This window comes from Erigeron canadensis, chromosome 1, assembly GCF_010389155.1.
Source record: "Erigeron canadensis isolate Cc75 chromosome 1, C_canadensis_v1, whole genome shotgun sequence".
Classification (NCBI taxonomy): Eukaryota; Viridiplantae; Streptophyta; class Magnoliopsida; order Asterales; family Asteraceae; genus Erigeron; species Erigeron canadensis.
In genome coordinates this window covers 1,126,769-1,198,857 of record NC_057761.1, presented here as the reverse complement: position 1 = coordinate 1,198,857, position 72,089 = coordinate 1,126,769, and the positions used below count along the sequence as shown (strand labels likewise).

The 72,089-nt window shown below is 34.2% G+C and overlaps 1 protein-coding gene across 1 annotated transcript; it reads right to left on the bottom strand.

Moving 5' to 3' along the window:
* Positions 1–41,893: 41,893 nt before the first annotated feature.
* LOC122611323 (polygalacturonase 1 beta-like protein 3) lies at positions 41,894–44,176 on the bottom strand. The gene is made up of 2 exons (XM_043784339.1): positions 44,077–44,176; positions 41,894–43,970 (listed from the first exon to the last, which is right to left on the bottom strand). Exons 1-2 carry the CDS (start codon positions 44,149–44,151, stop codon positions 42,141–42,143), a joined length of 1,905 nt encoding a protein of 634 aa, XP_043640274.1. The 5' UTR covers positions 44,152–44,176; the 3' UTR covers positions 41,894–42,140.
* Between the last annotated feature and the right edge of the window lie 27,913 nt (positions 44,177–72,089).

Below are 72,089 nucleotides of genomic sequence, written 5' to 3'. Positions count from 1 at the left end.
TGGAGGCTACTAGGCTTCAGCCCAGATGTAGCCTCCGGACTTGAGCATGGTTGCTTTTGAGAGGCTCCAGATATAGGCTCCGAACCCTCCTCCTTTGAGGCTCCTGATATAACCTCCGGACCCTCCTCCATTGAGGCTCTTACAACCTCCATACTTGAGCATGGTTGCTCCTTAGAGGCTCTAAAGTAGCCTCCAGATTGATCCATGGAGGCTCCCAACAAAGCCTCAAGATTTGAACTCTAGCCTAACGCTCCATTACTTGCGATGCAACGCTAGGCTGGGAGGCTTGATGATGTACCATCTCCCTAATAGCTTAGGAATGATAATATCTCTTTAAACCTATGGAGGCTAATAGGCTTCAACCCTGATGTAGCCTCTGGACATGAGCATATAGAGGCTCCTGATGTAGCCTTCGGACCTTGCTCCATGGAGGCTCCGCAACCTCCAGACCTTGCTCCAAAGAGGCTCCTGATGTAGCCTCCGGACCTTGCTCCATGGAGGCTCTGCAGCCTCCAAACCTTGCTCCAAAGAGGCTCCTGATGTAGCCTCCGGACCTTGTTCCATGGAGGCTCCGCAGCCTCCGGACCTTGCTCCATGGAGGCTCCGCAGCCTTCGGACCTAAGCCAGGGAGGCTCCTGAAACCTTCAGACCTGAACATGACCTCATCTATGTTAAGTCATGGGCTTGATTTAGGCCCAAACATGTAAAGCCCATGACCCAAATCTAAACCCTAGCAGCATCTCTATAAATAGAGGTCCAAGGCACCAACCAAGGGGGCGGTTCCTCTGACTCTCCCTCTTCCTCTCTCTTCTTCTCATTCTCTTACACACACTCCTTAGCCTACTTTGGCTTGTGGCATCACATCTTGTGGTCACCAATTGGGAACCGCCACCCGAAGTAGCAACAATCTAATATCCCTCATTACACCTTATAGATCAAGGATTAACCCCTTAGTACTTAAGGATAAATGCTATACTTAAATGGGTGTAGACTTATGCTTAAACAAGTGGCGCCATCCGTTATCTACTATCCGATTCTAATCTATATCAGTTGTGTCCCTTTTACCAGGTTCTAAATATGGTACCTTTTATTTTCACTTTAAATAACTTTTAATCCCTTTCTTATTATCCAAACGCAAACACTAGTTTGTGTAGATCTGGATCCGTATTTATTAAATGTATACAGTCGGTATACTTTTGTGTTGGTTTTGATAAACCAATAATAACCAAAAATAGCATATGTTCATAGATAATTTCTTATGCATATATATATTATTAATAGATATGTCCCGTACTTGTCACTTCCCTTTGCTTTTCAACATTCTTGAAAACTGGGTATCATGGCTTTATCAACTCCTTATAGCATATTTGTTCTAGCTGGTAGCTGCTCGTATTACATCTGTATATTTTTGGTGACATGTCTTGCTGTTTTAGTGCACCAGTATACATTGTTCTTAATTTATGGAGTAATATAAAAGAAAATAATAATGATAATAATAATAGTGATGGATGAGTACGGATAGCAATATTAGCTGTAAAACACTTTCATATAATACAAATTTAGAGAAGGACAACATGTCCACATCCTTAGCTATAAAGCTTATCTTCTTCCTAAATAAAACAAAAATATATAAGAATACACAAATATATATACCTTTCGCCCAAAAAGATACACTAGAATGTACACGCCCTCCATCAATGCTACTACTGGTCCTTTGACTATTTCTTTGAAGAAGTTGGCAATCTGTTTCAAGTTTCAACTCGTCAGGTGAGACTAACTTGTGTTCTTCCTGCCACCTTGTGGTGATGCCGTCATGCCCCCACGTAACCTTCGGGTAATGCTTCCGGATTAGCGCCATCCGGATCAATACATGTATTCAACTGGAGAAATAAAACATCTAAATAGGCAACAATAGGACCCTTACAGAAAGTAGCATTCACGCGTACGTCCACTAGCCACATAGTGATCGCCAAAACCCGTCAATGCATCACTGACGATGGTCTAGACCGGAGCATCTTGCGTCTGTACCCCTGACGGTGTTCTGCGAATAGCCAGCCTTCTAAAACGACTAAATGAAAGCCCTCTCGACCCATTCATCCTTTCCAGTTACCACGTTGATTACCTCGTTTATACGAGTTATGTATCACTCTTAATATATATATACTCTCCGGCTTCTCCGACTTACGTACCATTACTTGTACATATATAAATATCGTATAAATTAAGCACGCGAGTTTGAGTTTCACTGAATTGAAGTCGTGAACATTTCTTAGCGGGGGGGAGGAATGCAACATCTACGGAATCCCCTTTGTCACATACCACAAAACTCTTGTAGCTTCCGGCCATACTTTCTGTCTACGTCTTTTAGGTACCAGCCACTCAGCCCGTATTATATCTTCTAGTCATTCCTTTTAACGACGCCAAAGCTACATATCATTTTTACAAGCTACACCCTCCGGCTTATATCCATCCAATTACTACCTTCCGAGATGAATCATCATTCCAGGTTTCTTGATTCCAGAGCTTTATCAAAGTTTACCTTCCATTAGTGCTCTCATATGTACACAAAGCTTTTAAAGCGTGTGGACTTCCTGTCTTGACCCTCCGAATTGTATCAATGACGGGTTTACTATGTTTTCAGCCTGTTCCGTTATCAATTTCCGGCGAACAACCTCCCTGCGGTTACCTCTCCAAGCATGTCCACTTCCGGACGGTCATTCCTAAAAATGTCTCCACCCACTCCCAAAGTACGGTAACACCCCGGACTAACACCCTTCGGTTTACTATCATTCAATCATTATCTTCCGAGATGATCGAGCCAACCAATTGAGTTTTATGATTTGAAAATTCAGCGTATCTTTTACCATCGATTCCAGTGTCTTGGATAACAAAAACTCTTAAATCGAGTTGACCTCCCATTATTGTGACCCTCCCTGTACAGGATACTATTTTGAAATTAATTTCCATATCATGCCCTACGGCAATACCTTCTACCTGCGGACTGTCATCCCAATAATAAGTATATGCAACATCTTTCTATATGAAAACTAAATAGCTACACAAACAAACCTACCATGGCAATTGACAAGAAAGATACAACATTTAATTGTGCTTGTATTTATTATTCTCAGATAATACATAGTCATTCTTAGCCATCTATTACTTGTCCTTATTGCTCTCACGGTTGGGATAGCGTAACCAACGGCTTCGTAGCCCTCAGGAGGGAATGACAACCAAATGTATTCGTGTCCTGTTTTAGCTTTCTCGTGAGACTCGCATGCTACACCATATAAGAGAGTAATCAATCGACATAGCTAGGAAACTTTGAGAGAATAACGACCCATTATGATCAATACTTCTTCCTGCAAGAATCCAATCCACATGAAAGAATGTTGGATTTGTTGTAACACCCAACCACCATCCCACCTGGTTTAGCCTGGCAGCACCCCTACCATGGCGGTGTAGTGGGTTATGTGTTTTGTGTTGAAATAAAGCAAATCTCTCGCAACTTCCGACAATACCTTGCTACGTACCCTCCGGGTTTCGAACTCGTTCAATTTTACCTTCCGGGTTGATTAAGAGTTTCATGTTAAAAATATAGGATAACTAATACAAGTAATTAATTAGATAAAACAAAAATTCCTCAATTTTTCACCTTGTATAGTAAAAACTTTTACATAGTGATGACTTTCTATGGACCACACTACCTATGTGGTAGGAGTATTATTTTTGATAACTATTCCCGACCATATATAACCTCCAACCACGACTGCCTCGTAAGTAGAAATGCTCTTGTGGCTTGATGATCAGGCTTCCATTTTAACTCCCTCCCAAGTCCACACTCTCCATGTTAATGCTTCCGGGTCAACACCCTTGGGTTTGCATTCAGGTAATGTTTCCGTTAATGCTTCCATGTGAACACTCTCCGAGTTAGCTTTCTGTTAGCCACCCCTGGGAATACCATTTCATGTTTCACAGCCTCCGGGTTGTATCGCTTTCACCACCTTCACACACCAACGAAAACCTGAGAACACTTACCGTTTCTCCTTTCACCTCCCCTACTTTCAAGCTGCCAAGAAAAAAAATAAAAATAAGAATCTATATTTTGTTGCTCAGTGGCTGCACATTCGCGTAGGGGAAGGAAGAAAACATTTTTTGTGATAAAAAAGTTGCTAAAAGAGCACATTTAATATATTTCGTTAGTTACCGATAAGATGCCGCGTTTTGGATATGATCAGGATGACTTATTTGATTATTCTCATGCATCATCGCTTTATTAGTCAAGAATTACTTCTAAATAACGTAAATGAAAAGTATCCAAACTATTAAGATTATTAGTGTACAACTAAGAGAGTAACGTTAAAATCTTGGGTTTAGCACCCTCCGGATGTCACCTCCATCAGCTACCTTCCAAAAATAATCTTTTACAATAATTTTTTAAATCTCATTTATATATTTAGCTGCTTATGCAAAAACAAACACAAGTCCATATTGTTTAGCTCATGCTTGTTTAGCTCATGCTGAAGCATTACATTCATATCTTATTACCATATATATTTGCTAACATCATTGCAGGTTTCAATTGAATCATTGGTTCTCATATGGAACAATAACACAAAAAGTTTCGGCTAGGGAGTTGATGATGCCATAAACTCAAGGAGACCTTGGGAAAAATACAAATCCAAGTCCAAAATATGGTAAACTGTCTTTAGACATCCAATAGTAAGTAGTCCTTAGTGCTAAGCTGACGTCTCCACATGCTCCGGCTAAGGGACTAAAAGCTAAAATTTATAAAAGTATGCACGTTAGTGCTAATTAAGCTAACGTCTCCACACGCTCCGGCTAAGAGACTAAAGCTAACATTTCAAAAAACTGCACATTGGTGCTAACCTAACGTCTCCACACGCTCCGGCTAAGAGACTAAAAGCTGAAATTTAAATAACTATGCACATTGGTGTTAAGGTAACGTCTCCACACGCTTCGGTTAAGAGACTAAAAGCTGAAATTTAAATAACTATGCACATTGGTGTTAAGCTAACGTCTCCACATGCTCCGGCTAAGGGACTAAAAGCTAAAACTTAGAAAGTATGCACATTGGTGCCAAGCACGGACGTGTAGGCTTGTAACCTTGCGTCGCAGGGTTCTAATGACCTTGCATGAACGGGAACACGCTTCTTAGACATCTAACGGCAACCCTCCATAACGCTCCGGCTAGAGAGGTGATAATGCCGTAAGCCCAAGAAACTTGGCAACCACGCGGTAAGCCCAATAAAACTTGGCCTCCATGCAAAAGCCCAAAACAACTTGGCAATCTCTATATATAATGTATTTAGCATGGATTTAGACTCGCAACCTTGCGTCGCAGGATGGTAAGTTCCCTGCATATGTGAACGGAGTTTAGTTCTTTAGACATCTAATAATAACACTTGTCTAGCTCAGGCTACCGAGTAGACTTCGGAAACGGGAAGCTTTGGGGAATTTCACCCCTAAAAAGACGTAGCTTTTGGTGCTAAGTTAACGTCCTGGTACGCTCCTTCAAGGGACAAAAAACTAACATTTAAAAAGGATTCACATTTTAACTAAGCTCAAGTCCCCACACGTTCCGGCTAAGGGACTAAAAGCTAATCTTTAAAAAACTACGTATATTGGTGTTAAACAAAAGTACCCAAGCCTTACGGTTAACAAATTAAAACCTAGCGAATAAATAAATAAATAAATAAAATAAAAAATAACAAAGAGAGAGACCACCATAATAGTGATAACACCCGCCTAGCTCAGAATACAAGCCAAACGGTTCCGACAATATGATATACTTGGTCTCCTACCACATCATATTGCGGATTGGTATAATGTATAACCTAACGCTCCATTGCTCACAATGCAGCACTAGGCTGGGAGGCTTGATAGTGTACCACTTCCATAAAGCTTGCGGTAAAAACAAATCCTTCGTTAGGCTCCTTTTTAGAGCCTTTGGGTAAGCAAGTATGTTGCTCCTTTAGTAATCTTTAGAATAAAAAAGTGCTCCAAAGCCTAACACTCCATTACTTGCGATGCAGCACTAGGCTGGAAGGCTTGATGATGTACCATCTCCCTAATAGCTTTGGGATAATAATCTCTCTTCTACCCTATGGAGGCTACTAGGCTCTAGCCCAGATGTAGCCTCCGGACTTGAGCATGGTTGCTCTTGAGAGGCTCTACATATAGGCTCCGGACCCTCCTCCTTTGAGGCTCCTGACATAACCTCCGGACCCTCCTCCATTTAGGCTCTTACCACCTCCATACTTGAGCATGGTTGATCCTTAGAGGCTCCGAAGTAGCCTCCAGATTGATCCATGGAGGCTCCCAACAAAGCCTCCAGATTTGAACTCTAGCCTAACGCTCCATTACTTGCGATGCAACGCTAGGCTGGGAGGCTTGATGATGTACCATCTTCCTAATAGCTTAGGAATGATAATATCTCTTTAAACCTATGTAGGCTAATAGCCTTCAACCCTGATGTAGCCTCCGGACATGAGCATATAGAGGCTCCTGATGTAGCCTCCGGACCTTGCTCCATGGAGGCTCCGCAGCCTCCAGACCTTGCTCCAAAGAGGCTCCTGATGTAGCCTCCGGACCTTGCTCCATGGAGGCTCTGCAGCCTCCAGACCTTGCTCCAAAGAGGCTCCTGATGTAGCCTCCGGACCTTGTTCCATGGAGGCTCCGCAGCCTTCGGACCTTGCTCCATGGAGGCTCCGCAGCCTCCGGACCTAAGCCAGGGAGGCTCCGTAGCCTCCGGAGCTGAACATGACCTCATCTATGTTAAGTCATGGGCTTGATTTAGGCCCAAACATGTAAAGCCCATGACCCAAATCTAAACCCTAGAAGCATCTCTATAAATAGAGGTCCAAGGCACCAACCAAGGGGGCGGTTCCTCTGACTCTCCCTCTTCCTCTCTCTTCCTCTCATTCTCTTACACACACTCCTTAGCCTACTTCGGCTTGTGGCGTCACATCTTGTGGTCACCAATTGGGAACCGCCACCCGAAGTAGCAACAATCTAATATCACTCATTACACCTTATAGATCAAGGATTAACCCCTTAGTACTTAAGGATAAATGCTATACCTAAATAGGTGTAGACTTATGCTTAAACAAGTGTCGAGGGGACAAATTCAACAGAGTCAAATAAAAGCAGGTCAATATGGACGATGGATCAAAAGCAAAATTTAGAATTTTTAGCTAATAATGGGTCAAACAGTTTACAACTAGCTAAAAGTGTATTGGAGTATTTACAGCTTTATAATCCTATAATTTAAAAAAGTCAGATTAGACTACTTTATATGAACCATAGTAACACAATTTGGCATATTCATAATCTCAACCAAAATAATCAAGGAGTTGGCAAAGAGGATCGGCAGGTTAACTAGACAAGAGTACTAGATCATTTTTGACCCATATGAAACTTCACCACTTTATCCAAACCGCTAACCAGACCTGCCCATTCTCCACCAAGAGTTATATGAATTTTGTCAAAAGATTTTATGTGAAACTCTCTTTCTATTACATGAATGTGTGTATGCTATTCTGTGTACATTAAGATTCATACCTACAAAATACTTCAATTAATGTATCCTATTAACATCTGTAATTTCATTTAACTTAATGTATTCATTAATTCAACAAAAATAAATTTAAAATTTAGACCAAAAAAAAAAAGAAGCAGGCTAGACCCCTTTAGATCAATCTCAATGTTTTATCATTTGTATCCAAACCCGTTACCCAACCTGCCTGACCTGCCCACTTTACCACCTATGTTCAAAGGGATTTTGACATAAGCTTTTACTAATGATGATATATGTACAAGTCTCATTATTTTACACATATGTGTGTATCCTACTATATGTACATTAAGAATCTGATCGAAATACAAAATACGCCAAGCAATGTATGAAATTGAGACATTAAGTTGTCAAATTATGATACGATATAATATATGAGGAAGACTACCTTTCTGAATTATCAAATGCAGAGACTCCATAATAGGAGAACATCAGAGTGTCTAGACAAGTACTTTTTTTGGTGAAGGCATCAATGGTTGTGGACTTGTGGTTAGCTCCAATGTCATGAGATTCGGAAGAGGTATAGGCAAATACTTGTTTGGACCAAGTGAGGCAGCAGCACCACACTAAAATTATGACAACAATAAAAGTTTTTTTAATATTTACTCGTTGAGAAAAATCATCCATCAAGATGCAAGAAAATTGCATCTGTAGGCATTCATATAAGATAGATATAATGAGGAAAATGTGTTACAAGACGAAGCATAACATAAACCAAAACAAAACCCAACGACAAAAAGACATAATTGTGCATAAAGAGAATATATGAGTATCAATCTACCTGAATGAAAGGGAAGTTGAGAGACAAAGATTCAGCATCAGCAAAAAAGCGTGCATATCATGTTTGCTGGATCAGATGATATATCTTGTAGCGGAAAGACTTGAAAGAAAATCACAGCTTTCTTCAAAGAAACTAGAATTCCATCAACGGACAAATGACCACAAGGACCTGCATACTCCAACAACTCGAGCTCTGGGCAAGTTATCAACTGTCAGTTTCTTTAGCTTCTGATGGTGAACCAAAAGTGTATCATCCTCTCCGTAGGTAGCAATCTTGCAAACTCAAATGCTCAAGTAACGGACACTTTATTTTAAAAAAACTGCTTTACTAAAGCATACTTGTAACAATAAACATTTTTCAGATGAAGTACCTTAAGGGATGGAAACTTAATATTATCAAGCCAAAGTACAAAACTAATGGACTAGGAAACAAACACAACCTTAATGTCTCTGACGAATCAAAATTTAGCAACTCGAAAGCATCATTCGGATTCCAAGGACTAAACATCAAGTCAAGTGACTTGATGTTACATTTTACAGTGGTGTGAATCCACTGCATTACAGTCTGCAAAGTGTAGTAATGTGAAAATGTAAGTAAAAAGTATCTAAGTCACAATGGGTATTATTGTTTTCCTATAAAGCCCAACTCAAAAACTTATCGAAATTGATGTGATAGCTCGACTAGACTTGATGTCTAGACAAGATGCTGTTTCCGGTTATTTAGTACGTGGTTGAGAGAATTCTAAAGGATTAACTGAAGAATATCATTAGGCATGCTACTGATCCTATCTATCCGATTCGTTGTTTCTATTTATGATGACGAGCATGATACCCGCGCAATGCGGTGACGATGACATTAGTTGTGATGTGGTGGCATCGATGGATGGTGATGGCGTCGGCGTCAAAAGATTAAAGAGATGGCAAGGACAGTGAATATTAAAGATTATAGAATGATTGTGTAAGTTAATTAATTAAGGGTAAAATGGTAATTTCACATGTCCCAAAATTGTAAATTTTTCAACATAGGGGTATAACTTTTATATAGAAGTATAGAAGTATAGATGGTATTATCGGCAGGATTGACTATTTTTGTTCACTTTGTTAACATTTTTTTGGAGAAGTAAACACTTTGTTGGGTTTTATGGCTTTGGAGTAGAGAAGACAGCTGAAGAACTTGTATCAGAAATAGAAACAGCTGATAAGAATAAAAACTAAATAAACAATAGTATGGATAGTTTATAAGAGATGGCTAAACGATGAAATTGCATTAACAGAGATATGAGATACAAATTCAGAAGAAGACCCCAATCATATGGGAAACTTCTCTGCCCAAGCTAGCTGCCAAAAATACAAACTATTTTCTGCCTAAAAACCTCCACTACTACCATCCAGATATTATATATTTGGGTAATGATCAATCCTCCTAAATTATTAGCCTAAAAATCTTCCTATGACATGTGAAAAATCAGGGGGTGAGATTAGGAAAGAGAATTAGTAGATTCCATGTGTTAACAAATAGATATATTAGGAGGATTTAGCATTTTTAGGAGGATTGGCTAAGAGAATTAGCATTTTTCTCCATACAATGTTGGTCTCCTAATTCACATGCACATGTGTTTACCATAAAATCCTTCCCTGCTGTACACTTTCCAGCCCCCAGACCCACTGGGCTTCTCATTCAACAATTGGCCCGTAGTGTCTTCTCTATCATGCCAATTGAATAAAGAACAGGCTTGATCTCAGGCCTGAAGTCAGGAAATTGATTTTGGATAGCATATGCGTCCTCCCAAGTGGCATCGTCAATAGTTTTGTGTTTCTATTGGATCAACCATTGTTGCACCTGTTTTCCCTTCTTAGCTCGTATGGCTAGCACTTTTCCGGAATAGGAGAAGTAGCAGTATCTGTTTCCAGGCCAGGAGGAAGGGAGGCTTCAATTGAATGATCTCCTACCGCCCTTTTAAGGAGAGAAACATGAAAAACGGGGTGAATTTTGGAATATTCAGGTAACTGGAGCTTAAAAAGCAGCCGCCCAACTATAGCAATAATCTTGCACAAGAGTCACATGGTTTCCAAGGAAAAAGGAGGAGAAGAAGAAGAAGATGGTAGATGAAGGTATATCACTGATGAAGAAAATAGAGAATAGAGAGAATGTGGCGAATATGAAAAACATAGAAGTTATGTGGCAACCAAAAAAATCAAAAAATTAATGTAGCTAAGGCTACTTAAATTGTCATATATATAATATTATATATAATGAGGAATGGACCATAGAACTGTGTGGAGAGCTTTTGATTGATCCTGTGTACAACAGTTTGTTGACCATGGGGACGAAGTTTAAGGAACACCCATTCACTTACATAAAACTTCACATCACGAAAATGTTTATTGGCACCTGTCTCTAAGCTTCGGTTAACTACTTCTGTTGCCACCTGTCTCAGGATGATATGCAGAGCTGAATTTAAGTTTGCTGCCTTGTAAAGAAAAAGCTCAGCAAAAGTCCAAGCAGTAATTGGGTGCTTTAAGGGAATAGATGACAGTACTTTGAAAGTCGATCAACCACAACCAGAACCGCTTCATAACCCTTGGATGCCGGTGATGAAATCAAGTGATATAGCTTCCCAAAAAGAGATAGGTATAGGGAGGGGTTGAATGAGAACCCCAGGGGCCAGAGTAGAGGATTTGTACCTCTCACAAGTGTCGCATGCTTGCACGTATTGCTTGATTGTCTGAGTCATGCCTAACCAATAACTTATAGATGCTAGACGACGATGACTCGAAAAGTTCTATAAAACCCCGAATGACCACCAATTGGGCCATCATGGAATTCAGCTAAAAGCTTTGAAATTTGCTGAGATAACCAGCCGACCTTTATATACAATTAACCTTGAACAAGAGAAAAAGTTGGGTCATGAATTTGGGTCCTTAGTTAATGCCAGAACAATTTTCTGAAGTTGTGGGTGAGCATAAAAAACTTCTGATAACTTAGTATCATCTAACCATTGAGGGTATGAAACCATGGCACATAGTTCTGTCCCATCAGAGATATGAGACAGGGCATCTGCAGCTCTGTTTTCTTTCCTGGGCTTATAACAAATCGAGAATTGGTAAACCCTAAGGGCGCGTTTAGTTCGAGAAAATGTTTTCAAATTTTCCATTTCTGGTTTTCTTGAAAATGAAAAGGTTTTTTATTTATAGAAAACTCTTAGAAAATTTTAAGGCGTTCAAAATAAAAGATGGAGTTTTCATTTTTCCATTTTAGAAAACTAGAAAACATGTTCAAATTCACTTGTTTTCTAATTTTAGTTTTATAAAAGGTTTGGAAAATAGAAAAGTGAAAACAAAAACTGAATAAAACAGTTTTCCAATTTTAGTGCAAAAGTTGGAAAAAGAATTTTCATTTTCTAGGAAACCTTTTCTAGAAAACACAATTTGAACGCGTTTCTTGTTTTCCATGTTTTCTTGGAAAATGAAAATAGAAAACAGGGGAGTTTTCTTGAACTAAATGCACCCTAAGTTGCCTATCCAGTTTTGTTGGTCGATCATGGTAGTTTGTTGCTCCAATAGGTGTTTTAGCCTTTTAGGCTTCTTTGATTTGTGTAGAAAGTGAAATTACGACCAGTAGATATGGTCGCCAGTGTTGAATGGCAAGAACAAGAGCCATTACTTACTTCTCATATGCCAACTTATTGAGGTTTTGGTCAGAAAGAGCCTTGCTAAAATGGGCAATTGACATGTGTGATTGCATGAGAACAACCCCAACCCCACGAACGAAAGCATCACACTCGATTTCAAATGGCTGATGAAAGAACAGGGCGACGATCATTTTCTGTTTCAATTCATCAAAAGAGATTGGGCCTCACGCCCCCAGTGAAATCCTTCTTGCTTAGTCAAGTCTGTCAAGGGCCGATCAATTTTCCCATAGCCTTCTATGAACTTCTGAATAACCAATAAAACCTAGGAAACCTCTAACTGCCTTAACATTAGTAGGAATGGACCAATTCATTACAAAGTTGATCTTATATGGCTGAGATAGCCTCATATTCCTCAATATATTCTTCAATGCTCCCCTCTTGGTACAATGATCCTAGTGCTTCATGGGCATTTCTAAGCTTTGTTCCACTAAATCAGGTGAGGTCATTAACTTGCTACAGAAAGTATCCCAATCCATTTGTGGGTGTTCAATCCTCGCGTTTGTGAACCAATTGAGAGCAGTCAAGACCGAAATGGTTGTTTTTGATAAAGCTGTCAAGACCGCGGCCGGCAGTTTTACTGCCTGATCCAAAAGCATTGTTCATAATAGTCTCTTTTGAAAGCGGAAGACTCGGCATCAAAATCTAGTTGAGAATTTTTTTCCTTGATATTTGTGATCTCCTATCATCATCATCTTCTCCAGCGTTTTGGTAACTCATTGAGAATCTCTTGCATCGATTTAACTGTTCCCAAGAGATCGTGAAGTTAACTAGCCAGGTGGTCAATCTCCTCAACTTATGCGTCCACTCTCGATTGTAGCCGTGTACTCACTTGAAATGTCTCTGGTCATACCATCGTTTCCAGGCAATGGAACCAAATTGATAAGAATAATAACTAATTAAACAATAGTAGGGATAATTTAAAAGAAAATGGCTAAACGATGAGATTGCATTAACAGAGATATGAGATACCAATTCAGAAGACCCCAATCATATGGGAAACTACTCTGCCCAAGCTAGCTGCCGAAGATACAAACTGTTTTCTGCTTAAAAAACCTCCACTGCTACCATCCAGTTATTATATATTTTTATCCATACAATGCATAACTGCTTAATCTCCTAAGTCCTAACTCATGTTCACATGTGTTTCCTTTAAACCTTTTTCTACTGTACACTTTTCAGGCCCCGGTCCCACTGTCCTTCTCATTCAACACTTGGCCTGTAGCGTCTTCTCCATCAAAAGCACATGTTTTTGGCTATAATAAAGTAATCAAATGTTTCACAATTGTTTGTGATTAGTCTTTCGTTTACTTTTGATAACTTATTTTATTGCGTTCAGCTTCAACTCTATATCTTTATCAGCGCTCATTCCTCCACCTATTTGCTATGGGACGTCCCCATTAAGTCCCTCATGTGCGTTTTACATAAGGGTAGAATTCCCTTTTCCCCTCTACCCTTGAATAGTTATCATGAACCATCCTTGTAGTTCATCAATTTCTCACTAAATACCCCGAAAAAACTTAATAATACGGCGTGTGTGTGTGTCTCTCTCTCACTTGACCCATCCACTTTACCATTATAACCTTTTAGATGCATTTGTCTGTAATTAGAAAATAAATCTTCCTTTACATGATGACAAGAAGTAATTAGAATTTAGAAATGCAATTTACCAATTTAAGCATAATGGGTCGAATTGGAAAGAAACTATATTTGTTCAATGCATGTAAACCAAACACCCCCTTAAATCCAATTAGTGAGCATGAATAATGTGAAACGTTTCCTCTTAAAAGTGCTATACCAGATTTTTGTGTTTACTAAAAGATGCAGACCAAGTACTGAAACACAAACCAGAAATACACTTGAATGGTTTCCAGAAAACTTTCTGGTTTCAAGGATGGGCAATGAAGTAAGTTCAGCAAAAAAAAGAAAAAACCACAAAAGCAAGAGAAAATTGATCGATAAAGCCACAAAATGTCACTGGGATCAATAAAGAGATTATGCAACAATGTAACAGTATAAGTGGGTATACACAAACGCTAAAACACACCTGTTGTGTAGTCCTGATAATAATAAAGATCTCTCATCAGTCATCACAAGAAGATCTTACAAATGCTTTGAATGAAATAAATTTAACTGTTGCACTACTTTCCAAATATATATGGAACACAGAAAGAGAAGAAAACAAATTGAAATTTCATTAGAATGATGTAACTTACAAATCAACTTAAGTGAGCCCTCTTCCTAGCTGTTAAGAATTTCAGGTATGCATATGCATACAGAGAATAGCAAAAAGCTAGAGCCTAAATGCATTAGGAATTATAATGACTAATACGTCGTCATACTTTACTGTAGTATAGATAAGCCACAATATCAACAACAGAACAACTATTAAGATTAGTCATTGGTTTAATATTTAAAGGCACCATGAAGGTGTGAATCATCCTTTTATATGTTTTAAGAGAAGAGAAGAGATGGTGAACGTGTAAATTGATCTTTAATTATTAAAGGCACCATGAAAGTATGAATTATCACTAATGTTTGTGATTTGAATCATAATTGTGTATAAAGAGAATATATGAGTTATCTATATAACTGAATGAAACGAAAGTTGAGAAACAAAGATTCCACATTATGAGCTATTCCGGAAAGAAAAAAACATGCATGTTTGGTTTCCTATACAATCAGGTAGAAATGGTGGCCCCGGGGCATGAAAAACAAACACGGCGTTCTTCAATTTCGAACTTGGTGTGGTCAAAATCAATTTCAATACAAGGAATGAATGAATACCTCCATCTTGAAGACAACAAAATGCTACTTGTTAGGTTGTTGGGAGACCTGAACTGGAGAATATGATCAAACATGTTACTAATCCTGTCCACCGCTAGCATTGTTTCTGATTGTAATGATAATGATACTATATTTGCAGCTACTTAGAAAAAAATCAAACACATTATTTGATTTTTATGCCTTAGGATTGGGTGTTTAGCCGTTTAGGGTTTGATAGACAAAGACCACCAATTTAGAGGGAAATGAAATGAAAGTCAATTATTGGGAAAGTTTGATAAACAGGTAAATACTAAAAAGAAAAAAGATTGTTTTTTCATTTAGGGGTAACAACAAGCAATATACTTCCATGATTTTGTGAGGTGAGTAAGATTTTGTATTTATACATGTGATTTTCATGCGAGCAAGTTTGTGAGGGGGAAACACGTTTCTTCCCTACTGTTAGAAGCATATTGGTTTTCCCTTTTTAAATGCTAGAACCACAAATTAATTATAAACAAACTTTTACAAAATTAACTTAATATATAATTGGTCCATATAATTTGTCAAATCATTTTGTAAACGTTAGATTGTATTTACTTTGTATACATAGCATTTCACTTATTTAAATACAAATTACTCGAAAATAAAATAGACCCCAATTTAAATCCCAACCCATTTACACTCAATAGTCAATACCGTATTTTAGGGATTTTATTTTCAATATTTAAACGATATATAAAATAAGTTTAGATATAGACAACCTCTTAGAAATATAAAGAGGTTGTTTTCAGTTTTCACTTAAATGATATAAAAGAACTTTCAACTTTAATGTAATGATTGAATCTTTAACCTCTATCGCAGTTTATCAATTAATCCGATCACGCTACTTCAAATACAACCAATTATTTTATTTTTTTTAATAAGTGTAATGACCTCTTAATATTATGAAATCTAACCAATTATTTTATTTTTTTTAATAAGTGTAATGACCTCTTAATATTATGAAATCTGATCCATAACATTTTAAGCATGTCACATAAACCCTAAATAAGAAACCAAAGAAAATGATGAATCAAAATTTTATCAATAACAATTATATAGAAGTAGTCAAATTTGTTGTGGTAATCGATTAATGACAAACCTCAAATTTCATGAGATAAAAAATATTACTTAATATTATTGTTTGAGATAAAATATGAGATTCAAGTAATTATTTTTTGTATGAGAATTACAAGTTAGATAGAAAGAGATAAAAGGGATTAAGAAATAAATAGTCATGTGACCTAACGTGGTGAATAAGCATATGGAGATTAACCCTAATAGATGCACGTGATAGGGTAGTAAGTCAGTAACTTCTTAAAAGTCACAAAACAAGGTAAAAAGAAAAAAGAAAAATAGATTGGAATTGAACATACGACCAACACTATTACAGGGACGAAAAGAAACCAACCAACCAAATATAAAGTGCCAAATATTTTAGTAATGCTCATAACCACGATCAATGTTATTAAAATTGGAAAAGGAAAATGTATATCCTCCTAAAAGTCTAGTAATGCCACCTGACCCAACCCACATCACATTCGGCCATTCGGCCATTAATCCAGTAGTCCTGTTTCGCTTTGAGGTAAAAGTCTAGATTTGGGCCATTATAGTACTACAAATGCTGTCCAATAATACAGATAGTAAACAGGGGCAGTAATATAATTAACATCCCTTTCGAAAAAGATCGAGTTCATAAAAATGAATTTCGAAAAAGAGTATTTAACAATAGTCTTTTTTTTACTACATTAATTAATACCTAAGAATAATAATTCGTTGCATTTTTCACCCAACATTTAATGTTTCAAGTTAATATGAGTAAGCATTATATTTTAATAAAAAATAAAAATTTATATACGATATGCTTTTTGCGTATTATCAAAATTATAACAAATAACATAGTTAAATAATAAATTAAACTTCATGTAATGAAAATATCAGTGATACACTGATACTACGAGGGAAAAAAAAGTGTAACGGAATTATAAGGAGCATATTGAAAAGATTGGCTTCTTCGGTTTTTTCCATATTAAAGCTGAAAACGACAAGATTTTTTTAAAATAGAGGATCATTTGAAGCTCTAAGCAACACTATTATGAAGTCGATATAGCCAGAGGCGGCCTTGCTAGTGGGCTGGATGAGCTCAAGCCCAAGACAGGAAAAAACCTGGAGGCAACAGCTAGGTTCACTTTTTCTACTTTTAACATCAGTTTTTTTTTTTAACAGACTTTTCACATTATTTGATTCATATTTTAAGTCCATAGACCATAGGGCATAGACTTTCGTCAGAGCATCAAATAAAAACACAAGTATGTTTAATTAAAAAGCCCATGGATAGTATGGTAGTTTGATAAATGCGATTGGTAATTATAATAGAAAAAAAATACAAAAAAAACATCCAGAACAAATATAAGCTCATTTCTCTCCTCCTAAATCGCTTTCCCCTTTGAATGTCTCTTCCAAGCAATCAGTTACAAGATTTCCCATCTTTTATATCAATGATTTCATCAATTCATCTTCACGATTTAACAGGTTTTTTTTTTTTTTTCCATTTTTATTCAAAACAAATTCAGAATGAATTATAGTAATGATACCATAATTCAAAGAGAGGAAGAGCATAGCTTGGATTCAATGTATGAAGCGATTGGCGGTGTTCAAAGCCATGAGATGGTTGAAGGTATTCGTTAATCATAAATACTCTTTATCTGTAGTCTTAGTATAAAAACTAGCATACATCATCAATATTTTGTTCGGTTGATAATTCTATGTCATATTCCCAGATGCAGTTGATACATTTAGGTTAGAGCAATTAGTTATAAATTGCTATTATTCTATACAAACATTTTCATTGATTTTGCCTTTTTTTTCCACTAGTGCAAAGCAGGAACCTTCATGGGTTTTACCTTCCACATGTTTGCTTCCAATATGCCTTAATTATAAAACATTTCATTGAGTTTGGATTTTTCATGGTTCGAATTACATACACATGTGTATAAACAAAAGTTAAGCAGGGATATTGCAAAGACGTTCAAGACAAACACGACATACGCAATCGTGAAATCAAGAAAGTGATGAAACTGAAGCCGGGGTTACAACAACGAGGGGGAAACAAGGGTCAGATACGCAAGTGCATTCGTCATGAGACTTTTTCATTTCCGACTGCTATCATTCTATATTGTTATTATTTTAAGTTCACAAATTTTGCTGCATTCTCAGTGTCAATGTTGATAACTAAATCAACTTTTGAGATCCGGTTTATTAATGTCTATTTCAGAATCTGATATTTATTTCTGATATATTGTGTCAGGAGTCTTTGATTTTAATTTTGGTTGCAACTCGGTATACATGTGTTCCCTTCAGTAGTATTGTGTTTTACCTTTTAGTAATACATGTTTCTATGATTTTAATCAATTAACTCTACTTTTTACCCTACCAAGTACCAACAACATTTCTTTCACTAGAATAATAATTTACAATTTACAAGCAAAATGAGTCCACAGTGTGACAAATGTGTCCATATCTCTTCACCAATTATGACAACTACACTATATATATGAGCTTTTAACAAGCTCATATATAACCATGAATAAACATATGTGCTCATCCATCCAAGATATGTGTGCAACCTGACATTGACGCATATGCAACCAAAAAGAACACATGTTCGCAGTTTTGGGACATGTGTTCATTACATCAAATATATTTCACCCATGTCTAAAATGTTCTACATGTTAATTCGACATATATGTTCAACATGTTCAATTCAGCAACTATACTTCACCCATGTATAGTATATTCTACCTGTAAAATTGACACATATGTCCAGGGAGACACATATCTTTAGCCATACAATCGACACATATGTTTGGGAAGACACATATGTTTAGGATGACCAAAAAACATGTGTAGATCACCTGTCAATAATATATTTCTACAGGATGCCAATATAAAAAGATGCCCACAATATAAGCATTTCTAATTATGCCAAACAAAGTTTTTAAGAAAAAAACAAACACATATAAGACAATATAACCTTAAAAACCATCAACATCCAAACGGATACACAGATAGTTTTAAAAACCGTCAACACTAAATAACACTTATTATTAAATATACTAATACCATAGATATATTACCAAATCTCATTTCAACAATACATTTACGTTGGCTTGAACTCAGACCATGAAGTACGCAATTTAGTGAATTAGGATATGACCTGTTCCTCAGAGTTGGGTGATTTTCCTCACTGCTTTTTGTTTGGGTATCTTTGTGTTTTCTGCCTTCTTCCCCTCTTGTTCATTTACATTGTTCTTGACTTCCCTAACCATTGTTTTAAACCTTGGTGACTTTTTAACCGTTTGCTCCTCACCAGCCATGACATTCTTATCGTTCAACCCCCCCCCCACTTTTTAGTTTCCTAATCAATTTGTTGTTATTAGTCCCATCCACTGTCTCGCTTTCTTTCCTCTTAATACCCCTGCATTTATTGCCGTTGTCTGCTCAGATTCATTTCCCTTTACACTCTTTGGCTCTTTATATATTCACTGGTTGTCATTGTGTCCGTGTACTTCCTTCGGTCATATCTTGACCCAATGCTAATTCGTGTACATCTGTTCACATTGCCACATTAAAATCAATGGGTACCAAATGTAATACACAAAACATCCAAGCTAACATGAACTACAATCATTTACGATAAACCAAATGGAAAAAAAAAAAAATACAAACCACAATTTCGTACATATGTATACACTAGCATAGCACGTACTTGTAACCTTTCAAGTAGCACACATGATAAGTTCAAAACTCATATGTAAATAACCAGAGTCTTAACACGCGTGTTTTACTAACGTAAACATGTGACGTAAACATGTGTGTAGGTTATATGATGTACGCAGTTTGTAACTTTCCTAGCCATTATGCATTACACGTAAACATGTTTGCGGTTTGTGTGATGTACACAATTTTATTTTTTCCAAGCCACATACTAACCGATTATTATTTGATTACACTAGTTTGAATGCAAGCACAAGAAATTATTTGATTATACTAACTTAGCATTTTAATCCAAGCACATGAAATTATCTAATTACACACATATATAAAGTTTAATCCAAACACATGTGACCAACATTACTCACGAACTACCCAAACATCAAACATTCTATTTTTTTTCTTACTCCTCATCTTACAAAGCATACAAACTTCTACATCGAACATGAACCATAATAGAAAACACACATGTGACCCAATGTATTTGGAAAAATAAAAACTTGTACAATAAAAAGGGTCCATCTTTCTACCAACATCCAACTGATCAGAAACATATGTTAAAACTTTCCCCAAGCAAAAAACAAAAAACTTTTAACAAATCTTCATCTATTGATACTGGATGTACCTTCATCGGAATCGCCGGTTAAATCAAAAAATTCCCAACATTAATCGACCACACATACACCACGAAAACAATTATTCCACAATAAACATGCAAAAAACCCCAAAAAAATATTAGATTTCGAAATTACCTTTTTTATTCCTCATCATACTGTATGTGAACCCTAATATATATATATAATATATATATATATATATATATATATATATATATATATATTATTACTTGATCTTTGGAGTTTTAGCTTCATTCGCTATTGATTTTGTGTTATTTTTGGGATTGAATCGAGTCTTCATTAAAAAGGATTTAGAAGGTGAGCGAATTGTGGCGTTTTTCTCTAATGATGGAACACAAATGCAATGTTTTTTTTTTTGGTTTTATTTGATTTCAGGCTTTATTCATTTCCAACTCTACCCTTCCGCGTGTTTCTTCGTTCTAATAGTTACACATATTTACATAAATGCCATTAAGCATTATTAACCTTTGATTTAGATGATCCAATGGATTATATTAGCTCTCGCGGTTCTCGACCTTTTTCTGGTTCTCATAATAACTGCACTCTATAAATATATATATATATATATATATATATATATATATATATGAGAGAGATCAAATAAGAAGGTGTGTTAAGGGGAGAAGGGAGAGAAGGTCCTATTGTCCAATCAGAGTATGACACGTCGCCTCTAAAAAAATGCGCGGTGGCATTTTTGTAAATAATTTGACTTCAAACCTAAGCTAACCCAATCCACCTCAAGCTGACCCAACCCAAGCTTACTCAGCCCAAGCTGACCCACCCCAAGCTGACCCAATTGAACCCCAAGCCGACCCAAACCCGTAATCTACATTTGTGTAGATTTAATCTACATTTGTGTAGATTATGTGTAAATTGTGTCAAGCTAACCCAACCCTAACCTGACCCAACCTGACCAGACCCCAAGCTGACCCAAACCTGACCCAAAACCCAGAACCCATAATCTACATTTGTGTAGATTATGTGTAAATTGTGTCAAGCTAACCTAACCCCAAACTGACCAGGCCCCAAGCTGACCCAAGCTGACCCAACCAAGAACCCAAGCTGACCCAAAACCCATAATCTACATTTGTGTAGATTATGTGTAAATTGTGTCAAGCTGACCCAACCTGAACAGACCCCAACCTGACCCAGATCCAAGTTGATCAGAACCCAAGCTGACCGAGACCCAAGCTGATCACTTCAGAAAAGTTTGATTTATTTACCAAAATGCCACCGCGCATTTTTTTTCATTTTGACTCATGTCGCGTTCCGATTGATTCATAGGACCTTCTCTCCCTTCGCTCCTTAAGACACGTTCTTCCAGGATCTCTACCATATATATATATTTGGAGTTTAATAATATGATATAGAAATGTAATATATATTTTGTAGTATCATCTTTAAAATTTCATAATTGTTTATACATTAGTTCATATGAATTTCCTTAAAATATTTATATATTTCATAACTATATATTTAGTAAAATCGGTGTGGGATGAGCCGCTTAGCTTGACTAGGTTCCAACCCTTCAAAAAAATTGGGTTGTATTACTACTTCTTTTACATGGGCACAAATTCTATCATCTTATCCTGAACATCCAAATCTTCACGACCGACTCTGGATATAGCTCAAACTACTAAGATTTATTTCTCCTTTAGTCCCAAAACAATATCCATCTTCTTATTTTGATACGTCCAAAATAATTGTCCATTACATTCCATCAATGAAAAATCCATCTGTCGTACACAATCATGAGTGTAATTTTCTTTGTATTTTGTGTTTCCATTAAGGACACAATAATGTTACAAAGGTGGCAAGGATGGAAGTCATGGAACAAGTTAAGGTGAATAAAGATTGATGGGGTTAGATTGATTCGAGGCATTATTATTGGTCATATTATTACTTATTTGTAGTTGGTTTAATTGTTAAATGGGTACCAGACTGGGACTAGTAGTCATGAAAGCATGAGCACTACATATAAAGGGCACTGGTGCTTTACTTTTGTAATCGAGTGTGCTCAACTAAATGGGACTTTGACTACTTTTAGAGGTAATTAATAAATCCAAATCAATTATACATATAAGCTTTAATTTCTTAAAAAGTTAAAATCGTATAAGTGCCACAATCATTACATGGTGGTCAGGGTTTTGGTGACAATTTTCTCGACATTAATAGTAGGTTAGGTTGATATTATAACTTTAGTGATGTATATTTCACAACGTGCATATAGCAGGATTCAGAATTAGAGGAGCTCAGAATCCATTAGTATTGCCTTTATAATTATTACCTTATAAACAATTTTTGGGTTTATCTGAATACATAATGGCAAGAGTGCAGTGCCAATGTTTGATATTTTGACAAGTTTTGACAAAAAGAACATCCAATAAAAACGCGTCATGTGTCCTGCCAATTTTTACCAAATATTGTCAAAATACCAATTGCGGGAAAAGTAATTGATTGTTGGATTTTATAAAAGTAACCAATTTCTTTTTTATAAAAATGTAATCTACCTGGGATCAGAAATTGTGGGTCAGGAATTTGGAAGTCGAAGACGCCATGACTGTCAATCCGAAGGTTTACCCTGGCAAGATACACCCCGGATCATCCGAGTCCTATTTTTACGAACATTTTGTATCATCATCGCCCATTTAACATAACATCGGCAACCTAATAGCTTAACGATATCATCACCGACATAATATTACTTTTCTTGCCACATATGGCTATAATGGAACAACAAACACGGCAACACTACCACGGGAAAAATTCCGGCAACGATATCGCTAAGTTAACACTACCACAAACATGCAATTAGCGACAATATTTAAAATATATATACATATAATGATAAGCATAGGCAGCAACAGTTGACCGAAAAACCTAAAAAGGCTCGCCAAAAAACCGAAGAAAGTGTAAACCCTAAAAAGGGGTCACCAATAAAACCGAAGCAACAGTTATTAGAAACCCTAAAAAGGGGTAGCCGGAAAACATGCATCAACAACATCTAGAAACCCCAAAAAGGGGCCGGAAAACATTCAGCAATAGCAACAAGAGCCAGAAACCATAAAAAAAGGGGATCACTGAAAAAATAATAGTAAAAGACAGAAACCCCTCAAAAAGGGTCATCTTAAAAGTGAACAACCATGGCCGGTGATGAAAACAAACCCTAAAAAGGGGTTTTAGATCTCGCCGGAATAAGGGTGTAGTACATTAGAGAGCATCGGCAAGTCGTTTCCGGCAATAGAATCCAAGAAAATGATAATATTAGCCTCAAAATCGAAAACCCCTAAATTAAAAAACTATGTTTTCGGTGAATGACAAAACTAGCACTACAAAAAAATGGTAACACAATACGCCCCCAACGTTCTCAAGGATCGACGATAAATAGCCGATATATATAGCCGATGCAAGTTGCCGATACTTGCCGATGAATAGGGTACAATGGAGTCAAGGAGCCGATACAAAATACCGATTGTACCCTTGGCCTTAATGATGAACATAAATTCTAAAAAATTGCAAATCATACAGTGGCTTTTAAAAACCATGTTGAAGAATAAAATTTTTTAAAAAAATACATTTATCATGATAGATAGACGTCATGCTACCCTAGATATGCTAATCATTGTATTATCAACATACTTTAATGATATATCATATCAGATATACATCAACTATGATAAATAAGGTACATTGATTCATTTTTTATTGGAAAATGATTGATCTTCTTAAAACTTTAGCCTAATAATCCTTTTAATACCACAACATTTTGACATATATAATTTACTCATTATCTTTCATACATCACTCCCCCTTGATTTTTTCCATGTGGCTTCATCATATGATTAGAGGGATAATTAGGTTGATCTATTAAGAGGATTTATCATTACTCTTTTTTATTATTAACGACAAATGTTAATTTAGTTAGTTATATCTCCAAGTTAATAATTAAATGTCACTATAATATCTTTAACGCATTAATTAGCTCTATATAGACAAATTTGATCAAAACTCAAGCGATCTAATAAAATCTTCAACATTTTGACATATTAAGTACATCATGTATTTGGGATCAATAAGAAAAAAAAAAAGAAAACTAACAATATTATAAGTGGATATCAAGGGGGTGGTACTGGTGGGAGATGAGTTGGAAATGTACCCTAAAACCATATTGGATAGATAAACATGTGAGTGATACCTATAAATGCAAATAATGACCATTCGACACTCTTTATATTTACATGCATTTGACTTTATTGCAATTTCATCAATGAACTTGAATTCAGTTAGATAAAACTTCAAAGTCAATGTATATCGAAGATGAATATAAATTATTATAGTTATTATCACTAGTATTATTTTGACAGTGGTATATATTAGTAAAAAAGAACTAGCTGGTAAGTTGTTAGTCAAGTTACAAGTACAAATTTAATTAACATACAACTGGATTGATCGTCCAATCTACCCAGTTGAAGTTACAACTTATTCTCCTATTGACGATCCAATTATATATATCAAAGAAATTACCATTTCATCAGAGAGATTGTCCCTTTTGGAACCTGCATTTGGAAAGCAAATCTTGTACGGTGTCATTACAAAAGCTCAAATATGGATGATTTATTTCGCACCCTTCACTCAATGAGAAAATGAGTCCAATTCTAAAGGATCAAACTTATGGGACTTAAGAAATGGAAAAATGTTCATATTAAATTAAATAAGTAAATAAAAATGATGTAGAAGAACTCAGATTCCAAATGAACAAATTCAAACTTGAAAAGGATCTTTATCATTCTCGAAAATGACGGGCAAGGGGATTGATCGAGAAAGATCTCTTGCTCTTATTATAAGATCGTGCTCGTCATTGGATCCGCAAATGTTTGGTAAAGAGAATAATCTTCTCCTTCGAGAATAACCAAAACCAGAAAGTGTTCAATTGGAACATGAAAACGTGATCACTAAATTGGTCCTAGTTATTCATCGGGACAGAGTGGAAGAACAGAGGGGATTCTCGAATGCGAAAAAGAATCCAAAAACTTCGAAAGAATTGAACGCGGAGCCGTATGAGGTGAAAAACTCATGTACGGTTCTGTAGAGTAGTAGTAAGGGTGACTTATCTGTCAACTTTCCACTGTTACCCCTAAAAAACCAAACTCTGCCTTACGTAAAGTTGTCAGAGTACGATTATGTTAGGTCCATTTTTTAATACGATTATGTTAGGTCCAGTTTTGGTAAAAACTGGAACGTCTCCAGTTGCATCTGGAGACATGAAGATCAACTAACGGGACAGTAATATTAACATTTTGAATTAAATCAACAAATTTCTTAAAGTTTTCCTTGATCTTTCCCTTCTTCAACCGTTGAGGAAACGGCACCTTCGGTTGGTAGGGCTTCACCGGAGGTGTCTCAACAGTAGGTTTCTCGACATTGGTAGACGGAACAGCCGGAGTCTTCACGGCCGGGCTCGGCCCCGTCTCGATCTCTTCATCAACAGTTCCTTCATCTGCAACCTGCACAAGAGGAGTGACAACCTTAGGTAAAGAATTTGTAGAGTCATAAGTTTTACCTGCTCTCGTTGTGATTGCGTTCACTTGTTCATTCCTAGCATTCGGATGGTTGTATTTGGTTCCAGATCCTTGGCTGTTCTGCTGAGGCTTAGGATTCTGCTGAGTATTGCTCGGTAAGGTACCGGGTTTCCTGTTTGAAGTTCCTAACCTTTCAAGTTTCGCCTCAATATCCTGAAATGTTGCTTGAGTACTCTTTGAGCTCTGCTCAAGCTTATTAGCCAATCCATCCAATCTGGTAGTCATAGCATCCCATTGAGAGGCCATCTTCTCATTGGTAGCTTTCTGAGCACCTACCAAATCCTTCATGATATCTCTCAATTCAGCATTCGCATTCTGCTGATTGTTGAACCTGCTTCCACTAAAACCAGAATTATTAGCATTAAAATTAGATGAAGGAAAAGAAGTACCTGACGACCGGTTTTGATAACCGGTATTCTGATTAAAGTTCCCTTGCTGATTCTGGACATAGTTGACTTCTTGAGCCGGCTTATCCGGGCAATCCTCTGAATAATGCATGTCCCCACAGTAATCACACCCATCAGCAATCACCTTAACATCCCTTTCAATGCTTTTGAATCTCACATCTTCGTTGTCAAACTTCTCGTTCATCTGCTTTGTGAGGGCTTTGACTTCAGCAACCAAGCTTGATTCTTCACTACTCTCTAGCTTTGCCACAGTCTTACTACCAGTTCTCTTACTTACAAGCTCTTTACGATCCGAAAACTCCTTAGCCATATCATCTAAGATTTTGTAGCCTTCAGCCGGGGTCACATTGTTCAAACTACCTCCAAATGCCCCGACTAATTCCCTTCGAATTCTCTTGAGCAAACCATCATAGAAGATTTCAACCACTGCTTCTATGTTCAGATTGTTTCCTGGACAATTCCTGATCATCTCCTTATATCGTTTCCAAGCATCAACTACATCTTCCCCTGGATCTTGAGTGAATGACCGGATCTTATTTTCCAACTGTCTTTGAGTCCTTATAGAGTAGAACTCATCAATAAACCCAACACGAAGCTCATTCCAAGTGGTATACAAATCATCTGGTTGTTCTTTGAGCCACGCCTTAGCTCCTCCACATAAAGTGAGTGGAAAAAGCTCAAACTTCACATTATCATCTTGGTTTGCGCCATAGTGGTAAAACCTACAAATCTTCTCGAACCTCTCTAAATGGGCATACGGATCATTGTTAGTTACCCCATCAAACTTCTCTTCCTCCACACTTTTCAAATGACTTCCTTTGAAAGAAAAGTTAACTCCGGTGGTTGGAAGGCGAATAGGAGTACCCCTATTAGTGGGTACATATTTCTCCTACGGTCACCATAAAGACGGTTATTGGGGTTTACCGGTTCTTGATCACCCATTCTCCTTGCTCTAACTAGTTGAGTTACCTGAAGATTTGCTCTAGGAATTTCTGTTGAATCCGGTTGATGAGTTTTATCCTGATTATCTTCTTCCTCTGAGCTGTCACCGATTTTGAACAAACCACTACCTTCAGAGAATTTAGAACTTAAGTGCACCTCGGACGTTGAACCTTTCTTTAAGTAATGTTGATCCAAGTCTACGTCCGGGTGATCACGGTTTTCGGTACCTGAATCTATGTTGTCGATGTTTGAGGGCTCCGTGTTGTTTGATCTAAGTAAGCGTCGCCTGGCTTTCCCTGGATTAGATTGAGGACTAAGCAAAGGTCTACCAGAGGCTCCTGTGTTCATCAACTACAAAGCACCTGCACATGCACCACAAGGAATACCGTTAACCGCACCAGGAACTAACACAATAAAACTAAAATAAAAATAAAATCTATCTATTAAAACAAATAACTTCCTCACAAATGAATGCAAGGAAGGATCGAATCACAAAACGAACAAATACTTAAATTAAGTTCCCCGGCAGCGGCACCAAAAACTTGATGTGTGAAATCTAGTAATAAAATTTATAAACACGAATTACCAAAAGACTGACTACTACACACTCACAGGCAGTGTACCTAATCGCATGCAGTATAGTAAAAACTGGTAAGCCGAGATCGTTCACAAGGACTTTTATAAGCAATTGTAACTATTAAGTGATTCAAGTAAGATGGAGGGGTTTTGTGGCCGAATTGCCACTTTGCAAGTAGTTAGTAAAATTGGTTAGTAATCCCTTAGGATTAATCGAAAGAAAAGTTTGTTGTTTAAAACAAGGATTTAAAGGTCATCCATCTTGATTTCGCTCGACAACATGTTGAGATTGCACATTTGATGAAGTTCAAATTCAATTTAGTGATTAAATGACCGAGACTCAAATTAATCTTCAACCCCGTACCCGTCAGGTTTACAACTTATTTGACTCTCTTGTATAAACTAGTTTCATTATTAAGACCGGTACCCCGAGACACCTTTTTATAACTTCTCTAGTTCAACAATGGTTTTGATCATTTCAGATAACAATTGTGTCTATTGATTGTACCCAACCATCAACCCATTAATTCTTATTAATTATTAATTACCTTCTACCGTACCCGTCATAGAACCAACTGCTCCTAACCAAGCAATCAAAATAATTTCTACCCAACCCTAGTTGCCACTAAACTTGAATACAAATTATCCGCAAACAATAATTAAATAACAAAGAATTAATAGATTAAGATCACGACACAACGTTAAATCAAATCACTTGAATTATAAAATATTGTGCACTCCTTACATATTGTCTTACTCCATCAAGATGGATGAAGAGGCGATTAGCCAATCATATTAAATATGAAAGAACAAATCAAAATAGAAGAATTCATCGTTACACAAGGAATTGAAAACGATTAACGAAATGGTTCCAATCTAGCTTAAGATCCTTCCAAATGGTTGAAAATAAGAAAAACCCTTAAAAAGCACCTAAAAATTGTCTGGAAAGTAAAGATAGGGTTTCAAGAATGTTTCTGCAAGCTATTTATATGCTGCCCAAAATCTGCAGATTCGGTGCTAAACTGCGTCGCAGTCCCAGACTGCGACGCAGTCCCACCTTTGACTTTCATGTTGACTTGACCTTCGTTGACTGGTGCTCTGTCGTATATGGTCTAACTACGAAGCAGTTTCAACCTCGACAAGAGTTACTGCGACGCATAACCAAACTACGTCGCAGTTTGCATTGACTTGCGTTGACCAACATTGACTTCTTTGACTTTCTTCTAATCTACACTCTCTTGGCTCGTAAAACATCGATAAGGACTTGTTTTACTCCAGAAACTTCATTTTCTTCAGATTATCGCTTAGGTATCTATTATTAACCCGAAACATTAACAAATACCATAAACGCACCAAACGTATACGAAAAACAAATCTTAAACATCGGTAATCGACTACTTAAGCTATGGGAAATGGGCATAAAATACGACATATCAGCATGTCATCCTCTAGTTGATTTCACCTCAATTTGAAGGTATGTCTAATTCATTTGATTGTTTAAATTAGGGTTTATGATATAATAATTTGGGAATTTTGGGTAAATGAGTATTTCGCTTTGGAAACCCTATGTTGTTGGTTAAATTAAGACCAAACCAGATTGTTTGTAATTTTCCCATTTTAACTTGAATAATTTTGTTGTCATTGAGTTGAGTGGTTGATTATAGTATTAACTTTGTAGTGACTTTCATAGTAAAAAAAAAATGAAAATGATGATTTTGATGATTTTTGGGTAAGGATGTTGTATTGCCATATTATTGTGATTATGAAAATAGTTTGATATGTTTGGTTAACTTTTTATCAAAAGAGATATGGAAATTTTGTTGTGGCCATATTTGCTAGAAGTGGAAATAATATGAAAATGGTAACTTTTAGTATCAAAATGAGTTATGGTCATGTTGTTGTGAAAGTAAAATGAGATTTAGAAATGAGTCAACTCAAAGATAATATGGGTTGGAATTGGGTAAAAGAATGCTAGTGAATTGTTTGTGTTTGGATATGGCTAGATAGCCTTGAATATGATGGATGACCTTATATGTGTCTTAAAATTTGATTTACAAGATTGAAAGCTTATAATTTGTGTTCTTTGCGGTCATCATGGAGTTTGGTTGTCGCGAAGGAGATGAGTACTCTTGCATACGATTATATGTATGTTGGGTCGATCACCATATGATGGTGGATTCCGTGTGTGGTAATCGATTTGGCGTTAGGGCCTAATTTGATGTTGGGACCTAAGAATCCCATAGTTGAATTGATATGAGGCCTAAGAACCTCTTGTTGAATTGAGATAAGGCCTAAGAACCTTTGAGGCCTAAGAACGTCTTGAGATTATTGTTTAGCGTATATGGATCCATGTATTTGTTGTTAGCGTAAAAGTGAGTATGCAAGTGATGGTATGACGATGTCATTAGCTACATGTGATAGTCCTTTGTGTGTTTTTGCCCTCCTTCGTGTGTATAAGCATATGCAATAGTATACGCTAAGCTTTACTTACCTTTCAGTTGTTACCCTTTTTATAGGTTGTCCCAGATGTATAAACAAAAATAAGTGCTTGAAGATTGAAGTTGAATTGGAAATATTAGCTTTTGCGGTGATTGGCTTATGACTAGAACCCAGAGTACCCCCTTTGAATTAGTGGCTCTTGATACAAAGATTTTATTTTGTGACTTCTTGGTTACTTATGGTGTATTTCAGGTTTGGTAAAGTTGTTCTTTTGTAACTTAAAGGTCAAAATGTTGTTTTGGGTAATTGGACAAAACAGGTAATGAACCCATTTTATGTTCAAATGTATATTTTAGCAAATGAAAAGTTTGATTTAATAATAATGTCTTATTTGAGTCATGTAGTCTTGAGTTGAAACGATTTGTATGGTATCATGGTGTAAATGATGTATTTTGTCAAGTTGGGCAAAGGCGGGTAAATGACCCTTTTCGTTGTAAGTGATTTACTTGATCAAATGAGAGTTGTTGAAATGTAGAGTCATGTATTTTTAACTCATTTGAAGTTTGGGAAATTGGTTTTTAGGTGTGGAAATGATAGTAGAAAGTTTTCAAGTCTTTTAAGTGCTCATCTTGGTTTTAAAATTTTCTTCATCTTGATTCTGAATTTTCTTTAACTTGGTTCTGAAGTTTACTTCATCTTGGATATAAATTTACTTCATCTGGTTATGATTTGTCTTCATTTGGGTTAAAAAAATTTTTTTGTCTTATTTTCTTAAACTGAGTCGTGTCGTTTCATACACTGATTATGATATTTTTACTTTATGTATTATTAACCGGACAATAGCAATTGCCTATGTTTAAAGTACAAAAGTGCATAAAGTAGGTTGGATAAAGTGACTTTATGTCTTTCTTTATCAAGCATTTCGAATGAATTAAATATACTTCCTTAAATGTTCTCAACCGTATTAGTATGGCAAAGTTGGAATTCCAATACCAACTTTGCCTATAAATAGAGGTCTTTGCACAACCAAGAAACAACTTTGCATATTCAGACATTTGCATTCTTGGTGACTTGTGCAATATTCTTTCAATCGCAAAAAGGAACATTTGACAACTTTAAGTGTTTCGATTGTTAAGAATTTCCAAGTATTAGATCAATTGTATTTCATAGATTGTTAGGATATTTACATACTTTGTATTATCTTGGTTCCACAACAACCTTGTATTTTATTTAAAGATAATAAATAAAATACACTTGAAAAATACATATTGTCTCACCAATTTACTTTACAAGTACTTTACTTTATTGCATTGTCTTTACTTATTTAATATTGTCACCTTAATAAAAACATCTCCAGTTAACTTGGTATACTACTTACTGCAACTGGTCACGTCCAGATACAGTAAGTGTATTGTAAAGTATCTCACCATTGACATAGGGTGTCTTCAGTAACCATCTTAATAAGTTGGGACTTACAGATTAACCTTTGGATTTGAAATCACTGCTTATATACCCGGTATTGGCCATAATTCACAAGAACATTATGCAGTCTTAGTAAGAGGTGGGAGGGTTAAGGATTTACCCGGTGCGAGATATCACATTGTTCGAGGAACCCTAGATGTTGTCGGAGTAAAGGATTGTCAACAAGGGCGTTCTAGTGCATTGTAGATTCTTATCCAATACTTGTATCATTTGTTAACTAAGATACACTTTTTTTATGTACATTAAATGAAATCTTAAAAGCTTTATTTAGCATTTTTTTTATTAATTATTCAAGAAAGAACGTTGTTACCGTTACTCTGTGGGTAATAACATTGTGTTGGGAAACAAATGATCTTTCTAACATATTATTTCCCTAAAAATCTTTATCTTGCACTATTATCTATAAACTTTATATCAAAATTCACTCATGCAATATTTTCATTGATTTAAATTACTTTTTAAAAAGAATCACTCTTCCCCATTAAGACTTTAAGAATCTTTTTCTCTATGTTTAGTTTTAATTTTTCATCCCTCATATCCTACTAAAACTACCGCAAAAAATTATGTAAAGTTATGAGAGATAATTGTACCAATATGTTGAAACTGTCAATTGACGTTGCGGCCACCGCCGCAGCCGTCATTACATCACCATCGCCGCCACCACCATCTGTCATTGTCATCATCGTCGCCGCCATCATGCGGGTACTTTCTATTTTATATTATAATATTTCTTCTTTATTTTACTTAACCTACTTTTACCAAATTTGTGTAGTTAAGTCTCATATTCCATTTGTTATTAAAAGTATAACTTTTACTAGCATGATAGCTACGTGTTGAAGCAGATAAATTGACAAAGAGTTTGATGTTGTGATTATCAAAACAATATAACAAATGACCGTCAACACAATCTGGAATTAAATTTTCTAAAAATATAAAGTAAGTTAGTGGTAATTAAATCAAGGGATTAAAATTTTTACCAAAAGTTGTGAAGTAAGTTTGTTGGCAAAAATATGGAAGGTAAGTTGGTAGTTAAGAAGACAATGTAAACATTAACAAGTATCAAATCGTATAAAATTAGACAGGAGTGATATTTTTAATGAGTAAATGACGATGTACACCTCCAAATCATTATACAAATGATAACTAATACGAAGCCCTCTCACGAAGGATATAAGACCGAAGGTTCTTGAATCAGATAAGTGTAACATCCCGAACTTTTAATTTAACGGTTGACTTGGGTCGTTAAGTCAACCTTACGTGTCCGTTAAGCCTATAAATGATTTAATGACTATATGTGTTTAATGTGTTATATATGTAAGGCATTAATGTCTTAATGATTGATGTGCTAAAGTGTTTAAGATATGTTTTATATGCCTTTTGATGTGCTTGATGTGTTTAATGTGTTGTAAGTATTCCCCATACGTGTTTTGAGCTAAATATGAGCCATAAGGAAGTTTAGGGGCTAGTTTTGATATAGCTGGAAACAAAAAAAAGGGTTAAGGGTCTAATAATCTGTCATTAGACTCATAAATTAGAGAATATACATTTCCTTTGAAGCCCTAGCCGTTCCCTTTGTTCCATAGCATCCTATTGTTCGATTTCATCGTTATTCGGTTGATTCGAGAGTGTTTTGATCAAGTTTTTGCATCCTCTTTGTAATCTCCAGGTATTCAAGGTATAATAACATTGATTTTGTATCACTTAAGTCATATAATCAGATCCATAACTGATTTAGGTCATTAGATGATCAATTGATGTCTTAAACATTGATTCGTTGACCTAAAACGTTTAATTATGTGATGCAAATCAAGTAAGGATTAATCAATGATTTCATTGCATCATTATGGTCTTAAAATAGTGAATTTTGAGGTACACAAGTCGTTCATAAGGTTTGGGGTGTGTTTGGTTAAGTTTTGGAGGTTAAACAATGAGTTTTGTGCAGAATCGGGGCTAGTTGCGGCGCAACCAGAAAACAGTGACATTTAGTTGCGACGCAATAGCGACAGAATTTTCAAATGGCCATAACTTTTGAACCGTAACTTCGTTTTTAACAAATAAGCTATCCACGGAATTGTAAGAGTCTACTTTCTAATGGTAATGTTTTTAAAGGATGATTGTGATGTCAAGTTTCCAGAAAGGTTAATGTAGTGAGTGAATGTCGAGTTTGTCGAGTTATGTAAGCTCTAATATATTAAACAAACCTCCGATGCATCAAGCATTGTCATGAGTCATGTTTATAGGTATTTAGACTTGAGTCATGACCATAAGTGAGTGGGTACTTATTAGCTCATTATGTTGTCTAATGATTATAGGTAGTCGGGAATACTTACAAAGCTCGGTAACTTGTGTTATCATTTATTGTGCTCTTCAACGGGGTGAGATACACTACTTTGACATGCTGAGGGTTCAACAAAAACATAGTTTTCATATAATAACTACCCAAATGGTATCTTGTTTGCTTATGGGTATTCGGGATTATACGGGAGGTGATATGAACTATGTAGATGCATATGAAAGCCTGAAATGCTACCCCAATGATACGTACTGATATGAGATGCTATGTATGTTTAATAGATGATATGATATGAAAAGATATATGATATGAGATAATAGATGATTTGCAACGATATATGACATGAGATGATAGATGATATGAAATGATATATATATATATATATAATATGATACGAAAGATGATATGAAATGATGTACGATCTAAGATGATAAATGATATGTAATGTTGTAATGATATACGATATGCAATGATATATGATGATGTACGTGATGTAACAATGTATGCGATGTAATGATATGCTATGAAATGTGCATGACTACATGGCTTGTTCATTTAGTTCACTAGACTTATTAAGTTGCCATGACACGTGCATGTTTAAGGGCCCAAACATCAAGATGTATATGTGATAATGTTTAGGTAATATGAACACCTAAACTATATGAGATGTGAAATCGAGCTCGTAATTTTAGATGAAAGTGTTAAGCTTAACCCGTACTTGCCCTTGCCCGGCTAAGTACGTAGATGTGGTTGCTTGGGTGGCTCCTTGCAACATGGTTAAATATGTGAAGAGTAATATGGGAGGTCTGAACCGCCCCACTTGTCTTGAACATATGGATTACTCCGGGATTGGCTTGTCATTCCTTAACGACATTGATGTACAGCCGTAAGGTTTGTCCATCCAATCGGGTGTGACTTATGTCACACTTATAAAGATGCATATGTTATATGAGATGCGTGACTTATGTCACAACCATAAAGATGTTTAGATGTGATATGTGGAGATGTAAAAGATGACTAGGCACATTTAGGATGACCCATCCTAATATGAAAGATGTTGATGCTATGATATGTATGTGAGATGATATTGATGATATGTGCCTTAACGACTTAATATGACATCTTTTATAATGTTTTAAAATGGACAAACGTTTTATAACTATGTGTTATCTTACTTAGCTAATTCGTTAGCTAACACTTGCTCTTTTAAAATGTGTCGTGCCCTCAAGTCCAACAATAGTGAGCAGGTAGATGTTGAGAAGATGTGAGGCATGGGTAGATGATCTTGAAGCTGGCTATAGTTTACCCATAGTGGCTGCTCGTTTTAGACATTTGCTTTATGTTTAGATAATAATGACTTGTATTGAAAATGTGGCCGGTTGTTTAATGTTGGGCAACCGATGGGTTTCCTTTTGAATATATTTTGATGATATGGCTAGTAATACCATTTAATGAATAAACCAAACAGATTTTGCTGGTTTGGACTTTTAAAGTTTAATTCTGCTCTCTTTTAACGCCGTTAGGCGAAAGTTTTTGGAAATCAATATTTTTAAACGACGGATGTTACAATAAGTAATTAAAGGATTGACATAAATCCTTTCCAAAGATAAAAAGAATCCTTACCAAATTCGATCTCTTTAAGGGATAAACTCCCAAAGGAACCTGAAGCGAATAAAGATGGTAAGTAGAATTTGATACAAAGAAGGAATAGGGAAAAACCCTAACCTTCTCCCCCAAGAAACCTCCTCCTATAAAAGGAGGATGATTTCCCCATAAACGATTCATCCGATAACATACACAATAATGATCACCGATCGACCAAAACCCTAATTATAGTCGAACACGATTCAACAATCATTTAATCACCCTTTGTGGCGTAATGGAACTCCGTTTCTACCTTCGGGGAATCGCTAACAAACCCTTAAGAACTTTTAAGGGTTCCTTCTACCATATACGTTTTCATCCATCGTTCAATTTTTAAGGCTTACGTGATTTAGTGCACAATCAGTAAAGATAACAAGTAAAGCTCGAATCTTAACTTCAAGATTGGATAAAAACTAATTAAATTGAGTAAAATATATAGGAAATATTATGGCATATATTAAATGAGAGTATTGCCTAATATTAATGAGTTAGGATATGTCGAAAAAAGGTCCACTCTTACTAAGAGAGTAAGAGGTATTCAAAAGTATGTTATCCAATTAGTGTTGGCTTAGGTTTTTTGGGAGGCTTAAGCGAGATTAATTTGGAGGGTCTGGTTGATTAATATTCAAATTAAAATAAACACAAATTGCAGGAAAAAAAAAATAGTTCTTCTTATATACTAGGCTGCTATGTGAAAAGAACGCAAAGAAGCAAAGTTCGTACCATTTTTAGGAGAATCTTTCATATAATCAAAATTTAATTACTAAGTCGTTTGGAAATTAGAGTGAAATCGGCTATCAGATTTTTGATTTCTTAATAGTTAGTTCTTTATTTCCATTTTTTTTCTTGAAGGTTGTAACTTCATTTGTGTGGTGTCTTTTTTCTAAAGGTCAGTTATGAGGCCATGAAGTTTATTTACATATTTGCTTTCTTGTTATCCTTGTATAGTAATACGGAGTAACATATAAGACAAAAGTCTAAAGTCTAAAAACATTAAACTCAAAATATTAAAATGGAAGCCTTTGTATTTTGGGGCCTTAGGCCCATGCCATCCAACCCGTAAACCAAAAACCCTTAATCGCTCGACACTTGGTCTTGATTATATTGATAGGTAATTTTGTCCCTTTCCATGTCACGGGTTATACAATGTCTTAGTATCATTTTATTGTAGTGGTTTTCTTCATGCTTCGACAGTTTAATTACTACATTGATGTTAATTATTTTGGAAACTTTGAATCTGCACATTACTTTACTCAAGTCTTCTAGCAAGAGAATCAAGTCGAGAATAACAAAAAGTCGGCATCTACAATTACTATTAGGAGCTCATAACCCTTCTAGAGAGGGAATCTATGTATACAATCTTTAATCTATAGTTTGATATTTTTATCTTTATTCTCTGTTCTTTTATTTTAACGAGCAATTACGATTACTGACGTCACTATCATCGTAAAATCATACATGATCATATTTCAAACACTATATAGAATTCCAACCAAAAACCTTATAATTATTGATTCTTATCCCACTGCACCACAAAAATGCCCATTGGGCTATTGTGCATTTGGCTTATTCTAGTTTATCTGTTTTCCCCACCATTAAATACGCATTCTTAATGATAAGAGATTAGAACACTACGTACAGAAGTTTGCAATAGTTAAAACCAAATATCGCTAATAAAATATGTTAGTTATATATTGAAAAGTGGAATAGTTGGTTGGAAATCATTTGAACAAAGTGGAATTCCAAAAAGGATATAGGTACACGATACACAAACATTTTACAAACAAAACAAAATAAAATTAAGAGAAAATTTATTTAACAAAAAAAAAGAACATATTGTATGATGCCATGTGCCCAATAATTAAATAAGTTTGTTTTTATTTGTCCTTGGTTTTATTTACCATCAATATTTATATATTGCTCGTGTTTTTTCCTCATGTGAATTTTATAAGTCGATAGGCACTTCGTTTATGGTTTGTGTCATGTGATACCATTTATTTGTACTCTACGAAGATTGAATCATGGTAGTTTGGAATTATTGTGCATTGAACTTCTGTTAATAGTTTATATAGATTACTTTGAAAAGAGATATCAAGGTTTTTTTTTCTTATGAAAAAACGACAATTTGAATGAAACATAACCCCATCCTTTAAAGGTAAGAAATGTCCCGCTACACATTCTTAACAACCGAGATAAATAGAGACCCAATTTAAAGAGACATTAGAATTGACAAAAAAGAATAATATATAAAATCAAAAGAAGGCACTACAGTTGACTCAAATGTAGAAAAACAGAAAACAAAACTAAAACGTTGGAGCTTTGCTAGTTACTTTTTGATAGTTGAAATAATTGGAGTTGGTATCGGGTCATGTGGAAAACAAATGATCAAACCAAAATTTATATTATCAAGTTGTTGTAATTTATGATACAAAAATGAATGAATATATGAATAAAAATTTTAAGATTTTGGTCCTTGTCTCTAGTGAAATGCCAGCTTTCAGATTAACTTTTGATACAATTGTGGGTAACAAACATTAGTATGAGACATGTTGTTATATATGATTGAGCAATATATATATATATATATATATATATATATATATATATATATATATATATATATATATATATATATATATATGTCAATAACTCATTGGAGCCATGGTTACGACTACTGTCATTTACAAAGCAAAAGTCCTTTCCTGCGACAGTGGGACTATGCAACAACATACGCGTTGGTTAAATACTCTATTTAAAGATGCATTAAAATTCAGAGAAACTGTCACATTTTATATACAGTACTATATATAAGTAAAAACTATTTTTAATCTAAATCGAGACTCTCAATGGAGTAGTGTGTAAAAATAAGGTAGAGTATTTTTATAATCTTGCTAGCTAGTAGCCTAGTAGTGTTGTTCACTGGTAGTGATGATGAAATTAAACGAGCTAATCATACTTGTTACACTCTTACGAGTCACGAGTCGACTTTTACGAGTCGAGTCGATTTGGACCGAAAACGAGGCGATTCGTTGTGTGACTCATTTTTCTCCTGACTCTTACGAGTCGCGGTGTGAATTTGAAACGAGTCACTACGAGTCGCAAATTTATAACTGTTGTAGTTTGATAATATGGTTATATATTATATATCATATTTATGATTACATTATTTTGTATGTTATATATGTATTTTTTATTCTTTTAGTACGAATTTGGAGATAAACTGTAAGTTTATGACTTAAAAGTATCGAATATGTAATATTTTGGTAATGTATTAAAGTAATCCACTTAGAATTTGTTTATAAATACGTCACATATATATATAATTATACAATATTATGTAGTATATACAAATGTCCGGACTCTTACGAGTCGAGTCACGAGTCAGAAATCAGGTTAGCGAGTCGAGTCAAAAATTACGAGTCGACAACTATGGAGCTAATCACGAGTAGCTCTTGGCCTCTTGCACAATAATATTGGTTTTAAGGACTAAGGTTGTTACTATTTCAAGGGAAAAAAAAATAAAAAAATAAAGGACTAAGGTTGTTAACCAAACTTTTAAACCAACTACCAGTCGTAACTATAAATTCACACATACATTCTACTTAGAGCATCTGTAATGGGGGAAGGGGTGGTCAAAGTGGAAAGAAGACATGGGGTTCTCCATTACATAGATGGGGTGGTTGCGGTGTGAAGTTACCAAGGTGGTTTGAACAACGGCGAGGAGAATGTGGGGTGGATGGTCTTTGCCTTTTTTTCTTTTGTTTTTTAGTAATGATTTATTATAAAAGGTTTTATGTATATAGTTAAATGTCTTATGTTTTAATATAAAAATATAAAGATAATATGATATGGTGTGTTTATTGTTACGGATGTGGTGTGGTTGTTAGGTGGTTATGGTGTGATGCTAATTTGGCAACGACGTGGCACACCACCTTGGTGTGGTGGTGTGACCATTACAATTGCTCTTAACTACCAAATTACACGGACACCGGCAAAATGGCATATATATATATATATATATATATATATATATATATATATATATATATATATGTAGGGATGAAAATATAAGACTGATAGATACCTAAGCTTATATGTCGGACACTCACATATTAATTGTTTAAACCATAAAAATCATGTGGGTCAAGGCATTTATTCATTAAACCATTTAGTAAAATATTAGTATGTGAGGGGTTACACATCTAAGCTTAGGTGTCGAACAGTCTTATATTCCCTTTTCCCTATATCAGAATTGCCAACTCCACAATTAGAGAAATTGTCACAAATTGTCCCTGTCGCATTTTTATCCCTGTGTTTTTTTTTTATCATTAGGTGTTCCTGTAGTTTTCATTTTCATTGCTAGTCGTCCCTGCCACTAACAACCGTTAATTTTCATCCGTTAAACCCCTAATGTGCAATGCACGTGATCGCATTTTTGTCCCGTTTGTAACCATAGGGACTATTTGTGATAAAACATCTTTGAGGAACTATTTGTAATAAAAGACAAAAACTCATCATCTTCCTCCCTCTCTCACCCCCACCACCAGCCAAACTTCCGGCCACCTTCACAGCCTCCTCTCGCCGCTCTTTTTTACCATAAAAAACTCCGGCCATCATCTCCAACAACAATTAGGGTTTCATCTTTAATCACAACCACAAAACCGTCGCCAATGCTGCTACTTCGCCACTCTACTGCCGTTGTTGTTGCTGTTTTGTTTTCCAGCCACCACTACACGACTTTATAACATCCGAGGAAAGTATGAAACGTAAGTATCGATCTTCTAAACAAACCTATTTCGTCCCTCTCTCTAAAATCCCTAATCTTTTCCGGTGGTGGCCGACCGGTCAGAAGTGGTGGTCGGAGTTGTGTGGGAGAAGGAATCCAAAGATTTTTTCTTAATCCAATATTTTTATTACAAATAATCCATGTGGTTACAAACTTGAAAGTATACCCTCATGTGCATTGCACATGAAGGGCTTAACGAAGCAAAATTAACGGCTGTTAATGTTAGGGACGATTGACAATGAAAATGAAAAGTACTTAGACACCTAATGATAAAAAAAAAACATAGGGATGGAATGTGAATCGAACAAACCACATGTACTATTTGTGATAATTTCTCCCACAATTAATAAGTCGATCATTTTTATATTTATATTGTATTAATTGTATATACTACCAAATACTAATGAGTAATGTCACTTTCTCGTGAACTCACATCCATCGTGATGATACTTGTTTATTAATATAACCATAAAAATTACATGCCTCAAAATTAACCATAACAATGTACTGTATTTTTTTTTTATATATTTTTTATTTTTTTTGAACGGCTGAATTGTATGAATTAACAATTTGTAACTTAAGTAGAAAACAGAAAGAAACTAGATGAGTATTGACCAAAATTTGATAAATTCCGAATATATCAAAAACTTAAAATAGTTCTTAATGGTCCCTATATCCTTGTCAGAATCAAGAACAAATATTCTAATCATTAGAATATGAAAAATATTCGTCATTTGTTTTGTATGACATATTTTCTTAATGGTTTCCATAATTTCAATTTGATATTAATTTAATTGTGTATCAAAGCTAGCTCTACTATTGCGTTTATTTTTTTAGAGTAATTTTTTAAGCAGCATTATTATATGTGTAAACCATGATTAGTTTGTATAAAACTTCAAAGTTACAAGGATTAAAACTACACAAACGTAGTTCAATATTTAAACAGTTGTTACGTATGATTCAACAACTAAAATAACGTAACCAAATGCGGTTTCTTTGTTCATTATATTCGGGAAGAATTAATATTTGATTCGGATGTATGTCCACTGTGTCCTAACTCCTAACCTTTAAAAGCAGAACTTTTTACAGTTTAATGAAGACACGCGATACTAACATCTTAATTACCCATGATTAACATTAAAATAATATCATGGGGTGTAACTATAATTACTATTAATTATTCAGCTTCTGGATGTGGGCCAATTTGAGGAAGAAGAAAAATATTATATGGAAAAAATATAAAATGTTCGATGATCAAATTATAAGTCGATCGACAACTATACAATTATTGCTACTAATGGTCAGATATAGCTTTTATAAAAGCTATATATCCATTTATTTATTAAAATAAAAAGAAAGAAAAGAAAGAAGAGTAATGTTTCAATTCTATTGCCTTTTCACCGTAAAATTTTCTTTAATATCACTACAAAGTTACTGATTATCATCTTATTTATTCAATTATATACAAAAAACCATATAAAATATATATAAGACATGGTTTAATCATTTTGATTATCGTTTTCTTATTTTCTTAAGAAAACCAACAAGTCGATCATTACAAATATTTAAAACACAAAAAAATAATCTTATCTTAAAATCATGTAAGCAAATAGAATCGAAATTCGAAACTCTCTATTATTCGAACAAGTGGTTCACTTTTGCACCCGACACTGTCCGAACCGGTTTCCACCCGAACCAACATACTCTTTCTTAATCAGCAACAGCCCAGGTCATATCATTCTCAAAGATCCAATGACAAACTTCAATCTTACCGGGCTCCGACCCAAGTGAAAGAAAAGCCCCATGGGTCTTACTCCAAGCCGACGTGTCAATATGACAAATCGCGACCCCATGGTTAATCTTTGACCCCGAGTTTGGGTCAAGTAAATCCGCTTCGTAAACCCGAACCTTCGGAACGGAGTGACAATAATAAAGCAAGTAAGGAAATAAACTTTGATGACAAGAAACTGACTTTGTGATTTTACCACCGTTAATTTTTCTTACCTCTCCGACTTTAACCTTTTGACCAGAACCATTTGTGTTCTCCGTTGTCCGAACCACAACATCTCTTCCCAGAATACTTGTAGCGAAATCAATCATGTCTTCTACCGATCCAACACACCTTTTGGACTCACCTTGACTCGGTTTCCTTTCACACTCGTTCAATGACTCAGTTATCAAAGTTGCCATGCTGGATTCATCTTCCGCGTGAAATATCTTTTTTAACTCCGTAACTTTGGACGAAGAAAACGGTAACTTTGATAGAATTACCCTCGGTAAAAATGACCTTTTAGGCATCTTATCTTTAATATCCGGCATGTCCATTATAGTCCCTGTCTTCATATTTCTCTCTCTAAAAAACTTACCCGGTTCTATCCACTTATTTACATTTTTACCCCTGGCCTGAATTTTCAATTTCTCCGCCGCCAATTTATCCGCCGCCGCCGCCGGTGTTGCATACGTGGAAAAAGAAGCCCGATTCTTATCGGCATAATCCTTAAACGTGTTATTTACCCCATAACCCTTAAACCCAAATTTCTGATTCATCGTCGTACCGCCGCCGTAGCTGGAAAACTTATCCGTCCCTTCATTAAACGAATTCCCATAGTTAACAAAATTCTGTTCCGCCCCATTTGAATTTCTCGCGTAAGATTTGAAATTATCGTCACCCACATTTGACTGATCACGATAACTTGAAAATGTATCAACAGCGGCGTTACCGTTAACGCCGTAACTCCTGAAGTTATTCTCAGGAACGTTACCGTTATCTCCGTAAGAAGTAAAACTATCGTTAGCGCCGTTACCGTTTTCACCGTATCCGGAAAATCCGGAACCGATAACATTGGAATTATTACCGTACGATTTAAACACATTTACCGCACCATTACCTTTTTTACCGTAACTGGTAAAAGATTGATCCCCAGCGTTAGCGTTAACGGAGTAGCCTTTGAAAGTCTGATGACGTCCGTTGACGTCATCCGAATATGAAGTAAACCTCATGTTGGGAACATTAACGTTGTCAGCATATCCGTTAAAGTCGCCGTTACCGCCGGTAGCTTTCGTTCCGTAACCGTTAAAGCTCTCGTCAGGGACGTTAGTGTCACGTGCGTAAGCGGTAAACTTATCATCGTGGCCCACAGAGTCACGTGAGTATCGTCTGAATGAATTAAGTGCTGCATTACCATCATCGGAGTAGTTCTTAAACGAGTCGGACCCACCGAGCCGACCCGACCCGTAGTTGGTGAAATTCTTATCCGAATACAATTTGAAGTTGACATCGCCGGAATGTTTTTCAAGGCTGGGGGCGACATCTGGAAAACAGAGCAGATTAGCGGCGGAGCAAAACGACGGAAGGTTGGCGGAAAGAGAGGTTTGGTCGCCGGCGAGTTTCGAAAACGACGCCGTTTGGATGGCGGTTAAGGGGGATGATTTTTCAATTAAGAATGTGGGTTTTGGTAAGTCATTTGAGATCTGTTTTTTCCAGTATCTGATTATATATGCCTTTGGGGTAAATGGGTCATCTTCTGATTCCGCAACAACCTATGTATATATATAAACAAATACATCAAAAAAAAAAACTGTTAATACATATAGATATAAAGATAGATATAGATAGATACAATGTGGGATTAGAATAAGAACTTACATTGATGGATGAAGATGATGAAGAGAAAAAGAAGAAGATGAGAATGAATGATAATAAGATGTTAAATTTGTGCATTTTTTTAAAAAAAAAAAGTGTGAAGTGTGTGAGAGAAAGAATGGATGTTATGGTTTTTGGTTGGAGGTGAGATTTATATAGTGGAATTTTTTTATTTTGTTTTTCTATTAATATTTACATCTTTCCATAAATAACATGTAGGCTCTAGTTTATCATTAATCAAAATCAAATTCCAAATCAATTAAAGTGTTAGAAACAAACCTACATGTTTTTTCCTTTTAAAAACAAAGAAACGTACATGTTCTTTTAACATACAGTTTTAGTTACAGTGATATATAGTTTTACTGAAAAATATTACAGTACTAATGTATTTGAGTATGACTTTTCCATATTTTCATGTATCATGCATGAAAGTTAGATAACACATTATTTAGTCTTTCATTTGGACTATGAACGAACCGGGGAGGATCGTGGCCCCACAAAATTTTCATGTATACACATTTCATACTGTATAAAACATGTTGGATTTATATATACAAAGAGTTATGAGGTTTATATATTAATTAAACTTAGGGTATGTTTTTTTTATACTATTTTAAATTGATAAAATGATTGAATGGATAAATAATATATTTATGAATTAAGTCAATATAGTTACTTTTTTGTTTATTAAATTATAAAAACAAACACTTTTTAATAACTTAATAGATTATATATTTTTAATTCAATCATGACTTTTTTATTAAATCCTAAAACAAACACCATCTTAGTCCTAATGTGATAGTTTGGCAATGTGTATTAGAAATTTGAATTAGGATGGTGGTATTTTCATTTTACATGATAAAGTTGAAATTTTAATAAAGGTGGGAATCGAATAATAACATTTTAAGATTGTGTTTCCCTGAATCGATAATACGTACCCCTGCTTTTGTATTAAAAAGTGAACAGATACGTTTAAACTTTTTGAAATGTTACTATTACGTATTTATAGAAATGCCAGCAATACATTACTTTCTTTGGATAATTATAAACAAAATTTATCCCAATCATAACAACTACATATGATTTACAAGTTGGATATTTGCAAATGAATGCTCATTTCGTTAAAATTTAAAAACCTATCATTATCGTTAACATGAATTACTTTGGTGTCAAACATTATATACATAAAGATTAAGGCCATTCAAATATTACATCTTTTTCCGGATGAACAATATGCGACACCAGTATATATAGAGTTTATATATGTATAAAAAAATTACTCATTTTTTCACATTTTCACAAAATATTTAACAAATTAAAATCGAAAAAAAAAAAATCGTAGCAAGAACCTGAAAATTGCAATGAGATTGTTCAAATCGCAATAAGATTTCGAAAGTTTTTTATGCGATTATCAAGTTCTTTATGAGATTTGAAGGTTTTTGTGCGATTCTGAAGTTTTTTAAGAGATATGAAGTTATTTATGTGATTCTGGACTTCTTTATGAGATTTCGAAATTTATTTTATCCTGCGTAAAGATCATAAAGAACTTCAAAATCGCAAAAAAAAACTTCAGAATCATGTAAAGAACTTCATAATCACATAAAGAACTTCATAATCTCATAAAGAAGTTCAAAATCACATAAAGAATTTACGCATTTCATAAAATTACTTCATAATCTTAGTTGTGATTATTATCGTCTCATTGCGATTATGAAAATCTTGTTACAATTTTTCTTTTTACTGTGATTTTATTAGGTATTTTATGAAAATCTAATAATTAATGATATGTCTTTTGAAAAAGTAGGTATTAATTAACCTTATTTTCTTCATAACTGCCACGTAAAATGCCACAGTATGATATATAGCACAATATTGTTTCAAGGCAAAGTATGTATAATTTTTCTGGATGATTTCCTGTAATTACACTTGGCTAAATTTTGTAAAAGAAATCTCAAAGTATTGAGGTGTGTGAATTATATCTTTAAAAAGCCAATTAATAATGTAGAAATTATATGTAGAAATTACACTTCCAAAGCCTTGGACATGATGTGATAATCTTGCATTTGAATTGTATGTAGCAACGGCATCAATAATGTAGAAATTATGATGTCTTGCGAGATTTCCATTTTGGCTTAAATAGTTAACATATATCAAAATTTACAAAGAAATTCCTTATCCTTAATAGTTAAAACTACATCAAAAGCTCAACGATTAGGATTCATAGTTAGATTAACTTTAGGGAATCTCAATCCTTTAATAAATCATTTTTAATATGTTATATAATTAACCGTAACTAACACAATACCTACTTAATTAATCACTCTTAATATGCTATATAATTAACCATAACTGACATAATACCTACACAATATTATACAGCCGTGATATCACTGATATAATGATCGTGACGACGTAAAATGATGTAGGTAATTGATTTAAATATGTTTGATAAAACGGGATACTATGGATATGTTTTAGTAAAAATAAATGATTGTGTAATTCAATAATATAAAGGTTAGAGATCGACATTTTGAACATCTCTCTTGAAAATGTTAATATCTCTTCTCTTTACTTATATACATAAAAGAAAATTGTGATGATGTCATCTTTATTAAAGGAAAACCTACTTGTCATTGTGAGATATTTTCTTACTAATTATTTGTTTTTATTTAATTAATTTATGATATCATATCTAATTAAATTTTGATTTTTATTCCTTCATTAAATATTTTCACTTTTAAATATTTTAGTTTGCTACATGTGAATGGGTTACATGCTTTCTTTTAAGTTATATATATATATATATATATATAGGGGAGCAATCAAATAAGAACAGTTTTAAAATAAGAACGGTGAGAACACTTAAAAAACATCATTTTGATGCATTAAAAGTCCATAAAACTAACATAGTGCTTAACTAATTATCATTATTTAAGTGTTTAACAACACATTGATCCGTCAAAAGTGAAAAAATCACGTTTTTTGTTGGATGCATCATTTTGATGAATATGCATCCAAGATGGATGCACAAAACAAAAAACGTGATTTTCTCGATTTTGACAGATCAATGTGTTGTTAAACACTTAAATAGTGATAATTAGTTAAGCACTATGTTAGTTTATGGACTTTTAATGCATCAAAATGATGTTTTTTAAGTATTCTCACCGTTCTTATTTTAAAACTGTTCTTATTTGATTGCTCACCTGTATATATATATTTTGTACAAACATTTTTTGATAAATTAAAATAAAAATTTTTTAATCGGTCCGCGTAATACGCGGGTTACTAAGCTAGTACTTATTCAAATATCCCATTATATGCTATTAATATTTATGCAACGCAAGTTATATAGAAATATCTAGACTAAATTAAATTTAACACAGATAAATATAAGGTAAAAAAATATAAATATTTCCTGTATCATAAAATGGAGGATGAATCATTTTATAATTATTAAACATTATTAATAATATTAGTAAAAGAAATAAAAAGTTAACTGCTGTAAGAATACATTTTTTTAATAATACTTTTTATTAAAACAATAGTTCCTATGCGCCCCACATTAAAAAAAAAAAAAGAAAAAAGAAAGAAAGAAAAAAAGAAGCGGGAAACAGGTGGCAGTCTGATGGTGACTGTAATTTCAGAATCCGCGTAATTCTTCTAGTTTAAATGTCCACTGCCAAGCAAATTGGCCGAAAGCGCGTTATTTTCCTCTTTCATTCCTTCAAAGAAGAAATTATATAGGGAGTAAATGAACTCTGTATTTTGATCAATGAATAAAATATATAAAGTACGTAATGTGTGTATTTATTTGATAACATCTCACATTTATTTGTTTGTTTTATATATCGAATAATTAGAAGATTTGATTAAAGTTAGATGAACAAAGTAGTGTTTTATGACTAAATATCATTCACATTTACTATAAAGAAGGGTGAAAAAGTTTCTTAATATATTTACACTTAAAAATGTTTAAAAAGTATATATACATTTAAAAGTGTAAAAAAATTTAAAAAATTATAATTTTTCACACGTATATGTGTGAACAATGTAAAATATATTTACACTTAAAAGTATAAAAGTCAAACTGTAACATCTAATTTTTTCACACCTTTCTTATGTGAAGAAATTTGGTGTTACAAATTAATCCTTACACTTTTAAAGTGTGAACAATTGATATAGTTTTATATACTTGGAAGTGTGAACTTTTTTTCTCCACATATATATAAGTATGAAAAAGTTGTGATTTTTCAAATTTTTTCATACTTTTAAATATGAATACTTTTTAAACATTTTTAAATGTGAAAAAATTAAGAAATTTTTTCACACTTCTTATAACTAAGTGTGAATAAATGACATTTTTGTTGTATTGTTATATGTATCAATTCATTTTTTTAAACGGCAAAGGATTATGTCAATAATTTAAGGGATTAGTTTCCTGAAATGTAACTATTTTTGACCGAATGTCTATAGTAGAAAAAAACTAAAGTTATGTGTATTGTATGTAAGCAACTTGAAAAAATGTTTATTGTATGTAAAAAAACATACGTGGCAACCATATACAGGTGCCACTTGTCAGATTGTAATTGGTTGAAACGAAATTCTTACATACAATAAACATTATTTCAAAGTTGTTTCCTATTATAAACATTTGTTCAAAGTTTCTTACATTCGAGGGAACTAAAACCTTAACAAGTAAAGAAGCACGACATTTGCTAACTTAATTAATTAATTAAAACGACGGAATTAGAAGGTTACATTTTTTTTTATCAAATATTATAGAGATAGAATGATATGATGAAGATAGCGTGTTCATATTTTATGAAGAGCAATGTTAAAGTTACTAACAAATTACAGATAAAAGTTATACAAACTCACTTATCATCACTAAAGTAGAGAAAGACAAATATGAAAGAAAAAAAATAAATTATTTTGATTGGTCCATCCCATTTGACAAGTCAGTTTGTAAACATTTTTTTGTAATTTATTTGTAGCTTTAACATTTCCCTTTTTTGAATGACGAGTTAGTTATTAGATGGTTAGGAAATTCATAATGACTACATCTCAACGAACATTATACGGACCTTGAACCTACCCTTCACACGCTACAAATCCCATTTGAGGTTGCTGCCGGGAGCAAAATCGAGTGAGGGTTGAATCCAAAACCTCACTCAAAGGATATTTAAAACTTTCATAATAATGTAAAACCGCAAACAACACATATTTGAGATAAACTTTCTATTTATACACGAATGTCATATATGTTTGTTTTGTAACCGAAAACTATAATGATTTTATCGAATCAAAACTTGTTACAAATGAAGAAACTAACAACGTGAAGGTATTGTGTTTTATGTACAAAACTACAAAGAATGTTTACAGTGAGCATATATTAATAAGTGATTATTTATAGAAAAGAATAAAATGAGGAAGAAGATAAAAACCTCCATTTCGAATGAGTAGTGACAAAGCCCCGTGACTATGCCATATCTCTAAATCACTAAATGTTCTTCCGTAAGCCTACTTTTTTGTCATAGGCATAATTACCAGTAAAAGTTTACTACTATATGTATACATTTGTAACTACACCTTCTAATGATTAAGTATTAATGCATATTCATTTTTGTGCGATCCTATACATATCATTTTGATTATCTTCATTCATGTCTTAACAATATCAGAAACAATAATTGCAACAATATTATTAAAAGGCCTTAATGCTAGTGATGTTTAAGGTGATACATCAACCAATAAATTATCGTTTCTATTTTACGGAATAAACTATATGTGCGGATTTGGTGTAAACAAATGTTAATAAGATTTTTAATAAAATGAACATAAATTAGCATCCGGATTAGTATTTGTAAAATAAGTCATGGGTAATTAGATGAAGTGTTGTCATTCTAATACACTTTCAACTATTTAGGAACAATGAATAATACGAATAACAAAATAATAGAAGCTATACTTGATAAACCAGCATTTTTATCTAAAGTCGTTAATTAAACTAAAACTCTTCATATAGAACTCAAAGAATTAATGATGATGTTTATTTATATTTATTATATTGCATTTCCTTATAAGAATATGTATACATATTTCTAGACGAAAAAAGAATAAAAAGAAAAAAAAAGGAAAAGAATAAACGAATAATAATAATAAGAACAAATGAGTGAATGGATAAAGGAAGAAAGAAAGGTCCCAAATTAAAAGGGGGTTAAAACTTTGGGTACAAAAACAAAAACCAAAAAGGGGAGGGATAAGACATTGTGTTTGGTTGTTTATGGGTTCACATGCATTACTTTGTGGTTCTTGTTGCGGTTGTGATTTTGTGCCTCACATTTTCTTTGTCAAAACTCTAAACCTATACACTTTTATAACCTTTTCCTAGCTAGTTACTTGTAAACTTATGATTTTACATTCATTATATATTAAATGATTGGGTACGTCCTATATATATAATTTGATCTATGTCTTTTCATAATCGCATTTTATCCACACGGTACTCAATCTTCCGGCTATATTAACCGCGCGAACAGTCCCGTGACATTATGGTTAAAGATCGAGACTCGAGAGACATGCATTAGTATAAATTTGAAATCACACTAAAACTAATTAAGATGAGACAATATTGGCAGGCAATGCGAATGTTATATGTGTAGATCGATGTTCTATGAACATTTCCTTAATTTTGTTCTTTTAGATATCTTTTACTGTAAAATATATAAAAAAATAAAAGTAAAAATGAAAGGAAAAGATAGAACATCGAAAGTTTTTAACCTTAATTATGACGTAATTATGTAAATTGTACGATCAACCAATTAATAGAGGTTCGATTTGTTTTGGCTCTTTGCTGATCACTTTGTTTGATTTGTTGCTTTGCATTATGGTTCATATATAAACTGATCGAAAAGGTTTGTTCTGTTCGAAATATTGGCCGGTTTTGTTCTTAGTGGAAAGCTAGCTAGCTAGCTAGAACTGTTTCTTACTTTCTATCACGCGTTTCGTATAAACTCGATTAATAATGTGTTTTTTTTTTTTTATCCATATCTACCAATATATATACATTATTATATTATATATTATAAGTGGTTGCAAGTCCATGTCGATAGTAAAACCGTGAATCAGTTTGACCTGATCATAAAATTTAGTACTACACATTTATTTTTAAAAGCCGAACAAGTACACAGACACACGGTACATCCATTATAAGAGTGCATTTATTTGACACATACATTATTAATTTATGTGCCATTTGAACTCACGCGATAAAACAGATGTTCCCAAGTGTCAAAAATGTTTCGGTACCGTTCTAATTATGAATATCGGTACCAAAAGTGGCACCGAGTTTTAAGTGGGAACTAGACCGGGCCAGGTATCCACTTTTGTTGATTTCTGAGATCAGATCAGCACATGTATGAATGTCGAGAAATGAGCTTAAGCCTCATCATTTTAAGCTTAGTAAAACTTGAGCCATTGTACTTTCGTGATCATGTCAACTAGTAGCTCTTTGAGCATATGATTCTACAATGAGAAATTTGAGGATAGTTAGAAATTTACCTCATAAAAAAACGTACGGTTGCTAATTACTTGTGGGCTTGTGGTAGTTAGAAATTTACTTGTATTTTTGGTTACTTCCAACTACTACAATGGCATTATAATTGTTGGGCTCATTTTTGGAGGCGGATATATATGGGTACTGCACTCTCGATTTGTTTGTTTTTGAAATGAACTGATTTATATATATATCATACGCACCAACTAGTTGTAATTACTTACTATAATAAAGTAAATGGACGTGAACAGAAACTTTTGTCTTCATCTGCATTTTTAGCATAAATAAAACATATGTTAAATGTAAACAAAAGTTTGAGTTTGGTTCAATGGTAAAGACCTTGCACCCTAAAGGGGAGGTCCTTGGTTTGATCCCTCCTACCCCAAAAATTTTTAAATGAGTTAGACGTGAACAGTGTTTTTTGTATTCATCTGTCTTTTCATTATAAATATGAGAATTATTAATTATAAAACAAAACTTGGAGTTAGCTGAGTGGGTCGTCTTTTCACCTATGGGGTTCGAGGTCTCGGGTTCAAACCATCCCCCTTCATTTATTTTTTTTGTTTTTATTTAATAATAAATCATTTGCATTTTGGTCCCTCCTTTTTTCCTTTATTTTTCTGTCCCTTCTGTTTCTTTTTTATTAGTTCAACCCTCTAACTTTATAAAATTTTTTTTAATGTTTTGTAATTTGTAACATTTTGTTTTTTTTACCTTTATTGTATTTAATTTTTTTTTATAACTTTTTTAAATGTTATAAATTTTTTAAAAACCTATATATTTTTTTAATTTTCTACTTTTTGGTTTTTTTGTTACATTATATATCTTTTATATTCTTTTAAGTATTTGGTTTTTATACCTTTTTTACATGTAACATTTGCTTTTTTATAACTTCTTCATTTGATTTTCGTATTTATTTTTTGGTTTATTACATTTCATTTGTATTTTTAAACTTTTGGTTTTCAATATTTTTTGTCGCCTATAAATTTATGGTTTTTTTTAACCCCACTTATAAACATAAATGTTTTTAAAACTTATGTCGCCCATCAGGCGGCATGAAATTCCTAGTTATAAATGTATGTGAGTATGTCAATCAAATTTAATAGGAGAATTTACATATATATCATACTTAGGAGACATAATTATATATTTATCCAAAGTACATACTTTTAATGCATAAATACAATGCTTTTAAAGCATTCTTTGGATAGATAGGTAATTAAATCTTAAAAATAAGATTTATATATAAATCTACCAAGAACTAACTTCAGATGACGTCCTACAGCTCTAAATCGATCTCCATCATATCTAGTGGTGTCTTGGTGATACATGAGATTCGGGCTAATAGAATTTACAATGCTCTAGAAGTTGTTGGCATATGATCATATTATTATAAGTCGCATGTCCGGGAATAGTTTAAGCCTACGGGGTCACACAAAATGACACGGTAACTCGATAATAACAATTGATATATTAAAGTAATATATTAATTAGTTTGATCACGAAATAATTAATTAAACATAATTAAAGGGTTAATTATATTTAATTGATTAAAAAGGAGGATTAAAATGTAAAAATTGGAAAGTGGACTTGGACCTAAGTCCATTACGTGGGACGGCTACATTGAGGCTTTCCAAAGCCTTGATGTTTGCTTAATTTCCAAGTAAATGTTAACCTAGTTTTTCCATATAAATACAAGGGTTAATTCCAAGGTTTTCATTCATTCATTCACAAATCAAATTCTCTCCTCTCTCCCTCTTTTCTTTAGTTCGACCGAAACACCCCATTCAAAAGGGTTTTCGGTTTCGATTTCAAGTTTAAGGGTTTTTAAACAAAGGGTTGTTTAGGTTCGTGATCAGGGTACTAGCATACATTATTCGGGGTGTCTAGTGTGCGATCGTGGAGGGGTTTTGCTTTAAACCCTAAGCATTAATAATAATCTTATTATTATTATCTTATTGGATCTTTGCATGTAAGGTACACATCTCGATTCTCTCTTTGTTAATTAATGTGATTACATATATGTTTCGATTTATTCCGTTGCGTTTATTCGTGATCTTGTATGTTTATGTGTTCATATTCTAACAGTGGTATCACGAGCCACATATGTGATCTATTAATTACAAAGATCAAAACTTGAAGGGGGGTTTAAGGGTTGGTTGATTTTAATTAATTGTTAAATAATTAAAAGGTTGTTTTTCTTATTTTTTTAATTAATTAAATCGGATCTTGATTAAATAAAAATTAGTTTTTGTTTAATTAAAGTTTTAACCTTGTTCAATGGATATTGAAACCCTCAAGCAAGTTTTGAATTGTTAATTGATATAAATTATGTGATGAATTGCATGATTATGTGTATTGTTTTATTTAAAGTTGTTAAATAAATAGTAAAATCACAAAAAATTCATGCAAAATTTATTGTGATTTTACTGGATATATAAAGAGTTATATTATGCAAAGCATGTTGATTCAATAATTAGGGTTAATTATTAGATAATTATGTGACAATGTGATTTTTGCGTGTAAATTTTCTGATGTGCGACAGTTTACTAGAAAAATCATATAAATTAATATGTAATGAGTTAGAAGTCGTGCTTTCGACTGTAGAAGCCCAACACATAGGGCTACAACTTTGTAGTTCTGGTCGAAATATGAATAGGACCAGAAACAGGAGTAAACTGATCGTCAAGCTACTGGAAATTTCCAGTCAGCATGTATATGTGTTTATATGCAACTTGTTAAGTTAATTTGTTTAAAGGCTTACGCAATCAAGGTAACTTGAAAATAAACTTGACTAAGAACTATCGAAATAGAGATTTCATTAATAAAATTGGAGTCTTGCAACCTTGAGATACACCGGCTCAACCATTTGAACAAACTCTAAGAGAGGTATAAGTCGGAGTGCGCTAGCCTTCTAAAAGGGCGGGTTTTTAAATCGCGTTTATCGCATACCTTTGCCCATGCGCTTCTTTGTGCGTTCAAATGGAGCTACCGAGCTCTCTTGTGTTGTAAGACTATACAAATGATTTTATTAAATATTATGTTTCGAAGATTATGCATGAGTCTTCAAACATAAACTTTTGATTCACATCAAATGCATTACCCATTTAAAGTTAAGTCAATGCCACCCACTTTGCTAAGAACACTTGCCAGTGCTTTTTGCTCTACGTGAAACGTAGGTGAATTGTATCTCTTCAAGGTGGATTACCACTCGTTGTGAGACAGCGGTGGACTATCTACATGTTCTTAATTGGGCGACTTAAAACGAGTTAAGAGGTGAGACCTTAACCCGTGGCATAAGATGGGACAAAACATGTTTACAAAACACTTAATACCCCTTTACAGTGTTGTTGTAAGTCCCATAAACCTAGAAGTTGCATGAATGCAGTTATCGATTCTCGATTACCTTTTGAATGCCGTCATTTCTAGCAGATCAACTAATGAAATGATTGTATGTCAAGTTGGATCCTAGCCTTAGTAAAAATAATTTGTTCGATGAATTTAACAAGGGTAAAATTACATTTCTTAAGGATAAATTATCGAAATACTGATAATTGAACTTTTGTCTGTTTTGTAGATGGCAACAAACAATACCACTCAAAACATACATCAATCGGCGTTCAGGCTGATGTTGGAAAGGGAAAAGCTTTCTGGACCGAATTTCAATGTTGGTATCGTCAGCTCCGGATTGTTTTGAGAGCTGAGAGGAAATACCAAGTCCTTGAAGAGCCAAGACCCGTTGCTCCTGCTGCCAATGCTTCTAATGAAGCATTAGCGGAATATGCGGCTGCATATGATAGACATAATGAGGTTGCTTGTCTGATGTTGGGAAGCATGAATGCTGACCTACAAAAGCAATTTGAGCATTCATTTCCGTGTGATATGCTTACTGAACTCAAGTCTATGTTCGAGAAGCAAGCTGGCGTGGAATTATACGATCTTATCGATGTACTTCATGACTTGCGACATGAACAAGGAACACTGGTGAGCGCTCATATCCTTAAGATGAAAGGATATTTTGAGCAGTTGGAAAGGTTGAATTATCCTTATGCAAAGCAAGTACAAATTGGTCTGGTTCTCAAGTCCTTATCTAAGGATTTTGAAGAATTCGGACGCAATTATACTATGCATAGCATGGATAAAACCGTTATGGAACTTCTTGCAATGGCTATTGAATTTGAAAAGAAGTTTCCAAAGAAAACTGCTACTCCCAACGTTCTCATGATCAAGGGGGGTAAGGTCTAAAAAGGCAAACAACCGAAGGGAAAGGGCAAGGCTGACGGTAAAGGAAAGCAAGTTGCTGCTCCAAAACCTAAGAAGACCCCTCCGGCGAAGAAGGAACATCCCACTAAGAACCTACCTTGTTACCATTGTAATGAAGTGGGTCATTGGAAGCGGAATTGTCCCAAGTATCTTGCTGAGTTGAAGAAGAAGCAGCCCGGTACGTCCGGGACTTCAGGTATATTCTTCACCATTGAATTATATTCATTTTCTAAGCGGAATTCATGGGTTTACAACACTGGGTGTGGTACTCATATCTGTAATTCTTTACAGGGGCTTAGAAGGGGAAAGAAACTGAAGCCGGGATCTTTACAACTGTTCGTGGGAAATGGCCTACCTGCAGCTGTGGAAGAGATCAGCGATTATCATTTGGTTTTACCTAGTGGTTTAATAATTGTTTTGAACGATTGTCATTATGCACCTTCTATTACTAGAGATGTTATTTCAGTTTCTTTGTTGAAAAACAACGGTTACGTTAATGTCTTTAATGATATTGAAATTTCAGTTTCTCGAAATAATGTTCATTATTTTGATGCTATTGCTTGTGATGGTATTTATGAAATTGATATGCGTGGTTGTGATTCAAAGGATAATTCAATGTATCATGTTAGCAAACGAGTCAAGTCCACTTCGGACTCGACTTATCTTTGGCATTGTCGACTTGCTCATGTTGGCAAGAAACGCATTGAAAGACTTCAAAGGGACGGTGTCTTGCAATCAAATGATGAATCATTTGAAAAATGCGTATCTTGTGTTTCCGGCAATATGACAAGGAAACCTTTTCAAAATAAACCGGAAAGGGCTAAAGATCTACTTGGACTAATACATTCGGATGTATGTGGCCCATTTAGACATGTGTCAAGGAAAGGTGCTAGCTATTTCGTCACTTTTACTGATGATTTCAGTTGTTATGGTTATGTTTACTTGATTAAGCGTAAACATGAAGTCTTTGAAACATTCAAGGAATTTAAAAGTGAAGTGGAGAATCAACTCGGTAAAACCATCAAGATCCTTCGTTCGGATTGAGGTGGTGAATACTTAAGTCAAGAGTTTAAGGATTATCTTAAAGCTTGTGGAACAGTTCAACAGCTTACTCCTCCATATACTCCTCAACACAATGGTGTTTCGGAGAGGAGGAATCGAACCTTGTTGGAAATGGTTCGATCGATGATGATTCATACGACTCTTCCTTTTTCGTTTTGGGATTATGCCCTTGAGTCTGCTGTTCGCATTCTCAATATGGTTCCAACTAAGAAAGTTGACAAGACACCGCATGAATTGTGGCATGGAAGTGTTCCTCAATTGTCTTACTTAAAGGTCTGGGGATGTGAGGCGCTCGTGAAACGAGATACGCCTGACAAGCTTGCACCTAGATCTGTCAAGTGCATCTTTGTAGGATACCCAAAGGAAACGATGGGTTACTACTTCTACTTTCCTACGGAAAACACTGTCAAGGTTCATCGATATGCTGAGTTCTTTGAAAAGAAACTCATATCTCAAGAAGATAGTGGGAGGATTGTTGAGCTTGATGAGCATCAAGAAGATGTGTCAACTTCTAAAGATACTAGCAATCTTCAACTTGGGGGGGGGGGGGGGGGAATGTTCAAAGAGATGAATCTCAAGATGAACTTTAAGTTGAAGATGAAGCGATTCCACTTCGTGAGTCCTCAAGGACCATACGTGCTCGTGATAGATTAAATCTTATGATTGAGTCTGAACAACACGTGGTACGAGATTTGAATGAACCTCCTAATTTCAATGTTGCATTATCAGATCCGGAATCTGAAAAATGACTTGAAGCTGCGAATGTGGAAATGAAATCCATGAAAGAGAATCAAGTTTGGAGCTTGGTTGATCTTCCCCCAAATGGTATAACCGTTGGGTGTAAATGGATCTTCAAGAAGAAGACCGACATGGATGGAAATATACACACCTATAAAGCTCGTCTTGTGGCGAAAGGTTATACTCAACTCTTTGGAGTTGATTATGAGGAAACCTTTTCTCCGGTTGCGGACATTAGAGCTATTAGGATCATCTTAGCCATAGCAGCGTACTATGACTTTGAGATATGACAAATGGATGTCAAAACCGCTTTCTTGAATGGTTTTCTAGACGAGGAAGTCTATATGGACCAACCTGAAGGTTTTGTCGATCCAAAACATCCCAACAAAGTATGCAAGCTTCAAAGGTCCATTTTTGGACTAAAGCAAGCATCAAGGAGTTGGAATAAAAGGTTTGATGAAGAGATCAAAAGTTTGATTTTGTTCAGAATCCTGATGAGCCATGTGTATATCGTAGAGCTAGTGGGAGTAATGTTACTTTCCTTGTCTTGTATGTCGATGACATATTGATAATAGGAAATCACATTCCAATGTTGAAAGACGTTAAATCTTATCTTGGAAAGTGTTTTGCTATGAAAGACTTGGGTGAAGCAGCATTCATACTTGGAATCAAAATCTATAGAGATAGAAGTAAACGGTTGATCGGATTAAGTCAAAGTGCGTATATAGATAAGATCTTGAAGAGATTCAAGATGGAAAATTCTAAGCGCGGGAACTTGCCTATGCAAAAAGGACTTAATTTATCCAACAAGAATGGTGCTTCTACACCTAAAGAGGTGGAGCGTATGAAGAGAGTCCCTTATTCTTCGGCGGTGGGTTCTATCATGTATGCGGTTAGATGCACTAGACCTGACATTGCGTTCGCGCAAAATATTGTAAGCCGATATTAGCAAAATCCCGGAGAGGATCATTGGACTGCTGTGAAAAACATTCTTAAGTACATGCGTGCTACTAAAGAATTGTTTTTGGTGTATGGAGGAAATCCGGATCAAGAGCTTAAAGTCACTGGATACCGTGATGCTGGATTTTAGACTGATAAGGATGATACCAAGTCTCAGTCAGGGTATGTCTTCATTTTAAATGGAGGAGCAGTAGATTGGAAGAGCAAGAAGCAATCTACCGTTGCTATGTCTGCTACAGAGTCTGAGTATATAGCTGCTTCGGATGCAGCAATGGAAGCTGTCTGGATCAGAAAGTTTATTTCTGGGCTTGATGTGATGCCATCAAATAATACACCTATGGATCTGTACTGTGATAATTCTGGAGCAATTGTCATTGCCAATGAACCTGGGGTTCAAAAAGGTGTCAGACATTACCAAAGGAGATATCACTATGTTCGAGAGCAAATCGAATCACGTGAAATCAATTTACTGAAAGTTCACACAGATAATAAGTTGGTAGATCCTTTTACAAAGGCGTTGTCAAAGGGAAAGCTCAACAAGCATGCATAAGGCTTAGGTCTTAGATATTGCTGAGTTATTTCATGTAAATCTGTGATTAGTATTTGGATAATGGGATGTTAAACAATTGTTATTTTCAATAAATGAATTTTTATACGCGGTATAAGTGGTTTCATTTTTATAATAATTGTGTCCTATATTTGCATGTTTAAATCCATGAATATTAGTTGAATATTCTAAATGTCTATTGTCGATTAATTATATGGGAATATAATTAAAGTAAGACAATGTGAGAGATTGGTGAAAATATTTAAGGGAATATTTTGAAGATGGTGGATCGTACCAAACTCACATGATATTCAAAAGGTGAATATTAGACTTACCCCACATAACGAATTATCATTTTATGGATCGGCGTCATTAAATGAAATTCGTGAAATGGTTACTTTATTTATCCTTTGACTTGAGATACAAGTGAGTTATGCATGTGTGGATTGCATTTCTTGATATGGTTCCTAACTGTCCTGAACAAGGCAGTAATAAAGGGCTATTTTCAGAAATGTTAAGAAACAACATGGCCAGACACATGTATTCAATACAGGATTTGTTCCTTCAATTTGCAACTGAAGTATGATACCATTTGGTGCCCTCATTAATTAATTAAGATGTTTGTATGGCCATACCCAAATGAACTCAAGAGGAGTCTTGACTAATTTGGTAATCTTGATTAATTGTAGAATTGAGAAACATAATCGTTAAATTATGAAATGACATTGATCCATATTCATAATTAACAAGGGTATCTGAACAAAGGGATATTAAAGACTAAATCATTTCAACTTGGCAAATTTAAGAATCTATTCTTAAATATTTCCGGGAGCATTGGAGTGTTGTTAGACGCCAACCAATGTTATTGCTTTTATAATAACATGCTCAAGTGGGAGCTGTTGGCATATGATCATATTATTATAAGCCGCATGTCCGAGAATAGTTTAAGCCTACGGGGTCATACAAAATGACACGGTAACTCGATAATAACAATTGATATATTAAAGTAATATATTAATTAGTTTGATCACGAAATAATTAATTAAACATAATTAAAGGGTTAATTATATTTAATTGATTAAAAAAGAGGATTAAAATGTGAAAATTGGAAAGTGGACTTGGACCTAAGTCCATTAAGTGAGACGGCTACATTGAGGCTTTCCAAAGCCTTGATGTTTGCTTAATTTCCAAGTAAATGTTAACCTAGTTTTTCCCTATAAATACAAGGGTTAATTCCAAGGTTTTCATTCATTCATTCACAAAACAAATTCTCTCCTCTCTCCCTCTTTTCTTTAGTTCGACCGAAACACCCCATTCAAAAGGGTTTTCGGTTTCGATTTCAAGTTTAAGGGTTTTTAAACAAAGGGTTGTTTAGGTTCGTGATCGGGGTACTAGCATACATTATTCGGGGTGTCTAGTGTGCGATCGTGGAGGGGTTTTGCTTTAAACCCTAAGCATTAATAATAATCTTATTATTATTATCTTATTGGATCTTTGCATGTAAGGTACACATCTCGATTCTCTCTTTGTTAATTAATGTGATTACATATATGTTTCGATTTATTCCGTTGCGTTTATTCGTGATCTTGTATGTTTATGTGTTCATATTCTAACAGAAGTTAATTAAAAGCTATTCGATCTTGGGATACTTTTGACTTGTTTTGATGCAATTCCATACTCAACAAAAGGCGACCGTCTTATACACTTTTCATGATTCACACGAGCAAGAGTTAATATTATGAGTATTTTTAACGATAGTTCGTTTATTTCTTGATTACAAATGAGACCATTTGAGTCAGAGTTTGATTCAATTATCAAATGAGTTTATTTAGTTCAATGTCTTAAAATATGGTTGAGTAAAAATGTAAAATAAAAAATCATGTTCGAGCTTGAGATGTAACATACTTTTTAAAAGTTATTCGAGCTCAGGCTCGAACTATGTTAAATGAGCCATGCCTAAAATCTTGATACTCATTAACTAGACTCGTTAACACACCTATGTTGATTTGCGTAGTCAGCTATATATAATTTACTCATATACATTGAAAATAATACCTACATTTATTGAGACCAATCAGAATCTAGAGAAAGTTCTTTAATTAATTACATCATAACTAGTTTAATATGATCAAACATCAAAAAAATAAAAATCCTAAACATGCTAAGAACTAGTATGATGATCGGGACTAACCCATAAAATGCCAAAAAGATTGCAAATTTTGGTGATTTCCAAAACTAGTACTGTTAAAACCGGAGCTGATAATATCATCCTTAATTTGCACCTTTTTTGTTGGACAAGCTGAATAGTATGTACTACTAGCAAGTCCAATAATTTTGGGCGTTAGGTTGATCTATTTTTGGACACATCAACCCGGTTTTTGTTTGCAGAAAAAAAGAAACCAAATTATTTTATTGAGTTAATTAGCTAGTAATTTATTAGATTTGCTATAAAATTAACCACACTCCACACATAGCCAAACCGATATATGTACATGGGTCTAGATGTTTTATCCAAGTATAATGAGCCATTCCATGTTGAAGAATATTATTGTGCAACACGTTTAATAGTTTATATGTAGATCTGCAGTTACTAGTCCACTAAGTTTGAAGAACTTAATTTCGAACTTTGTAATAAATTATAAGTTCATGTTTACTTAATATTGAAATTAAGGATCTTATAATTGCGCATTATATATAGTCTTCCTAATATTCGTGAGATCATGGATTATGTCAAACCTGTACCTTATTGGTAAATTGTTTCGATATCAACAAACCTGACTCGAATCAAACGAATAAACCCATCAATACATGGTCGTGAAAATTAATACAAGAAAACGCACATTCATATACATCTTTTTTTTTATCGTGGCATATATATATGAAAATTTGTAAAAGGGAGTCCAAATGCATGTTGGATGACAAAATGATTAGAGAAGCTAGATCAAAATGATTTTTTGGCATTACACCTAACGGAATAGAAAGGCTGTTAGTTTTGAAAGCTCATAAAAATTATGTCAACTTAGCTTTATGCTATTAAAAGTTCAACCTATCTAATTTTGTTTTTTTTTAACTGTTAGTCGGTATATTTGACATTAAGGGACACCTCACCGTACAATGGTGAAGTCTTGCACGTACTCTAGACAACGAGATGTAGACCATAAGCCGTTACAGGTGATTCAGGGAAAAACCCACGGACTTATCACTCTTAAGAGTTGAACCCAATACCTGTGGGAAAAACCAAGGATACATCTGTCAGTTGAGCTATCTTCATTTGCAACCGTCTAATTTTTCAAAGAAACAAATCTATGTGTCCAATCGAACTCGTTTTTGTTATTATGTAACTAGTGCGATACTGGTTAAAATAATGGGTTTTGCTGTGTCTTAAAATGGTTATGTTTTTATCATAAAACAAGAAACAAATCTTGCAAAATCATCTACATTAGACATTGATCCATGAAAATATATGTTTTGGGAAAAGATAATTAACAATAAATTCACAATACGTTTTTACATATATTCACAACAATTTTTATTTTAAGCAGTTGTCCACTATAAATTAACCTATTTATACTTGTTGTAGATAAAATATGTTATGAATCTAAATGTATTCCTTATGAAATCCTTGGGGACCATTGGGTTAACAGCCTAGTGGTAGGAGGTTTTGTCTGTAAAGACTTTCCTCCTTGGGGATCTGGGTTCAAACTTTGCAAGGTGCGATTTATTGAGAGATACCCTTTGGAAATGTTTGATTGCTGGGTAGGTGTGATATGTTTAGTCTTACTTTCAAGCCGTACCAAAAAAATAATAATACATAAAAAATAAAATCCTTGAAAAATGGGTCTTGTTGTGGGTTTCTCACAAATTATGATGAGGGAAATAGCACTTAAGTTGGTGATTCTTGTTTCTTGAACTAATTTTGACGAATTGTTGTATTTTTCAACAAATTCATTCATTTTACTATTAAATTACCTAAAAATATATCACTACATATTTTGAGATTAGTTTAACTTATATTCATACTAGCCTGGTGTCCGCGCGTTGCGGCGGCTTAAAGGATGATCACAACATACAGATACGTAAAAATGGTAAAATTAAATCGCATCAGAAACTATAAATTAATAGATCAAAATAACCATATTGGAAGAAACTCAATCATAGCAAATAGAATTTACCAATAACAAATGAATATAGTTAGAAACTTAGAAGTACTTACCAATAACAAATGCAAATAGATTTGGAAAGTGTAGCTTGACTATGGAAAAGTGCAGGCATGTTATTGTATTATTTTTTTTAAGAGATAAGGAAATGTCACAGTAATTACCCAAAGTACATTACAATAGCAATATGCTAATCCACAATAAGAGAGGTAAATAAAGGATCAACTTTCTGCTGTTCAAAAAAAAATAAAGGATCAACCTTCCGACCTACCGAAACAACATGATCTTGATCTTACATCTTACAATACATGAAAATACAACACTACAATTAACCAAATATTACAACTATACTATGTGTGATGACCAACACAATATAACTGTTGATATAATATCCATATAACATTACTCCAACTACTCGATGACCAACAACAATAGCAAAGCAAACCATGAAACTAAACAAAGCAAATACTTCTTGACCTAGTAGCGGAGAAGTGACTTGTGCTGCCAGCAGTCTGAACAGGAACAAACTATCGGCCAAAAAATTGCGCCGAGCCGCCGAACAACAATCATGAAAGCCCAATAGCCCGAATTTGCTTTTATAATGTGAATGCTAGATTGTGAGCTTAAAATATACTCCATGAAAGTGTATTGATCATCACATCATTGGTGGGTTGTGTAGCAATAATTTTATGTAGATGTATACTTCACCAATTCTCTATAAACCACCATGAGATTGTAAAGTAAATGTTATAAGATAGAACATCACACTTACAGATTCTAACATTACTTATATTTTGACCCGCCAGCAACCCTCCTCCCTAAATAAGAAACAAAATATCAAGAATGCTTAGATGACCTTGTTGAGAACTTTATACAACTATACGTCACGTGGATAAAACTTTACCTCTTCTTTGTTTCGGATAATACAAAATCCAAGTCGTGGGCTCCTAGTTTAGCCGTTGTTTTTGCTTTGCCGTTGCCTGGTTGTCTCATATGAGGATTAACAATGTGGCACTTGAATCTGTAGGTTTCGTTCACAGCCTGTAAAAAAATCCAAGTAGAAGAATGAGCAAAGAGAGCGATGAAGTGCGAGTATTGTAATTTTAATTCTTTCAACTGACTTTATCCCATGAATACTCTTTGATAGCTATAAAAAAATCATTATTAAACTTCCAACATGTAACATATATAATCAAATACCTCACCATCCATATCATCGTTTTATTGTACCCCTACCCCACCCGGTTACTTGTATAGACTGCACCAACATTATTTAACCAAGCTTCCCCAAACTTTTTAAGGCAGCGGTAGTGTTGGACGACGTCGATGGTGTCAATAGTGGCGGTGGTGATGGATGGCGGTGGTGATTTGATTTCTTTAAATCTGCAGAAGATGGACGGCGGTTGTTATGGACGGCGGCGGTGGAGATGGATTTCAATCCATAAAACACAATTATTAGATTAAATTCGATGTTATCTTTGAATGGCAAAAAATCATGCACCTATTTTACCTATATCTCAAGTGAAATCAAACCACAACCTTTTGGCTGATTGATGGATCACCACAGAGAGTGCTAGGGTAAAGAACTAAAGACATGTCTGTAATGTCAATAGACATATAGGGAAAAGACTTACGTTTTTCAGCAATTAGCTTCAAAAGCCCTGCATTTTCTTGCACATTCAATGATGAATTCAAAGTAAATTATAGATTCAATAGGGGAAAAAAACCGAGATAGTTAAAAAAAAACATGTTTGTTGTACCAATCAAATTGCCAACACAATTGGCAGAATGGAATACTCTTTTGTTTCATATTACAGGAGGTAAAGCAAAACCGTAAATTAGATGTAAGCATTTCTAACCGATTGCAATGTTATTAAAGTATGGATGAGAACAAAGAGCCCTTTTTCAAATCCGATCAGATTCCTCATTCAGTTTGGCAAGTTAGTAGCGGCGGCTGTTGTTGCTTACCTTTTTACTCTGATCTGATACCATCTATAGTGATCACCCAAACACAAATGAAACAATAATAATTAAAATAATAATTTAATTGGAAAGTTATGATACTTGATTAGAATAAATAGGCTACCTTGAGATGAGATCGAAAATTGAAAGAGGATTTGAAAGAAACCAATTGAAGAGATCGATAAAGCATGATTTGAAGAAACAGTCGAGTGGTAGTGATGCGGCAGGGGTCGAGTGCTTGTAGGGTGTTTTTCGATACTGAGGAGGGAGAAGGTTTGCCGGAGCAAGTGAGGGGGGAAGGGGTTTGGATTGGAGAAACGTGGGAGAGGTCTGAATTAAGGCTTAAGGGTAGTTTAGGAATTTGGTAAAAAATGCTGAAAATCTGAATCCCAATCCTCTTTATAAGGGATTATAGATAAAATTCATAAATGCTCCTCAAATTTCTTTATACCGTGATAAACACGAATCAATTAAAGTCAAACATGAACACGACCAGTTAATTAATCGTGTCACTTTTTACAAACACGAACACACCACAAAAATTACCAGGTGCACAGACTTGTTAAGAAAATCTGTTAACATGTACTCATATTTTATAAAATTATTAGACTAGTACTTAAAAAAAACCCTTAACGATACAAAAACTCTTACAAATCTCAACTAATACATAATGATAATAATTCTTACATTACAAAAGCTCATAAACATCTTAATTAATACAAATCATATATCAAATCGTAATTTCAATTCTTAGTATTTTATAAATATATATATATATATATATGGTGACAATCAAATGAGAACCAACTTAAAATGAGAACAAATGAGAACACTTAAAAACTACATTTTGATGCATTAAAAGTCCATAAAACTGACATAATGCATAACTAATTAGCATTATTTAAGTGTTTAACAACACATGGATCCGTCAAAATCGAAAAAAATCATGTTTTTTTTGTCAGATGCATCATTTTGATAATATGCATCCAAGATGGATGCACAAAACCAAAAACGTGATTTTTTCGATTTTGAAAGATCAATGTGTTGTTACACACTTAAATAATGATAATTAGTTATACACTATGTTAGTTTTATGGACTTTTAATGCATCAAAATGATGTTTTAAGTGTTCTCACCGTTATTATTTTAAAAGTGTTCTCACCGGAGTGTTACCATATATATATATATATATATAGGGTAAAGTTATTTTGAGAACCCTTTTTTGAAAGAACCTTTGAGAACTTTTCAAATCAAGCCCAATTGATGATTGTTCTTTACATGAAAATTGTTTTTTGATTGTTTTCTGAATAACTTATGTGTAATTTTAAAGTTTATAATTGTGTGGAGCATGGATTATCATCCGTTATACAATTATGTGAAGATTTGGATTCTTGATCATATGTGCACGAATATTGCTATGATCACATGTATGCAAGTCGATCACATGTAATCATAGCAATATCCGTGCACATGTGATCAAGAATCCAAATTTCCACATAATTGCAATGTTTTAAATACCGGTATTTTGGTCGTACCGGTCGGGTACCCGGTACCGGTGTATCGGTCGGTACGTACTGGCACCGTAGTTTAATTTTTGTAATTTATTTTTATATAAATCTTACAAAACTTGTTACAATTTAACGAAAATAGTTAAAATACAAGTACAATCCACTCAATAATAATACCAAATAGGTATTTCATAACAATATATAAGTTTTAAAGTTTACAAATAACAAAACATAACATTAAAGTATCAAAAAATAATTTTAAAAAAAAGTCAAAAAAAAAAAAGAAATCAAAATACCGGTATTACCATTCCGGTAATGCCAAAAAATACCGGAAATACCGACCGGTATTGAATAGTGAGATTATCGGACAAAATACCGGGATAGTTGTACCGGGGTACCACCCGGTATCCGGTATTCCGGGTAATACCAGCCGCTACTTACCGGTATTTAACACAATGCATAAATGTATAACGGATGATAATCCATGCCTCCACACAATTATAAACTTCAAAATTACACATAAGTTATTCAGAAAACAATCAAAAAATAATTTTCATGTAAAGAATAATCATTGGTTGAGCTTGATTTGAAAAGTTCTCAAAGGTTCTCGCAAAAAAAAGGTTCTCAAAATAACTTTTCAATAAATATATATATATATATATATATAACCTTAATAGGTCTTAATAGGTCCAGATTTATTAAGACATGAAACCTGTAAACAACAGGTCGTGTCATTTCATTTTAAAATTGTAAGCCCTAATTCGGAACCCCAAACTTTTTGCGTAACTTTCAATTTTGCTTGATAGACTTTGTCTTCTTGAGTAAAGTTGTTCAATTCCTCGCATGAACGAGTTTAGAATTGTTGGTACTAATTTGAGAAAGGATCAAATCATCCTTATAAAAAAAAAGGAAAGGATGGTCGATCGAAAGTATGTGGAAGCCATACTAACAATTACTATTGTAATTTGGAAAAATATTTGATGAAAAAGATGACAGGTTTATGTGCTTGTGACATGTTTTAGTTTTTTTTTGATTCGGTTATCAAAGCCTCAAAGGAATAATCCTCCACTATTCCGCAATCCCCATCGCAAACTCACCTCCTAGCATTCCCAAAATTGCCCTCTAAATAATATCGCCTCCCCATTTGAAGCTTTGGCTCCTCCTTGAATGTTTTACATGTGATAAATACATATACTACTTGATTTGAGTAGAAACTTGTTTATTACCCGGGTCAACCCCGGGAATCTTGACGATACGTAAAACTTGTAACGCGTATAAGGTGGTTGATACATATAAGTGATAAACGTATATTACAATAGCATATCATAAATGTAAAAAAATACAATACGAAAAAAAAGTGGTACAAAAGTCTTTTTAAAAGATACAAATAAACTATTAAAATAATTACAATATCATTTTTTACATCAATTAACTTTACATTGATAATCTACACCAATAGCCATCGCTGCCATCACCACACCACTACCACTATGTAACATCCCAAGATTTTAAGGTAAAAGAAATTAACCCTTTTTTATAGTTTTAACATTAAATTAATTTTCTAGTGTTTTATTTTTGGATATGGGGTTAATTTAGTTGGAACTTTAGCGGATAGCGGGTATTTTAATACCAAGAAAATCATATGGGACGTGGCATCTCCAAAGAGTGCCAGCCCTCTTTTTCTTTTGAGTCACCTCCCACTTCACTCCTTCTTCTTCTTCTTCTTCTTCTTCTTCTTCTTCTTCTTCTTCTTCTTCTTCTTCTTCTTCTTCTTCTTCTTCTTCTTCTTCTACACTTCATGCATTCTTTTTGCTTTCACTAAATCAAAGTTTAATCTTCCAAGCCCAAGGTAGAAATCAAAATAATAATCATCATTAACAACTCTTATCAAACAAGATTAAAAAGTTAGGGTTTGTGGATTTGTGGTGGAGGTGGCCGAAATTTAAGAGGAAAAAAGGGAAGAAATTGTGTATTGAAAACCCTAATTAATTGTCTTCTTTGTTGAGGTAAGGAATTTCCCCAATTTAGCTTTATCTTTTCTTTTGAAATTAGGGTTCATGAAGGAACCCAAATTTGGGGTTTTGCTAGAAATTGGATTGTGGTTAATTTTTCCCCAATTCCTTAGTTAATCTAGTTGTCATTGAGTTATATAATGTGTTTGATTATGAAATTGATAAGTTCTTGTGATAATTTGGGTTTATGAGAAAATATGAGTTTTTCTAGTTATTGAAGTAATGATGAAAATGGTAGAATGAGCTACCTAGTGTTATTGTATGAATGAAAGTAACTCAATGACAAATGGGTTGGGTTTTGGGTTTAGAAAAGACTAGTAATTGAGTATGACTAGGTTAAGCTAGTCAAATTGTGAGTGAAAGCTTATGCATTTTATGATATGATCATAGGTTGAGCTTGTTGAGCATTATTGTTTAGCTTTGTTGTCTTTGTTGCGGAGGAGGTGAGTATACTTGCATACCTTTGTGTATACGTTGGGTCAATTACCATGAGATGTGAATGTTCCAAGCATGGTAATTGATTTGGCGTTTAGCCCATGTGGGGCATATTTTATGAGGCCTAAGAACCCCCGGGGCCTAAGAACCCCGATAGTTGATTGATTGATGCCTAAGAACCTCCGGTGGCCTAAGAACCCCGATAGATGATCATGATTATGATGTTTAGCTTATATGGATCCATATATGTATTTGATAGTGTGCAGAGTGAGCATGTAAATGTGACATGACGGTGTCATAGGTTACATGTGAAAGTCTTTGCACTTGCCTTCTTTCGTATTCGTAAATGTATGCAAGCATATTCACTAAGCCTTCGCTTATATTTTAGTTGTTTACCCTTTTATAGGTAGTTCCGGAAGAAGGAACTAGTGTGGTTGATTTGAAGAAAGTTGAATTAGAGCTTGAAGTAAACTTTGGAAGTTCTTGAAGGTATATAGGTCATCCTTGGATGGATGATGATCTTTTGGTGTAGATACCTAGTTGTCCCTCTCCTTTGGCTCTTGGTATATTTTGGTGTAATGGTCATATTTCTTGTTGAATTATGTAAATGAGCAGGGGTAAAATTGTTAGAAAGTTGTGAAGTTGAAATTTGGTGGAAAATTGTGTCAATTTGGGTAAATGACCCGTTTGGTGGTGTTCCTGGGTTTGGAAACTAAATATTGTTGTGTGAAAGTCAAAATGTGTTTATAATGTTGTTAGAAACTTTCAGAATGTAGCTTTGAAGTTCTTTGTGTCATGGTAATGATTGCAAGATGGTTCAAGTGTCAAAAATGGAATCGGGTTGCTGATCAGGTAGCCCACTGCGGCGCAGTGGGGGTGGTTTTGCCCACTGCGGCGCAGTGGTTTTCCTCGTCTTTGTTTTCAGTTCCTCCCACTGCGGCGCAGTGGGAGAGTTTCAAACCCACTGCGGTGCAGTGGGACCTTTTCCCATTTTGTTCTGAGGATTCCCACTGCGGCGCAGTGGGTTATAAAAAAAAAAAATTCTTGTATTTTCGGTTTATCAAGTCGTGTCCTTTCACACTACCACTATCGTCGTCGCATTAGACAAACATACATCTAGCATTACCCAAACATTTGGTGGTAAAAGTTAACAACACTTAAAGTTTACTATAAGAGGTAAAAAGTTATGAAAATTGGGTGGCCAAAGTTACAAAATCCAAAAGTTTGATAATAAAAGTTAAAAAATTAAGTTTATATAATGGGTGGAAAGTAGAAAAAATAAAGTTGGTGGCCAAAATTAAAAACTTAAAAACTTAGTTGGTAAAAATAAAAAACTTAGGTGATTCACATAATGTTTTTGAAAGGAATAAAATTTATCAAAGGAATTGGAATTTAAAGAATGAAACTTGACGGAATGTTTTTAATTTTTTGCACATTTAAGTGTGTGATCCTTCCTTTCCTTCCTCCATCCCTAAGGACTGGGATCAAATGATAGAATATTTATATTCCTATGATATGTGATTCCTTATTATTTAAACAACCAAACACATTAAAAATTAAAATTCAATTCCAATTTCATAAAATTCCAATCCCAAACGCTACCTAAAAATTTACCATAGCTAAGATGTCTTAAATTGTTATATTTAATAATAATTTGATCGATGTGGTGGCATCAATAATTTGGAATATAATATTGGCTTTCCTACTAACTTAAGATACTTTTTATTAAAGATCCATGTGTACATCAGTTCATCGCTCATGTGTTCTTCATAAGTTGACTATTGTTTTATGAGATTTTTTTAAATAACAGATACACTGATCCATAACTCCATATTGTTTTTTTTCTTCAAAAAGTGTTATATGTCGTCCAAGTAATCTATAACTCCAGGCCTAAAACATAGACGCATCCTCTAAGCTCCTTTTTTTGCTAATAAAATTCATATTATTATACGTAGAACTAAATTATTGTCCCGCGTAATACGTGATAGAACATATTTTGTTAATGACATATTATCGTTTCATAATATCATAAAATGACAAACATAAATAAAAGATGTTGAAAATAGATTAATTAGTATCATGATGCAAAAAATGTAAATTAGTATCTTGTTAAAATGAGGTATTTTTCACTTTTAAACAGTTGCTAAAATGAGTTAATTTACAAATAAGCAAAGTTTTATTGAAGACTATTTCATTTACAATGAAAATTAAGATATGTTCTCTATATAGAGAAAATAAACATAAGATTTCATTATTTTATATTTTTATAAACAATTAAGTAAAACTTAATATCAATGTATTAAGTGATAGTTTGCAAGTAAAGATAACCAGAATTGTTTAGCTAAGTATAATTAAGTACTAAATATATGTTTGACTTTCTTTAAACTCGTGTAACTATATTAGTCATCTTATAAAATCTCTCACATAATTTAATACTTATACACACGTAATGAAATTTTAATAAAATAAAATAATCTTACATAAATATCATACCATCATAGCAATATATAAGCACTACACTTACATCTAATATTCATTTGACTACCGCCTAAGCGAGCATATAAATACCATTTTTTTAGAAGATCTTTTTAAAAGGTATTAAACGTATATCAATTTTTCAATTAAATAATAGATATTTTTCACTTCTATTTAAGCATTCTATTTTAGAGTTTCTTTCTTCAGGTTTTTATCCTTAAAAATTCTACTATTTGTCTTTATAATTACATTTTAAAGAATTTTTAAAAGTAAATTTACATCGATATATTAAGATTTCTAGGTTATGTATTTATAGTATTTCTTTAGAATTTTTGAATTTCG

Coding starts and splice junctions, on each gene's coding strand:
- LOC122611323 (XM_043784339.1), bottom strand. CDS start 44,151: ATGCACAAATTTAACATCTTATTATCATTCATTCTCATCTTCTTCTTT. Junction 43,971..44,076: donor CATCATCTTCATCCATCAAT/GTAAGTTCTTAT, acceptor ATATATACATAG/GTTGTTGCGGAATCAGAAGA.